Genomic DNA, 70,888 nt, shown 5'->3' with positions numbered 1-70,888 from the left:
TCTTTATACTGTAAAATGGCATCCATTATATGTTGCTTCTTCTTTGTTATTCGACTGGTGCTCTACAAACCCAATATTACCCTTGTAGAGTGGAAATATCAGGTGTCATCACAGATTGGCATTCTTGATGCTTTAGTTTTAATAGGATACTATCCATGGCAAATTCGACGCACAAAATAGAAATTATGGGACAAATTTCCCCGAGAATTGGTTGTTAGAAGCTGTATCAGTTGCATGCATGAATTTTTTTTTTCCTGATGATCGATGCCTCCTTAAGGAAAAGATTATCAAGTTTACAAGCAACATATATGCTTTGCAATTGAATTGTTGCAAAAACTATTGCCCTTGTAGAGTGGAAATATCAGGTGTCATCACAGATTGGCATTCTTGATGCTTTAGTTTTAATAGGATACTATCCATGGCAAATTCAACGCACAAAATAGAAATTATGGGACAAATTTCCCCGAGAATTGGTTGTTAGAAGCTGTATCAGTTGCATGCATGAATTTTTTTTTTCCTGATGATCGATGCCTCCTTAAGGAAAAGATTATCAAGTTTACAAGCAACATATATGCTTTGCAATTGAATTGTTGCAAAAACTTTAGCTACTAATTATTCAAATTTTTGTTGTTTTCTTGATATATTGAAAGTTTATTTAGCAAACACCTTTCACTTGTTCTCTTGAAGGAACAATCCAAATTAGCCATGCTGTTGGATATTGTCAAAGATAGGAAAGATAGATGTTCACAGAACCATGCGGACATACATAAATAGATGTGTCTTTCCATATATTCTGCATATGCTATGCTAAGACATGACAATTATCTTTTACTTGTGTTCTTAGTTCTATACTGAAGTAACTCAACTATGACATGTAGATGAACTTGGAACAAATGACCAAGGACTTCTGTTGCTTCAGGTCCAATTTCTCTGGTAAACTATTTTCAGAGACTGATATAGGACATGACGAGAAATCTTATACAGCTCTGCAAATAATATTAACGGCTGATGGATGATGTATATGATTAAAGTAAATAGTAAGAGTACAGGAATTTTAGTATTTGTTAGTTGTGATTGATTAAGAAAGTTGGAACTGAATGAGTAGGTTGCTTGACATAAAAGTAATTGAAGTGGTAAAGAGTAGAAAATTTATTAGTTTGATGGCATGGACAGCTGGATGTCTAGAGCTTGATGAAGCTCAGAGGCTGAAATGGTTGATTTCCTCTGTGGAGCGAACAGCACCTGAGATGCTTTAGTAGTACTTGAAGGACAGAGAGGAGAAGGAAATATGTGCAGAAGCCAAACAATTTTCTCAGAGAATGGGGACTGAACTTCTATGAGGTTGCGTGATATAAGTGGGAATAAAAAATTTTAAAAACAATGCTGACTTGATGTTTTTGCTAAATTGCTTATGAGGCTTAACTATGGGCTTCCTTTGATTGGTTAGATTCATATATGAAAACATGCATGTGGAATTATGGATGAAAAATTGTTTGAAGATGAAGTTGACATATCTACTGAAAAAGTGCAATTTCTCAACCTCATGCACTCTCTAGAATTGAATGAGAATCCTAAAATAAAATGGTTACAAGAAAAATTTAACAAACAATGACACTTTCCTTTAGACCAAAATATCCCAATTCTGAAATTCCTATTTTGTTTTTTTTCTTTTCCTTTACCTCTATCTATTTGGTGCATAGTAGTAGGTTCTTTTTGTCAGTTAAAAATATTTAAGTTTAGAACCTAAGAAGGGGAATCTTCTTTTTATTTCTTCTTTGAAATTATTGGGTGAATGTATAGCTGGTAGCTGTAAATGATTCATGGATTTCATGTGCACACGCTCTGTTGTTTGTTAAATACTTGAATGGTTGTTTGGAATAGATCATTTGGAAGACACAATTGCATTAAATTCTATTGTTTTAGAAGTGCCTTTTTTCTTGAAAGAGTTAAAATTATAATTATTATAAGCATTCCAAACATGAGAATTGATTAAATATAATTTGATTGAATTGTATCTTTACCTTTTTAGACTTTCTAAACTCAATTGAAAGGATTAGTCAAGGAATTAATTTGACCGTGGAAATTATCACATGTTTCTGTACTTCTCAGAAGCTTTTATGAGTGTGCCATTTTTTCCTTTTGTGGAAAAATTACCTTATTTCTCTCTATAGTCGAATGTTTATCTGTTTTTGTATTATGTATGTCAAGGGATGTGAGTTATATATGTTAACAGATATGATTTTCCTTGTTCTTTTGTTTGCTCAACCAATATGCATTGGCTTCTCATCAGTCTGGAGGTAGACCCTTTGCTTCATTATATGTTGTCTTAAATCTTTGTGGATTGTGCTTCCTCAGAATGAGAGCATGGGACCTAATGGAGGTTTCAGTTATTTTGTGTTTAAACAACTGTACCAAAAGAGGCAGTTTTCCAAGCTTCTAAGGGTTGGGGAGGAGTTCCCGGAAGAGTTATCTTTTTTCCTAAAGCATCACCATGAGCTTCTTTGGCTTCATGAGGTGTTTCTCCATCAATTTCCCTCAGCTTCTGAAACACTTCATGCTCTGGCTCTTTCTCAAGATGAGTACTCCATTTTAGAAACTGAAGAGGGTGCAGAACCGGAGTCTACCGGCATGATAAAATCATCAGCAGATAGAAAGCGTCTTTTGAATCTCTCAAAAATTTCTGTCATGGCAGGTATTATCTATTATTTTCAGTTGCTTCTTGCTTGTCCGTTGTCAATTTTCTCTAGATTTTTTGTTCCGAGTAACTGGGGTACTTTTGACAATTTTGAGAACTTGAGTTAGCATTATTCATAGAAACTACAAGGTTGGTTCAAACAGCTATCTTAATTCATTTCTGCAAACACTGAGTCATGATGTCTGATAAAATTATGACATCAAATACCTGATCATGGTTACAATTAACCTGCAGCTAATTTAAGGTTGATTAAGAAACAAAAAAGCTTGATTGGAAGACTTTAAATATTCAAATCTATTCTTAAGACTAAATTCCAAGCTATCTTAGGTCTACCCCTTGTTCTCTTCACACTTGTAATTTGGATATGATTGACCTTCTATACGAGCGCCAATCCAATGTTATATTTGTTTGGATCAACATCATATGTAACAATCTCCATGCTAATTGCTAGTTGCTGTAATGCTCCCTGGCCTGGGGATAATCTATCTATATTGGTACAGAACCAAGGTTAAAAATATTTACAGGCAGTATTTATTATAAACTAGACTATTTGAATTCTTTCTTTTGTTGGTAATCCTTGTTTTCATTTGATGTATTACCTTTGTAACTAAAAGCCTAGTTAGTTTGCTTTCTTTTTGCCCTATGTTTGATTTTCTTTCATTAGCAGGTAAAAATGCTGATTTTGAGACAAAGGTTAAGCGCATTGATGCAGATTTAAAGATTTTGAAATTGCAGGTGTGTGATATTTGAAGAATTTCCATAGTTTTCCTTTGGTTGGGGATCTTCCTTTTGTTGATTATACTCTATGAACTTGCTCATAAAGATTGAGGCTTATCATTTCTTGCTTTTGTTCATTCTTACCGGTTTATTACCTTACGAAGATATTACTATGGCAGCCATGTTTCTGCAGTTCCCCAGTGCTGCCATTACAACATTATATATTGGTTATGCTTATAAAGCATTTGAGCTCATTAGTAATGCTGTATACCTCAAGTGGTTGTGGTAATAGTATAATCAATCATACTAGACTTGCTTCGCAATATTTTAGCTCTTCCATTATCCACCTTCTCTCGCTTGCGTGGCTTCATAGAACATGGTTTATTTAATAGCAGGAGCCACATAATATTTTTTTTTTTGTTTATTATAATCAATTTTTGAGTTTACATCTTTCTGACGATGTAGCACAAAATCTTATGGACTGGAGAAAACTATCCATATAGATGACCCAGCTAGCCTGGGACTACGGCTTATTTTGAGTTGAAACCAATTTTAGTAAAAGGGGATGTGAGCCAAATGGGGTTAGCCTGGATGGCATAAAGGTCAAGGAAGCAAACAATTACATATTTAGGCTCTGTTATACAGAGTCATGGTGGAAATGAGGAGAATGTCGGCATTAGGCATAAAGTAGGATGAAGTGGAGAAGTGCAACAGGAGTTTTTTGTGGGCTGTGATCTAACTTGAACTGTGAGATCCCTTATTTTAGCTAGGCATGAAGCCCTTCTATGTGTTTTCAAATTGTAATTTTACTGAACTTTAACAGGTTGTCCTCTCTGCTTTGATGTTGCCTTGCACTAGAGAAAGGAAGATGTTATATATGAATTGTCTTGTTTTGCCTAGATCCATTTCTTAATTCTAAATCATGATCTTGCTGTAGTTGGGTGAAGTCAAAAATTTTATTATGGTCATCAACTTCTTGGTTTTATCTGTTGAATTGTAAATAGAAAACCCTTGTTACAGTATAGAGGAAGATCTAATGCATCTTCGATAAATAGTCACCAGATTTGCATGGAAAGCATTTCAAACACTTTCTTGTATGCTTTAGCTGAACTGAACACTTGACCTTGCAGGAAGAAATTTTGAAAGTCCTTCAGGCCAATGGAGTTGAAGTATCTGATGGACAGCAGCTTTTCCGTCCAGAGGAGCTCATAGAGCATTGCCTTAAAGTTGAGAGTCCAGAGCTAGCATTGCAGGCTTTTGATGTGTTTGCATGGACAAGCTCCTCATTCCGGCGAAGCCACAGAAGCCTTCTGGAGGAATGTTGGAAGAATGCTGCCGATCAGGATGACTGGGGGAAACTTCATCAAGCATCCATAGATGAAGGATGGAGTGACGAGGAAACTCTGCAGCAACTTAGAGACACAGTCCTTTTCCAGGTGTCAAGTAGGTGTTATGGACCTCGAGCAGAAACAATAGAAGAAGGGTTTGACAAAGTGTTGCCTTTGAGGAAAGAAAACTCGGAGGTTTCAGCATTGAAGGGTTTGGATTTTTCTGTAGAAGCAGTTTTGATGCAGCACAAGGATTTCCCAGATGCAGGGAAGCTAATGCTGACTGCTATCATGTTAGGTAGTGTACATGATGATACAAAAGTAGAAGAGGGTACTTCTCCAATGGAGTAAATACTGATCAGTTTTCTGGAATCATTTTTGAAATCTTATAAAATTTTCAGTGATATGTTGTATGTAGCAAAATGTTTCAATGCAATTCAGCTATGTAGGCAGCCCTCTGCTAAAAGAAAATTTCTGTGCGAAATGTCTGTAAGAGCAGGCTTAAAATAGGAAAGTGGTCCAGTGATATTTCATCATTTCTGAAGCTAGGTCAAGTGAGTGTTTATCAACTAACGGGATGATCATTTTGCGCTGGAGATGTAATATGTGATTATTGCTGTTGCTGGATAGGTTACGCAAAACAAGAACTGAAAATGCTTCTGAGCTTTATTCGCAGGTCGCATTTTCTTTTTCTTTTTCTTGTTTTAAGGATTAGCTGCCTTATAACTGTAAAAACGAGGAAACATCAAGTGGCAGCAGGAGTGTACTGTGCTTTAGAATTGGATCACATCATGCTGCAAGGTAAATGGTTTCTTTAACACTGCAGTCAAAGAAAAAGCTGGTAAATTCATGAAACTATATGCCAACTAGAGCTGAGCATGGATTTCGGTGATTTCCGTCCGAACCGAATAACCGTATCGTAAAATACTATAACCGAAATAATCAAAATTTTTTATAACCGAATTGAACTGATTTGAATTTTTTTCTATTATGGTATGATACTGGTTCTTTAGTAAAAACCGTACCATAACCGATCCGTCTTGTACTGATCCGGACCAAACCGTAGAACTAAACTTTTTACATATATTTATTAATAATTATTTATATTATATAAATAATATTTATTAAAAATAACTATAATATTATAAAATACTTTATACTCTATAAAAAATTATTTTATATTTATCATTTTGTCTAATTCAAGCAAATATTATCAAAAAAAAAAAAAAACTACATATTAAAAATAACTATAATATTATAGTGTAGTTTATACTTTATAAAAAAAATATAAGTTGTATATTAATATAACATATAGTATACTGATATTAATATGCATACTCTAACATTAAATTTATAATTTACTATCTACTAACTTAATCCTAATATCTTTTCTTACCACATACTACAAGCATACACCTAACAATTTGAACACATCGTCTTCCTCTTTAGAATACACCGTTGCACATTTCATTTTGTAATTTAGAAAGACAAAATCTCTAAGGTAAATTTCTGAATAGAAAATCAAAAAGAAGAAGGAAGAAATTCGCTCGCGTAAACGTCTTCCTCTTTAGAACACACCGCCGCACCTCTCAATTCTCAATTCAGAAAGACAAAAATTCTAAAGCAAATTTCTAGACAGAAAATCAAAAGGAAGAAGAAAAAAATTGGCTCGCCTAGACGTCTTCCTCTTTAACGCCACGCACAATTGGCTCATAAAAATGCAAAAGCAAGAATTAGCTCGTGTATATGTCTTCCTCTTTAGCGCTCTCTCTTTCCATAACTGTGCCGCCATTGTTTAGTCCCGAATATTTTTCTTTTCTTTTTTTCTTTTTTATTTTAATAATTATTATCCGTAAAATATTTTTATACTAGCAGAAATATATATTTTAATAGTTTATATCTGAACATTGAATGAATTATTATACTTGCAAGTGACTGAATTGCAAAACAGATTGTTAAGAATGTGATTGCAATTTTAATTCAGATTTTCTTGCTACTTTTTTTAGGTTGGTAATCATATTTTCTCTAAATATATTTGATTAAAGATGAGATTAAAGTTGTGTTCTTTTAAATTTTTTAGAACCGAAAATAGCATCGAACCGAATTGTAGCTAACCGTAAAAATTGGTATAATACGGTACGGATCCTTTTATGTTTGGTACGGTACTGGTACCTTTAATTTTAAAAGAATCGAGGTTTGGTATAGTACCGGTGATTTATAGATAACCAAACTGGACCGATCCGTGCTCAGCCCTAATATGAACCGAGTGTAGAAACAAATGTTGTATTTGGTAAGATGCAATGAAATTATCATTATATTATAAACTTTTTGATGTAATATAATGAGAATTATATAATTGAATTAATTATTTTTAATTTGACGTAATGTTTAATATATATAAAATTTATGTAATTATAATTATTTATAATATATTTATATTTATTTTAGTTTTTGTTAATATAATTTAAACACTTTCAATCATTATTATTCGACAATTGGTGATTTTCTTAAAAAAATAATTTTAACAATATTTTTAAAGAATTTATTCTAACAAATTAACTATTATAAATAAATCAAATATTAAAATAAAATTGTAATTATATAACATAATAAATATATTATATTTTATTATTCTTTTTATTTCATTAATTAATTACTTAATTGATATTGATAGAAGCCAAAAGTATTGAAGCATCGGTGAATTGCTGTTGGCTCGCAACTGTCGCTTGCTTTTTTAATCAGAGAGCACTCATAAGCAATTCCATCAGGGTAAACAAAAGAAAAAAGAAAAAGAAGAAAATCTCAGGGCATGGAAGACAAAATAACTGTATTCTTTCAAGTATTATGGTCATATTTATCTTTTGGGACGATATAAGACATAGAGTGTCAATTTGGGCGGAGAGTGCGGCAGCCAAGGAAAACTAATGCCCGTAGTATTCCACAAAATTTTAGAAAATGTTTGGTACGTGGGGCCATCTTTCCGCGTTCCTCCTGGCTATAAATAAGCTGCGATCCCCATCCTTTCCTTTATCCATTTCAACTATTGTTACTTCTTTCTTTTGTTCTTAAACTAATTTTGTTTTATGTTTTTCTTAGAATGAATTTAACAACTGCTTCTTCAGCCATTTTTTCACCTCTGAAAGCTTTATTTTTTCTTTCACTGGCTTAATTTAATTAATCATCTTTGTTTTGGACTTCTCCAGGGTTGTTTCTGTTTACTTCTTCCTGCACCAGCGGTCAGGCTGAAAGAAATTTGCTAAATCTCCATAAACGACACGACTTCTCCAGTACGGTTGCTGTTGGCTTCCAGTACTGTTGCTGTTGACTTCTTTCCTGCACCAACTGGCTAGTTACATCCAAGAACATGCCTCACACGCAATCTAATTACGTCGTCATCACAGCCACCACAACTACCATCTCCTCTTATGAAAAATATGGCCGGATTTGGCGTCGATATTCATCTGTTGGCATATTCATTCATCGCACTAAAGCCCCTCGTGATCATCAGGTCCCATTCTCATCGCCTTATGTCCCTTTACCTGTTTCCTCTGACCAACTTCCAAGAACTTGCTCTACTCGCTCTTGGTATAGCATTGAGATACATTCTGATCACGAGATAGAAGTGGATGAACAACTTCAAAAATCCGTCATTCAGATTATAAAGGAAAGAGACTTGGACTTGTTGAAAAGATTTGGTGGTGTTCAAAAGGTTGCTTCAGTTCTTGGTTCTGATTTGGAGACTGGGATTAATGAAGACCAAGGCTTACAATCACTGATCAGTAACCCGGTTTGTGCAAATGGATTTAACTCCAATGTCCTGCAAGTTTGCAACAGCTCCACCATTTTTCTGCTCTTGATCTCTGCTGGATTGTCGTTTGCCATTGAGATAATGGAACAAGGGGCCCAATATGGATGGCATGATGGGGTTGCTATACTCGTTGCTGTATTTGTGCTTGTTTCTTTCCGTTCAATTGCAAACTTTCACCATCAAAGGCAGCTGGAGAAGCAGCAATTGGAGAAGAAGAACAAATTGGAAGTTAAAGTTGTAAGAAATGGAAGAGACAAGCTCATAGCGGTAGCTAATCTTGTTGAGGGTGATTTAGTGCGTTTAGAGAAGGGTGATAGAGTTCCAGCTGATGGTTTATATGTGAATGGCGATACCTTGGTTCTGGATGAAGTATTGAATTCCAAAATTGACTATCACGAGAGCCCATTTCTCTCCTCTGGATCAAAGGTAGTTGAGGGGCATGGTCATATGCTAGTGATATTGGTGGATGCTAATAAAGCATCAGATGACCCTAATAAAAGAACCTTTTTAGAAACACAAATTGAGAAACCAAACTCTTATGCGGACAAGCTTGTTCTTTCAATATCCTTGCTAATTGCTTTTATTGTTTTAATGGGGTTGGTATTTAAGAGACAACGCCGGAATGATGACATTTTACCAGAACTGAAGGGGAATACCAAAATCGATGTGCTGATAGAGATATTTGAGAGTATGTTTTGGAGACCCAGAGGAAGAATTTGCGTTCTCACAGGCGTGCTTACAGCAATTGCAATAGGAATGCAACATGGAATGTCTTTTGCAATTACAGCTTCCCTCTCCTATTGGAATGGGAAGCTGGAGTTATCTGGGGTGAAGCCTCAAACTTTATCAGCTTGTGGTACCATGGGCCTTGTTACTGTCATCTGCATTGATGCATCTGGTGGACTAATCTGTAATCAGATGGAGGTTAACGAATTTTTTATTGGTGAAGAAAATATGAATGATGATGAAGTTTGCGAGACTAGCCCGGTTGTTCTTGAAGCTCTAGGCCAAGGTATTGGTGCTTCCACTCTTGTGACTGGGGGGTCAGTAAGACCAATAGATGATTTGCTTGCTGCTTGGGCAAAGTCCAGGTGGGGAGCAAATATGGAACTATCAGATCAATGCTTCTCTGTTCTTGATCATGGAATACTTGAATCTAACAAGAATTGCAGTCGAGTTGTAATTAAGAAAAATGGAGATGATGAGGGGATTCTGCATTTGCACTTGAAAGGAGATGCATCAACAATATTGAACTTTTGTTCACATTACTATAATACCAAGTGGGAAGTTCATGCCATAAAAGATCAGAGAAGAGATTTTGAGCAAGTGATTGAAAATATGGAGAGCAGAGGTCTCACAGCAATTGCTTATGCATGTAAGCAAATGGAGACTACAAAATCTAGAGCAGAGCATTTACACTTGCTGGCATTGGTGGGTTTGAAATGCTCGTTTCAGGAAATTGTGGAAGCTCTTACGAATGCTGGAGTAAGCATCAAATTAGTATCACAAGATGAACTTTCAGCAGTAAGAGATATAGCTCACCTACTTGGAATTAATCCTCCTCCTTCAGATGGTATTGAGCTTGAAGGTGCACAAATTCGAGACCTGGCGGACACTGGCAGGATAGGGAAAATAGAGGAGGCCAGTGTAATGGGAAGTTGCCTATCTGAGGACAAGCTTCTTATAGTCAACAGTCTGAAACAAAACGGTCATGTGGTTGCATTTGTTGGAGGGTTATCGACAAATGACGCTCCTGCTTTAAAAGAAGCCGATCTAGCGATAACAAAGGAAAACCAGAGCACAGAAATGGCCAGAAAATGCTCTGACATTGTTCTTTCAAATGAATGTTCATTAAGATCATTACCTGAAGTTCTGAAATATGGTAGATGTGCTTACAACAACATACAGAACTTCACTCAACTTCAGCTGACTGCTTGCATTTCCGGGCTACTGATAAATCTTGTTGCTGCAATATGTTTGTGGGACTCACCACTACCAGCAATTCAATTAATTTGGATGAATTTCATACTTTGTGTTCTTGGGTATCCAATGATGGTAATGGAGTTGAGAAGTCAGGAGCTCATAGCCAATCCACCGGCTAACCGGGCCGAGCCACTGCTAACGAAAGCCATATGGAAAACCATAGCTACTCAAGCTTTGTCCCAATTTGCTCTCTTAACAACCTTGCATTTAGTTGGCCAAGTTATACCAAGCATAAATGAACATACATGGAAGTCATTAGTCTTCAACAGCTTCATGCTATGTCAGGTATTCAATCAGTTCAAAGCCATGGGCATACGAAGCAAAGAAGTAGCAGAAGCTGTCCTTCACCACTACTGGTTTCTGCTGGCTTTAGGGACGGTGACGGTAATGCAGGTACTCATAACTGAGTTTGGGACAAGTCTAACTCGTTTTAAGAGGTTGAATTTGGTGCAGTGGGTTACAAGTTTCAGTATTGCTCTACTTTCATGGGGCTTGGGAAATGCTGTGGAATTGATTTCAGTCTTATTCTCAAAGTGGTTTTCAAGATCATGCGGTTCAAATCATGCTGGGTCATCAAGTAGGAGGAGGAGGAGGCCTTTGTCATTTGTTGTTTCATTGTTGGGCAGTCCATTTTCTATCTACTTTTTATTTTCTTTACCTTACTACTTCTACCCAGATAACTCCCAGGCCTTTCGACGCTAAATACGTCAGGTCGTCTTGTTTAGCTTGTCTATGTTAAATTGATAGCCATCATTTTTGTTTCTTGTAAATAATGCGTACCAATCTTGTAGATAAGGTCTTTGTTTAGCACAGTAAATCAATGGAAACACTTCTCCTTGGCTTCCTTTCAGTTTAAATTTTCCTTTGTTAATAGAATAGGAAACACTCCTGGGATTAATGTCATCTACAATTCCTGATTTTAGGTGATAAAATATTTACTCACAGAAAATATATATCCTTGAAAAATTAAAACTTTCAACCCCGTAAATTAAATTAACCGGAAGCAGCTTAAATAAAGCCATTTGGTTTTCTTACTTGTGACAAAGGATATTATTAGCCAGTCACTTTTATTTTTCTTATTTTTGTAAATACTTCTGGTTACCCAATAAGATGTGGCTTATAATCTCCTATGTAAAGACCCCACCAAGAAGATCTTTAAAAATCCACATGGCAACAGAGAAACCTCAATTATCCCTGAAAAAATCAACATGGAAATCCACATCCAATCCCATAGCCAATAGGGAACTGGTGATGTGTAGATTTCCTAATCCACAACATCTTCTCATTTTCAATATAACCCCTACACTACATCCCCTGCCTTTGACACATCCCTCAGGATAAACTTAAAGCAAAAGGAGTTGAAAAACTGAAAGGCATCATAAACATCACCAAGTGAAGCAGCCAGCAGCCATGGCAACCTCTGCAATCCAACAATCTGCATTTGCTGGGCAGACAGCTTTGAAGCCATCAAATGAGCTCGTTCGCAAGGTCGGATCAGTTGGTGGTGGCCGCATCACCATGCGCCGGACTGTCAAGAGTGCTCCCCAAAGTATTTGGTAATAAATCTTCTACCTAATCTTACTAGTTACTAATTTACCATAATCAACATCTTTTTCTGTTCTTCTTTTGCCTCAAGGAATGACATCAATGGACTAATTCTGTGGCTAATACTGTAAAGAAATTCAAAGTATATCTTCCTCTGTGCATACTACATAGCAGCATCAAGCATTAAGTGTATTCAATCATAAGCTTTTGTTATGACTACATTATGGACTAACCAAGATTGATTTTTTTATTAGCATTTATATGAAGTAATAAATTTATTAGCTTTTGAAAAAGAAACAATGAAGATACTAGGACTCCTAGCCTGCTGTTCTGAAGATTAAAGTTAACATTAGAGCAAGTCTTGATAATGTGAGAAATTAGGATAATTTGACAAGATAGCAGAACTATTCCTGTTTCAGAATGTGAAATCCATGAAATTTCCAGTTCTTGAATTCATGACAGTTCTGAAACAAAACAAAGTTTGTAAAACTCCCCCATTTTTTATTAAATTGAAGGATCTTATAAAATTTCAGACCACCTTAGCTGGGATTTTAAAGGCCCCGTGTGAGGCAAGAAAAAGAAAAGAAAAGGATTTTTCAAAATCTATGAGATCCCAATTAATTCAACTAAATATTAAATATCGCGCTCTGAAAAGCCATAAATCTTTTCCACTTATCCAAAATCTTTCAGATATTGCCTACCTCAGAATTGCCCCTAAAATAAACACACTTCATTGGAGCTTTTAACAACCTGTCATAAATCTGAAGTATATAGAATGTCTATGGAGCTTAATGAGGTGTTAACATTCGAATTATACATATCTGACCACGTAATTTTAACTGATAAAACAGGTATGGCCCAGACCGCCCAAAGTACTTGGGACCATTCTCTGAGCAAACTCCATCATACCTGACGGGTGAATTCCCTGGTGACTATGGTTGGGATACTGCTGGTCTATCAGCAGATCCTGAGACATTTGCCAAGAACCGTGAGCTTGAGGTGATCCACTGCAGATGGGCCATGCTTGGTGCACTTGGATGTGTCTTTCCCGAAATCCTTGCAAAGAATGGTGTCAAGTTTGGCGAAGCAGTTTGGTTTAAGGCTGGCGCCCAAATCTTCTCTGAGGGTGGCCTTGACTACCTTGGCAACCCCAACCTTATCCATGCTCAGAGCATTCTTGCAATCTGGGCTTGCCAGGTTGTGCTTATGGGATTTGTTGAAGGATACAGAGTTGGTGGAGGACCACTTGGTGAAGGACTTGACCCCATTTACCCTGGTGGTGCCTTTGACCCTCTAGGACTGGCTGATGATCCTGAAGCATTTGCTGAGTTGAAGGTGAAGGAGATCAAGAATGGACGCTTGGCGATGTTTTCCATGTTTGGATTCTTCGTTCAGGCTATTGTCACTGGAAAGGGACCTATTGAGAACCTCTTCGATCATGTTGCTGACCCAGTGGCCAACAATGCATGGGCTTACGCCACTAACTTCGTTCCCGGAAAGTGAAAAGGATCAGATATATGCCTTTGGTTGTAACATTACTCAGTCCTTGTCCTTTTATTGAAATAGTCATGTTCTGGAGTCCATCAATACTCATGTACTAGTAGCGGAAACTGATTATGTGGAAAGTATTGTATCACTAGAATATCCAACTCCTTTGTGCTTAACCATGTGTTTGGTTGGAATGTACCATAAATTTGATGATTTTAGCCAAAGCATGCTTGCTTACAACGGTAAAAGCAGTATTCTAGAGATATGCAACAGCAATTCCAATGCTGCCTGGGCAGGGGGAAAGAGAAAGACCTGGACTAAATATGATCAAGATCGTAATTTGGAGTTCCAAGGTATTCTTCTCTCTCCCTCTGCAAACAACACAACATAAGAAGGTAAACAATTGACATTAACTAAATCGTTGACAAGATAGGGAAGATTTTCTGAAGCTCTATCACATGCCAAATTGATTTAATTTTTATGTTCTCAACACTACCAAACTATATATACATGAATCTTACCTGTAAACTTTGCAGCTTACTAAAAGATAAAATCTGAGCAATTGACACAAGCAGTTGCTGATATTCTCCAGTGTATCAATGGCTATGAGGACATCCTGATTGCCTGATATTTCCAATCTCAGAAGCAGAAACCAATTCTCCAATTCCATTAAGCCGCAGCAGTCACCAGAAATCCTTGCAGGAACATATTCCATTTTTGAAATGATGGAAACGGCTATTATCTCTCACAATAATTTCATGGTTATAGATTTTAGATAGAAGTTTAGTCACAGCATGGCAATCACTACAAACCCGAAGGTTCTTCATGATGCGGATAGGACTCCCAGCATCTACATTAATGAGACCAAAAGCAATAGCCAACCTCTCACTGTGGTCTTGCAATTCTGCTTCCTTGGCTTCCTCTTCTTCAATGCATAGCAAAACTTGGCTTGTGTCAGGGACATGTCCCTCGAGTTCCAGTTTCTTTCCCATCTCTGTCAACTTAAAACATAACTCTTCTGTTTGGGGATGTGATTTATCACCCACCACAAACTCATGAAGCTTGCCTCTATGCTCTATAGAACTACATCCCGGGTCCTTTCTAATCCCTCTCTTCTTCATAATTTCTCTAACCTGTGAAACCCTGTCCCAAAGACCACTGGCAGCATAAATATTTGAGAGAACAACATAACATCCAATAGTCTCCGGAGCCACCTTAATCAAATGACTAGCTGCATACTCACCAATATCTGTGTTTCCATATATCCTAGAACCACTAAGTAAACTCATCCAAATAAACTTGTTTGGTGTCATGGGCATATTCTCAATGATGTTCTTTGCCTCTTCAAGACACCCAGCTCGACATAAAATATCCACAAAACAACCATAGTGTTCAATTGAGGGTTCAATTCCATAATCATATACCATCATGTCAAAATACTTCCGGCCATCTTCAACCAATCCTGCATGGCTACAAGCATTCAATACACCTATAAAAGTTATAGCATGAGGCCTCATTCCAGTCCTGCACATTTCATGAAAAAATTCCAGAGCATTGTCAGCCATGCCATGCATTCCTAAGCCTACAATTATAGCAGTCCAATGTCCCAATTTCTTCTTGGTTATCAACTGAAAAACAGATAAGGCGCTCTCAATGTTCCCACACTTGGAATACATATTTATCAATGATGTAGCAAGCACACCATCTAATTGAAAACCATTTTTAACCATATACGAATGCATCCATTTTCCCGTGCTAAGACTAGCTAACCCTGAAACCGCAGAAAAAGTACTGACTAATGTAGCATGATTAGGTGTAAAATCTCTTTCCAACATAGTCAGGAACAAATCTAAAGCTTCCTTAAACCTTTCATTCAAATCATAACCAGCTACCATCGAATTCCAGGAAATCAAATTCTTCTCAGGCATCTTATCAAACAATTCAGACGCCAACACGAAATCCCCAGCTTTCATGTAACCATTAATCATAGCATTCCAGGATACCAAATTCCTACTAGGCATCTTATCAAATAACTCTCTAGCAACATCTACTTTCCCACATTTAGAGAACCCATCAATCAAAACAGTCCAAGAAAATAAGTCTCTCTCAGGCATTTCCTCAAACAATTTCATTCCCAACTCAACCTGCCCACATTTAACATACCCATCAATTAAAGAATTCCAAGAAACTAAATCTTTATCATCCATTGACAAAAACACTTTCTTTGCACTGTCAATATCTTTACACTTTGAATACATATTAACCAAACTACTCGATACAAACTTATTTAAACCAAACCCAAGTTTTAAGACCAACCCATGAATCTGTTTCCCTTCTTTAGTGGCATGTAACCTTGCACAGCCCTTAATTACACAGGGCAGGGTAAAACCATCAGGGTTAAATTCATGAAGCAATTGAGAAAAGAGGGTAATAGCATCGTGTGATAATTGGTTTTGAATGTAGCATTTGATAAGAATATTGTAGAGAACCAAAGCGGGTTCTTGGATTTTATTGAAGATAGATAAAACATATTCGAGATTGTTGATTTTGGGTTCAGCATAAAGAGATAAGAGGCAAGAAGAGATAGATGGGTGAGAGAAAGTATTGGTCTTGACGGAAAGTGCATGGAGTTGCTTGGTTTCTTTATCGGTTTTTGAGGTTTTAAGAAGTGAGAAATGGAGGGATGGATTTGGTATCACTTTCAGCATTTGGATAGTGGCAAGAGAACGCAGCAAAATGGATGGTGGCAAATATATATATACAGAAGCCGAATGTATATTTAACTCTTTAACTTTAGTCATTTTAACAGTCAACTTTCAATATAAATACCTTAACTCTATTTTTTATAACTTCTTAAAACACTTTTAATTTTTTATTTAACCTAATAAATAGTTAAATTTTATTTTTTTAATAATATTTAAATATTTATTAATAGTATATGTAAGCATATTGTATAAAACTATATATATCAAAAAATGTTGATTTAATATTTTACAATATTACAAAAAAACAAGTTGAAGTATAATTGAATATCAAAGTGCTAGAATGACTAAATAAATAAATTTTAGATGCGTAAATATAATAAATTATTAAAATCTATACAATATAAAATTTGAAATGAATACTTAAACTATTAAAAACCAAATAATATGCAGATGGGGTTTGGCAGGAGAGTGAGGAAGGCATCATCTGAACAATTAAGCATCATTTCAAAAAAATTTATACGAGAGAAAGAATTTTGAGGATAAATAGAATATTGGATTGCTTCTCCTCAGTGGTTACTCATGACATAAACTATGAATTGGCAAGACAGGTTACTGTGAATGAAGTGAAGATGCCCACCTTATCATGGGGGCCTTAAAAGCCCCTAGATCCTATGAATTGCCAAGACATATTTTTCCAATCTTTTTGGGATACTATTGGATTGACATTATGAAAATGGTGCAGGATTTTTTTGGTTACAGATGCCCTCCTTAACCAAATCAATAATACATTCATCGCTTTAGTTCCAAACACATCAAATCCAGAGGCTATAGGGAAATTCAGACCTATAGGCTATGTAACTATGTGTACAAGATTATTTTTAAAATACTGGCCAATCTTTTGAAGCCCTTATCTTAACAGCCTAATTTCCCCCTCCCAAGCGACATTTATCCCCAACAGACTCATACAGGAGAATATCCTAGTGGTGCATGAAGCATTTCACTCACTATGTACATCGACAAGAAAGAAAGAGGGATAAATAGCGATAAAGTTGGATATGGAAAAGGCATATGATAGGGTGAGTTGGAAGTTTCTTGGGAGAATTATGAGCAAAATGGGCTTCTACAGTTGGTGCGTTGACCGAATCTTAACACATGTTTCATCGATGAAGTTTTCTGTTCTAATTAACAGGATGTTTACTGGGTAGTTTAGACCGAAGCGAGGGCTTAGGCAGGGCGACCTACCGTCCCCTACCTCTATCTGATGGTGGCATATGTAATTCCTTAAGTGTTCGATAGAGGGTTGATGAGAGGCAATATAGGGGGTTTGAAGATGACTAGAAGATGCCCAACACTTACAAAAATTTGATGTTTGCCGATGATACTCTGATTTTTAGCAAAGCATCAACTAAAGAAGCCGCCATTATCAAACAAGCACTTCTTAGAGCTAATAGAGCTACAAGGAAAAATATTAATTCTCACAAATTAAGTATATATTTTAGCAGCTCTACTTCTACTGAGATGAGAAACCGAATTCAGAACATTCTTTAGATGGACCTAATGAGCGAAGGAGAGAGATACCTAGGGTTGTCGTCGTAGTGGGGGAGATCAAAATCGGAGGCCTTGAACTTTATCACGTAAAGAATAGTAAGAAAAACTCAATCTTGGAAAGGTAAAATTTTAACGTAGGTAGGTCGAAAAGTCCTAATCAAGTCTGTTTTAACAACTATTCTTTTCTTCTCGATGGCTTGCTTTAAAATCGTGAAGAAGATTTGCAAGGACATCAATAGAGTTATATAAAAGTTCTGGTGGGAATTGAGTGTTGACAGAGAAGGTATTGCTTGAGAAAGCTGGAAAGTAGTCTCTAAATCTAAGTTTTTGGTGGTTGTGGCTTCAAAGAGTTTGGGGCATTTAACAAAGCCATGTTAGCTAAGTAATTCTAGAGAGCTATTAAATCTCCCCAGTCTTTATGGGTTAAGATATTGAGAGGGAAGTATTTTCCCCATGAGGACTTATGGATGGCTACGGTTAAAGGAAATGCTTATTGGGCATGGCGTGGTTTCTTAGTAGGAAGAGAGTTGATTGCAAAAGAAGCCTGTTGGAATATAAATAGTGGGGACAGAACCAGAATATGGCAGGACAAATGGGGACCTTCCTAAACAATTTTAGTATATACACTTCTGAGCCTCCATATAGTGGAGCGTACTTGGTGAAGTAACTGATTTGGGAAAATTCCAAAACTTGGAATGTGGGACTGGTGAGGAGGCTTTCTCCCAAAAGGAAGGTGATGAATTACTGAAACTTCCCATAGGTCCTAAGGATATACTTGACAGGCAAGTATGACATTATGAGAAATCGCAATAGTTCTCAGTTAAGAGTGGGTACTAGTTATTGGTAAGGGAAGAAAGAGATGGGGTCTACTGAGGAACATGGATATGAAATTGAAATAGGACAAGTTAAAATTAGTGTGACGGATTCAAAAAACTTCGTTGGGCGGGCTCTGATTTCTAGTCCTGTCAGGCCCAATGGTTGCTTTTATCATGAAACTGTAGTGGGCTGGGCTACTCGCAGACAGTTCAGGAATTAATGGACTTAGTGTCCAAAAGTAAGCTCGAAGTTATCTTTTTAATGGAAGTCAACGTAAGTAAGAGTATAGAAGATTGGGTCCGAAATAAATTGGGCTTTAAAAGCCTATTTTTTTATTCTAGGGGTAAATAATGAAGGAGGACTTGCCATGTTCTGGAAAGATAGAGCGGTTGCACACCTCGTTAATTTCTCTAAAAACTTCATCGATATTGAATTATCTTTCAAGGATAGTCCATCCTGGCACTTCACAAGCTTTTATGGATGTCTCGAGAGAAGTAGGAGCTTATTCTTATGGAATCTCCCAAAAAATCTTCAAAATTATTCGTCCCTCCCATGGTTTTGTATAAGCGATTTCAATGACCTTGGCCAGTATGAGAAATATGATCAGTGGTAACACCCTCACACTCTTATTCAAGGTTTCCGATAAGCTCTTTCTGATTGTGGTCTCTGAGATTTAGGGATGGAGGGATATGAATTCACTTAGGAGCGAGGTCGGGGAATGGCAAATTGGGTGGAGGAGCGGCTATATCAAGCTCTTGGATCTAATAGTTGTGTATTTTTATTTCCTAATGTAATTGTTCATAATGAAAACACTGTAAACTCTTATCATTCAACTTTTATTCTTGATGTTAAAAGGGGCACTAAACAAATTGTGCGTTGGCTTCAGTTTAAGAATTCTTGGATAAGGGAGGCAGGTTGTAGAGATTTGATTAAAAGATGTTGGTCTCAATCTGCAAGAGTGGATATTCAAAAGAGAATTAGAATGTGTGGCATTAGCCTGGCCAAATGGGGCATGGGATTAAAAGCCCAATTTAGACCTCAAGTTACAGTTTGTAAGAGACACATAAATGAGCTGAAAGCTAGAAGTGACAATAGCTCAGTTAGGGAATTAGAAGAAGCTTGTCATGAGCTTAATGAGATTCTTGCTCAACAGGAAAAAATTTGGCAGCAACGTGCAAAAAGGTTCAGGCTAAATGAGGGTGATTCAAACACTCATTATTTTCATAAGGCTGTTATTGCCTGAAAGAAGAAAAACACTTTTACCAGACTTAGAAATGCTTAAGGGAATTGGTGCGAGGAAGGTTCTAGCTTACAAGACTTGCTTGTTTATTATTTTAAGGATATTTTCTCTTTTAAAGGATGTGATGATGATGCCATTCTTTAGTGTGTCTTAGAAAAGATTAGTCAAGTCCACAAAGATGAAATGGGTCATCCTTTTGATGCAGAAGAAATTATAGCTGCTCTATTTTTATATACACCCATAAAAATCTCTGGGCATATATGGTATGAGTCTAGCGTTTTACCAACAATTCTGGGACATTGTTTCTCCTTCGATAACAGAGGCCTGCCTTGATTTCCTAAATAACCAAAATATGCCCAAAGAGATTAATGCAACCTCAATAGTTTTTATTCCCAAAAAATCATTTATTGAGTGGATTGAAGACTTAAGACCCATTGCATTATACCATGTCATGTGTAAGGTGATTGTTGAATATGTAGCAAATCGACTAAAGAATGTATTATCAAATGTTATATCGGAATCCCAGAGTGCATTTCTACCTAGAAGAGCCATCTCAAATAATATCATGTTGGCTTATGAGGCTAATCATTTTCTTAAAAGGAAGAGGTAAGGCAAAGCAAGGATAGCGACTCTCGCGGTCGATATGTCCAAAGCATACGACCTTATTGAATGGAAATTCTTACAGAACATGCTTATAAAATCAGGTTTTGATATGTAGTTTGTCCAATTAATCATGATGTGTATGAATTATGTATCCTACTCTATCTTGCGTACGGAGTTGGGTCCAATTGTACTATCCCATGGATTGAGGCAGGAAGACCCATTCTCTCCTTACCTTTTTATCATTTGTGTCGAAGTATTATCCGCCATTCTCAAATCCAAAGAAGTGTAAGGGAGTCTTAATGGTTGCAAAGTCGTTAGAGCTACCTTAGCTATCTCACACCTATTTTTTGCAGACGAAATCTATTTCTTTTCCAGAGCAAGCTTGGAGGAAAGTAGGTGTACCAATGATTGCCTTCACCAATATGAAATTGCATCAGGCCCAGTTATTAATTATGATAAATCCTCTCTTGCCTTCAGTCATAAAATCTCTAGCACTGCTCGATCTGACATCTATAATTGTCTTGATGTGCAATAATCGAGTCATGATTGATATCTAGGCTTGCCGTTAGTGGTGGGTATAAACAAGAAGGAAATATTTGAAAAATACATTCATGAAAGGGTACATCGCAGATTGCAGGAATGGAATAAGAAATTTCTTTCAAGGGCTGGCAATGAGCTTCTCATAAAAAACAGTTGCTCAATTAGTTCCATCTTATGTAATGTCAGTATTTGCTATACTATTAGCCTTATATAATGATTTTGAGAAAATGATATATGCTTTTTGGTGGGGGTGTGATAGAAACAAAGGCAAGGGGATAAATTGGATGAATTGGAACAAACTTTGTGCTTATAAAGGGTGTGGTGGTTTGGGTTTTTGCAAGCTCCATGAGTTTTACGTATCGCTTTTAGTAAAACAATGATTGCATTTCCTTTCTTACCCGGATTCTTTGGGGGCTCAGGTGTATAAAGCTCAGTATTTTTCATGTAGTTGTTTCCTAAATGCCAAATTGGGAGCTAACCCCAGTTTCATATGGCATAGCATTCTTAGTGCAAAATCCCTTCTCAAGGCAGGTGCTACATGGCGAATTGATGTAGGGACAAATGTCTCGATGTGGAAAGACTCGTGGTTGCCTGATATGTAGACTCCTATGGTAACATCTGATCCCCCTCAAGGCTTGGGAGAAATGTCAGTTTCATCTTTAATGCTCCCTGATGGATCTGCTTGGAATATTCTTAATGAGATGTTTTCTGCTCAAGATATTACGAAGATCGTGTATATTCTCCAAGCAAACGATGCCTTGAAGGCAAATGGTTATGGGCTCGAGATAGATCAGGTGCATATTCATTTAAAAGTGGATACATGAATCTCACTACTTCTCTTGCTAATGCTAATAAAATCTCAATTTATCTTAATAGGTATTGAATATGGGATTATTTGTGCCGCCAAAAGTGATAAATTTAATTTGGCGGGTATGTATGGGATGTCTATCGATATCATTAGCTCTTTGGAGAAAAGGTGTTTAGGTAGTTAATTCTTGTATCTTATATAATACTGCGAAAGAGGATACTTTGCATAGCATGGTACATAGTCCAATTGCTAGATAGGTTTGGATGGCATCTCCAGTTAGTATGCTTTTAAGTACATTCTCTTTTTGTTAAATTGGTAGGCGACTATTCTTTCAAAAGCTGATAGATTGATTAGCTCCATGGCTACTATGTTGTGTTGGAGATTGTGGTTCAATAAAAATAATGTGCTTTAAAATAATAAGAAAATGCTAGCCCCTATTATTGTTAACTCAGCTTTATCTTTGCTCTCCTAATGGCAAAATGTTCAAGTTAATATTGTACACCAAGTATCTAATCCAAAAGATAAATCTATGTATAAGTGGAAGAAACCAATTGTTAACCATGTGAAATGTAATGTTAATGCAGCCTGTTCCAAAACCTGAATTATATGGGATTATGGAGTATTGTCCGTACTCATGATGGGTCTTTTGTTGCTGCTAGAAGATTCCAAGTTCTTGGTTTAATGGCTCTAGATATTGCAGAAGCTATAAGCTGCCAGGAAGGATTGAGCTGGCTAAAGAAGTTGGGCCTAAAATATGTAGAGTTGGAATCTAATTCTCAATTGTTAGTTCGGGTCCTTACTAGCCCTTCTAAGGATTCCTCCTACTTTGGTCTCATTATTTCTGATTGTTAATCCTAACAAAGGATTTTGAGTTCTATTCTTTTTGTTTTGTTCGTAGAACATCGAATCAGGTTGTCCATTTGATTGCTTACGGGGCTGATTCTTTATTTTTTCAGGAAGTTTTGGAGCATGTTCCCCCCTCCTTCTTACATGATGTATTGCTTGTTGATGCTAGTTAAAGATATTTTAGTTTTCCCTTTAAAAAAACATAGGAAAAATATTAGGAAGAAAGCCGTGAGAAGGAAATGGGAAGTGGTGTGAGAAGCCAAGAATCTTTTAGAATAACAACATAAAGTAAAATCTTTCTATGGTAATATATTTGTGACTAAATAAAATTTATGACTATTAGGAGGTTATAACTTAATGGATGTTTAAGTATTAAGATTTTTTTTTTGATTTAATACTTGATCTTGTTGGTGAAATAATATAAACGAGAGATTAAATGCATAAATATCTTGTCATATTATACAAATAAGATTGATCAGATAAAAAAATACTACATTAAAACAAAATACCACATACTATATAATTTTTAAAATTATACATATAAATATGACTATATAGAAAAATATTTTTTTAATGCGAAATTTAAAAACTTATAACTTATTATAATAGAAATTTTATTCCTATTTATGAATAGCCCAAATTGATCATATAATCTTTTTAACATTGGATAGAGGTTTACTGTATTAAGAAGTGAAGAATAAACTGTAGAGGTAAAATAATGAGACCAGAGTGACACATCTACAAGCACATTTAATATGTACAAACACATTTATAAGGTGATGGAATTAGTGGAGGAGTAAGCCAAGATATAGAGATAATGCAAGCATGATCACCTAGCCATAAAAAAGCTTTATAAGTAAAGAAAGACTCTTGGAGAGCAAACAACCAATCAATACAATTCCATATATCGACATATCAAATCAACAAGCCCAAATCAAATCTTAGTTATTAGTTTTGTATGATTTATTTTTACATTGCTTGCAAACTCTCATTTTTAATTAGCAAGTGATTATTTATATTATTGTAATAATTTACTTTTATACAATTAAATTCTCAGTTCCATAATTTATTACTTTCAAATCTTTTAGTTTTCAAAATATTTAGCTTTATAATTTTCAGCTTTCTATTTACTGGAATATGTTTTGCAGCTTTCTATTTATCGCTCAGTATAATTTATTAGTTTATTTTTAATTACTTTTAACTCAATCAATAAATTTTTTCAATTTTTATTAATTAATATTTTAAGTTTAACATTCTTCGCCGGATCTAAAATTAGTATATTAGCTCAATCAATAAAAAAAAATTCAATCACAATATATTTTATTTTTGGTTAATTAATATTTTGTGTTTAATATCCCTAGCACATTTTTAGCCAAGGTTAAGATTATAGTACATTAGCTCAGTTTTTATAAGCTCTTTAATTTTATTTTTATTAAGTAAGATTTTTTTTTTTGTTATAGTATCTTTAGTTGTTGTCCCTTGGAACCAAGAAGAGGGTTGAATTAATGACCTCAAATTACAGAACTGAATAATTTTAGGTCACACACAAGAATTTAAGAAAGAGTAAAGAAAGTTAGGTTTAGAAAGATTGACGCAAAGATTTATAGTGGTTCGCGAACAATCCTTCCTACATCCACTCTTTAACATCAGACTTGAGTATTCCATTATAATTTTTAAGATTACAACCTTTGAGTTTTATAAATTTATCCAATAACTTGGTGGTTTCCAAGGCTAACACTAAACCTCTTCCCTTAGTGAACCAATCTCTTATTAAGTCCCTTAACCCTTGAGTATTAATGGTTACTCAACAACCAATTCCTTGTGTTTTTAATATCCAAGCTCACACAACAACCCTATAGAGTTTTTGTTGACAATAGGACTCAACTTAATACATTTTACAGACACAAAAATTGAGTTTAGAAAGTTGAGACATAAATTTATAAAAGTTTGGACAAGACACAATCACTCACTTACTTCTTAAGTCTTTATGAGGGAAATTTATACTCATACCTACCTCTTAGAGATGTTACAAGAGGCCCAAAACTCATTTAATGCAAATTAGGTGACTTGGCAAAAAGTTGTCTGAAGTCATGAAAAGCGCCCCTGTGCTTCTGAAGCGCCCTCGCGCTTTCTAAAAAGAGAGTTGGAGCTCCAACAGCTCTAGGCACGTGGTTCTGACTTGGTGGTTGATATCTCAACAATTACTGACTTTGCATTAATTGTGAAAACCGCCCTTGCGCTTGTGTAGCGCCCTCACACCTGTCTTGTTTGCACTTAAAAGCACCCTCGCACTTCTCATCGTGATATTAACTACCATTTTGAGTCTTAAGCTTTGACTTAGAGCACCCTTGCGCTTTTTAATGATTTGACTCTTTGATTGACAGGTATCACTTTGTCATTGACAAGACATCAGATGGAATTTTCAATTACTTGAATGAATTTGACCATGTGAAAACCGAATCCACACTTTCAGAGTGCCCTCATGCTTTTTGGCTCTTTTTACAAGACTTTCTTGAAACTTCAAGAAAACTTTGGCCAATCTGAAATCTTTTAAGGTACTGCCATATACACACTTAGACATGATGTTAGTAATATTTAATTTGGTTGTTAAGATCAAAATAGAGATCCATTTTCTTTTAGGTCAACAATCTCCCTTTTTTGATTTGGACAACCAAATTAATTAAAATACAAAATTGGTCATGTATAAGTGCAATTGGTTATATGAAGAATAAGTTGAGTTTTGTGCATGTAGTTTTTCCTTGTTTGCTCCCCTTAATATAGGCAATCTTTCTCCCCCTTAATTTTTTTACACTTTTTAATCAATTATACCTCTCGCCCTTTGGAAAAATTAAAAAGAGTAACTAAAAGAAGAGAAAAAAGCATAAAGAGATAATTGATAAGAAAAGAAATTAAAGCAACAATAATTATATTACTTTTAAAGATGTAAGATCAACAATAATAGATTAATGCATGAGATAACAAAATATTGAAAAATGAAATGGAAGGAGTAGAAAAGAAAAAGGAAAGAAAAAAAATGAAAAACGAGGTCAATCTTCTTCTTCTTCCATAACTATAAGCTCATTTCCTTTGCTTCCTCCACTTGTAATAGCTTGAGAAGGAGGAATTTGAACCTCTTCTTCTTTTTCTTCTTAATCTTCAATATGACAATGAGGAATTTTGTGGACTTTTTGAATTTCCACTAGATTCACATGTAAGTGATGAAGATAGTTCTAAATTCTCTCCATTTTCTTGAGAACTTTTTCTTTAAAAGAGAGAAAGGGTTAGCCATGAAAGGTAGAGGGAGTGGGTTCACTTGGCACTCTATGATCCTTTTCTCTTTTCTTCCTATCACCAACATATTCCCTAATGAAAAGAAAGAATTCACCATCAAATTTCCATTTACGCCCAAGTCTTATGACTTTTGCATACTCAAAGAAGACTAGACCTAAAGAGATAGGTGAAATAGGAGGAGTAAGGAAGGTTTTGTTGAGAGGTGAAAGGAATTGAAAGTGCTTAGAAATTCTTGTCATGTGAGAAGAAACAAGAATTGCACCTTTTTAAGTGTTACCATGATCAAGAAAAAATTTAAAAGTGAGAATTCGCTTACCATTAATCATTGCATAGAGGAAGAGAAGATATTTTTTAGGCATGTTTTCCACCACGTTGTCTCTTGCATAGATGTTGGTAGCTATCATCCTATGTGCAACCCAATAAACTAAGGATTTAAGGTCTTTTGATAGGGAGGCTTTGGAGTGAAAGTCTTTTATAGATATTTTCCTCCAAAATTGTGAAGGAGAGAGATGCATCTCAACAAAGTTTTCAATAATAGATATATGGCCTCTCTCTTGGAATCCAAAGATAAGATGAGAATTAAGGTCTAGAAACTATCTTTTTCCCCTAAAATAACCTAAATTCTATTATTCCATAATACTCATCCCCATCCCCCTTTTGTTGATCAGTAGGGTAGAGAGAAATTCCTTAGTAAGATTCTCATATCCTAAATCTGAGGATTGGGTAGGAAGAATTCTTCTAAGCCTACATTTTCTAGAAGGGAACGTACCTCTTCCGACATGCCAAGCTTGATAAGTACTTCCTCATCAAAGAATCGGTTTGCTTGAATCTTCTTCCTTTCTATTGTCATGAATTTGATCTTAGCTCTTCATCAACACCTTTCATTTTTTCTATAATAGACTTAGAGAAAGAAGAACATCTCCTAATAGCTTTTCTTGACCTCATGAGTGATATTAAGATTTACGAAGAAGGTTTTTGAAAGATTGAAGAAGAGAAAGAAAGGATTTTGAAGATTTGAAAATCAATGTGTGCAAAAGTAATGAAACCCTAAAGATTATGTCTTATATAGCCTTAAAGGGGATAAAAAGCGGCTAGAAATGGCTAGATTTAAATTTAAAGTCAATATGAAAATTTCTCTAGTGGCTAATTTTTTACAAAAAAAAAAGGAGAAGCACGGGCGTGCTTGAGAGGCGCGATCGCACTATTGAAAAATCAGTCACAACGGCTATATTTTTTAGGAACTGCGGTCGTGCTTTAGAAATGTGAGTGCGCTTTAGAAGACAGTTTTTCAGTTTCATAAAAACCTATAAAGCACGAGCGCCCTTCTGAATCGCGAAACCACTTTTCAAAATCAACAGCAAATTTTAAAAATTTCATGCAAGACTAGAGTTGATCATACTTTTTCTTTGAGAGTATTAAAATGCATAGGGAGTAAGAGAGCACCTCATATACAAAGTGAAATTTTAATACTTAAAATTAAATTAAAGATGCAAATGAGATAGCTTCATATAATAGTTTGCTAAAACACATTACAAATAGAAAAATATTATACAAAAAGACTAACCTAGAGTGCTTCCATCAATCATCCGTAATTCTCTTTTGATATAGCTCAATCTCTTCTTATTTAGGGTTTTGTAAAGATATCGGCCAATTGGTTAGTTGTATTAACCAATTTTAAAACAACATTAATATTTTGCACATGATCTTTCAAAAAATGATGCCTAATGTCTATATGTTTACTCTTACAGTGTTGAATGAGATTCTTAGAGAGGTTTATGGTACTACTGTTGTCACACCTTTAGGAATTTGACCAATCTCTCTCCCATAATCTCTTAATAGTTGCTTCATCCTAAGGATTTGTATTCAACAACAACCCACTGCCACATATTCGGCTTCCGTGGTGGAGAGCGCAACCAAAAGTTGTTTCTTGCTAAACTAAGATACTAAACATTCGCCTAACAATTGACAAGTTCCTATCTAAAAGACTTCTTGCATAATCGGTATCCAAGTAGCCTATAATATCAAAAGATGTTTCTCTAGGATATCAAAGACCTAGATATAAAGTACCATGCAAATATTTTATAATTATTTTGACGATATTCAAGTGAGACTTGTTAGGACAAGATTGAAATCTAGCACATAAACAAACGCTATACATAATATATGGTCTAGAGGCGGCTAAGTGTTAAAGAGATTCGATTATACCTCTACAGAACTTTTCATTAACGCTCTTACCTTTCTCATTTTTGTCTAATTTAGTTGTGACCCTCATGGAATTCTTTCCTACCTTACAACCATCCATCTCAAACTTCTTTAAAAGTTCTTTTGTATATTTGGATTGGTTGATAAAGATTCCATCATTGTTTTGCTTGATTTGAAGATCGAGGAAGAATTTAAATTCTCCCATCATGCTCATTTCAAATTCTTTAGTCATACATTTAGCAAAATCCTCATAAAGCAACTCATTAGTAGCACCAAACACAATGACATCAACATAAATTTAAATAATTAGAGTATCATACTTGTGTCTCTTTACAAATAGTGTAGTATCAACCTTTCCTTTTAAGAATCTATTTTCAATTAAAAAGGAACTAAGCTTTTTATACCAAGCTCTAGGGGCTTCTTCATCATACAAGGCTTTGGATAATTTAAAACATGATTAGGAAATTTATGACTTTGAAAATCGAGAGGTTGCTCAACATAGACTTCCTCCTCAATAAATCCATTTAAGAATGTACTTTTCACATTCATTTGAAATAATTTAAAATTCATATGACATGTATAATCTAAGAGTATCCTAATAGCTTCTAATCTAGCTGCTGGAGCAAAGGTCCCATCATAAGCAATGCCTTCCTCTTAGTTGTATCCTTTTGCAATCAATCTAGCTTTATTTCTTATGATAGAGCCTTGCTCATCCAACTTATTTCTAAACACCCATTTACACCCTATAATTTGATGATCCTTAGGTCTAGGAACAAGTTCTCATATTTTATTTTTTTCAAATTAGCTGAGTTCATCTTGCATAGTTATCACTCAAATTTCATCATTTAGAGCCTCATATTGTTTTTGGCTCAGATTGAGAAACAAAGGCTAGGTTATTTAAAGTAACTAGTTTGGAACAAGTATTGGCACCCTTTGATAAGTCTCTAATAACTTGAGTGGGAGGGTGATCCTTCTTGAAGCTCCACTCATTGGGAAGACTTTGTGAATTTTTCAATGCTTGAGGATCTTGAGTTGCATCATGATTTTTTTTATCTTCTTGATTACCTTTTATGGCTTTGTCAACTTCTTTTGATGGATCATCAAGATTTATATTTAGCTCCTTAAATTCACATAGAAGATCATTCACACAAGTACCTTTCCCAAAATCAAGCTTGCTAGATTCATAAAAAATAATATTCATAGACTTTTCAACTACTAAAGTACGTTTATTAAAAACTATAAGCTTTGCTTGAGGTGGAGTAGCCTAGGAAGAATCCAATATTGGTTTTAGAGTCAAATTTTCTAAGATTATCCTGGGTATTCAAAATGTAGCATTTACAATCAAATATTCTAAAATATGAGACCTTAGGCTTTCTTCCATTCCAAAGCTCATAAGAAGTTTTACTTAACAAAGGTCTTTTAAGAACTCTATTTGCAACATACTAACTAGTGTTAACGGCTTCCGTTTAAAAATAGGAAGAGAGTTTATACTCATTGAGTATAGTTCTAGCTATTTTCACTAGTGTTCTACTTTTCCTTTTCACAACTCTATTTTATTATGGTTCTAGGCGATAAAAAATTGTGTGAAATACTAAATTCTTTACAAAGGCTTTCAAAACAATCATTTTCAAATTTTTTTCCATGATCACTTCTTATAGAAATATCCTTTTTCATTTTGAACACATTTTACAAATGCTTTGAAAATGTCAAAAGCTTCATTCTTATGAGCAAGAAAATTAACCCAAGTAAATCTAGAATAATCATCTACTATCATAAATGTATATGACTTTCCACTCAAACTAGCTACTTTTGTAAGTCTATACAAATCCATATGTAGTAATTTAAGTGGTTTAGAAGTACTTACAATGGTTTTGGACTTAAAAGATGATAAATGTTGCTTTCCCATTTGACATTTATAAAGAGGCTTTTGTCACCTGACATGTGCCTTGAACATCCATTATCAACAATGCCAAAGATTTATGCTTGTGGATCTAAGATACACCTACAAAAAAGAATTAAATCACTTGATTTAGGTACCCAAACAAGACTGGATCCTTTGGAGTTAGCTTTGAAAGATCCATCTATGAAGAGATGCATTTTCCTTATTTGAAATTTAATATAGATATGTTCAACTCTCATGCAATAGTGGCAAGTGACCTTGGAATTAAATTTGGTCTTCTTTGCCAATTTTGCTTGAGGTTTGGACCTCACATGATTCACATTATCATACATGCATAAGCAGGATTTATTAACTTTCGATGTCCTATACATAAATGCATGTTTTACTCCTTTTGACTTAGTTTTTGGAGCATGTGCACTTTTTTTTTGTTTTGAATGGGAAGTCTAGTGTGTGTTTTGTCCTTTGAGACTTTATTTGATCTTCTCTCAATGATTGGTGGATGAGTAGCTTTAATAAAAATTATGGTGTTGGATGTTTGAGGTATGAAAGTTGAATCCGTTGAACCTAATTCCATGTCTCACAAGGGGAGGTCTTTGAGATACAACTAGTGTATCAAGAGACTCTTTCCTTTTGTGAATTTAAGATTGAGTACCTAAGCTCCTCAACTTCATTTTTCAAAGAATTATTTTCTTTAAAGAGTTTTTCATTTGAAATTTCATCCAATGATTTCTTTAGGTTGTCATTGGAGGTTTTTAAAGAAATAATTTCTTTCTTTGACCTCTCAAGGTCTTCTCTTAAGCTTGAGCACTTATTTTTATAAAAACTTTATTTGGAAAGTATATTTTGTAAAAGTTCATCCTCATCATCTAACACATCATCACTAAAAGAATGAGAAAATAAACAACAATAAGAAGAATTTCATGAATGAGAAGTAGAGCATACCTCATGAGAATCCTCTATGTTAGCCGTGAAGCAAAGATTGACTCTTCTTCTCTTTCATTTTTTTTATTGGAGGATGAGGAAGCATCACCCCAAATAGCTTTCAAGCCTTTTTCTTTTCTTTGTCTACCTTCTTCCTTTTCAAATATTTAGGACAATCCGGCTTGATATGTCCGTACTTCCTACACACATAGTAAGTGACTTCATCCTTCTTGTCCTTGCTTGATCTCGATTTAAAGAAGGGTTTGTAGCTTGTGAACTGCTTATTGCTTCTTCTCCTTTTGGCCTCAAGAATCCTTTTTACATGTTTGGTGATGAGGGTCACATCATCACTCTCACTTTGTGCTTCTCTTTGATCTTCATCATCGCTTGGAACACTATTTGCTTCTTGAGCTTTTATGCTAGTCTTGAGTGCTAGTGCCTTCTTATTCTCACTATCTCTATCGATCTCATCCTTGACAAGAGATATCTCATAGGTTAGAAGTTTACCCATGAGAACATTCATAGGTATCTTCCCAAGATCCTCATTTGCTTCTTCAATACTAGCCATTCTAGCACCATATTTATCCAAAGGAAGACTCATAAGGATCTTATTATTGATATCCACTAGCTCATAATGCTTCTCAAGTTTTCTCATGTTATTGATGATAGTGAGAAGCCTATTTGTCATGTCGATGATGGATTCATTTGGCTTTGTCTTGAATATCTCATATTTTATGACGTACATTTGGATCTTCCTTGAGTTAACTTGTTTGGTGCCTTCGTGATAGTTCTCCAAAGTAGTCTAAATTTAATAAGCCATAGTGCAATATTGCACTCTTCCATACTCTTCTCTAGAGAGGTAACTCATAAGAATGATCATTGTTTGCTTATTCTTGTGATTATGCTTCTTGTGAGCATCCACCCATTCTTCTTTAGGGAGAATCCTATCTTCACAATTTTTGACTTCTATGGGAGCCTTCCATTCATTCACCACATAATCCCACACTTCAATGCCATATGAATCCAAATAGATTTTCATATGAATTTCTAAAAGGCATAGTTGGGTCCATCAAAAAATGGCTTGAGGTGTTGACCTCCTTCATTGGTTGCTATAGTTTTTACACTCGTAATGAAGCTTGATAAGAGTGTTCAGGCTTTGATACCACTTGTTGTCCCTTGGAACCAAGAAGGAAGGTTGAATTGGTGACCTTAAATTGTGGAATTGAAATAATTTTAGGTCACACACAAGGATTTAAGAAAGGGTAAAGAGAATTGGAAGAGAGATGGGGTTAGAAAGATTGACACAAAGATTTATAGTGGTTCAGGAACAATCCTCCCAACATCCACTGCTCAAGATTACACTTGAGTATTCCACTATAATCTTTAAGATTACAACCTTTGGATTTTACAAGTTCACCCAACAACTTGGTATTTTCCAAGGTTAACACTAAACATCTTTTCTTAGTGAACCAATCTCTCACTAAGTCCCTTAACCCTTGAGTATTATTGGTTAATCAATAACCAACTTGTGTTTTTAATGTCACGACCCCATCTGTGGGCCCGTGACTGGCACTAGGGAATGGGTAGGTGTAAGGCCATCAAATCCCGTAGTAAGCCTGACACTCACTAACTTAAATAAATCTCATCTAATATTATTAATGCCGCAATTTATCTTAACCGTTAAATTTTTCGATCTGCTAGAAGAATTAGGCGAGACCTCAAACTACAGAAAATTACAACTGATATATATCTACTATTTCTACTGCGAAGAATCTAAGATTTTACAAATTAACATACCAAATCAATTACATCACCCGATAATGAAGAAGTCGGGTTACTAGATAAGAGTCGTGGAAAGACTAACAGTCACGGATATGAAAAACAGTAAAAAATTGAGACTGTCAATCTCGAGAGTGAGTTAAAATCATATATCCAAAAATAATTACCAACACTTCAATAACACATTTATTTAATTTGAAATAAACATTGGGTCATATGCTTAAATAAAATAGCTTTTACACACTACGGGACGGAGTACTTCAGTAGAACCCTAATCCCAACACTAACATCTCGATCAATCTCAACACTGACATCTCGACTAATCTCAACTCTAACATCTCGACTAATCTTATTCCAACAAAACTGGCGCCCAGAGAGCGAAGCTCGACCAGGGTCCTTAACTCTAGTCCGGTCACTTAATGTTCACTATCAGCCTTAGACTTTCGGCTCTCTTATTCCAATAATACTGGCGCCCAGAGAGCGAAGCTCGACCAAGGACCTTACCTCAAGTCTGGTTACTTAGGTTTCAAATAAGCTGGCGCCCAGAGAGCAATGCTTGACCATGGACCTTTACTCCGGCAAACACACTCTACTAAGCCCAGAGAGCGATGCTCGACCAGGGCAAGTCTAAAATTTCCTTTTTAAATTTACCCATTTACCCTTGTTCCATCACTCTCGGATCTATACTGGTACACTCATCAACTAATATGTTCTACTGCCGTCTCATCCCGTGTCATCATGCAATAATAAAATCAATGATAAAGGGAAGGATATATGTGAATAGTAATAAAAAAATGATACATATGAATAATAATTAAATGAATAATTTAAACTTGCAATCAAATAATCACAATAGCTATTCAAAAATTTATGCATGACACATGCATAACCGATATATGACTTTACTCACAGCTTTGACGACCCTTAACTCTGCTCCGATGCCTCGAGTGGAGCGAGCCGAACTGACGGATTTATCTAATCACAAAAAATAATTTATCAATAACACTGAAACAGTTGACAATTAACCCTAGGTCTAGATCCCTAGGACTGACTGCCTAAAAAAATCTCGACTTGGAAGAATTCTACCGAAAATCCAACAGAACCTCCCCTAAAATACAGACATTTATCCCCCGTAAAACAGGTCCAGGACCTGCCAGAGAAAACACTTCAAATATTCGATAATTTATTTTAACGGGAGTCAGGTTCCCAAGACTTCACTATTTTTCCGACTCCGCCACACATCACAAAACACAACCTAAGGCAGGCAGTCCAACAAATAATTATTTTAACACACAAATATTATCTAATACTCAACACAAATCAATAAACATATAATATACCAAAGAATTCAAAAAATCAACAGGTCAGAGAATTACCGAGAGGCTTGATCGCTCGGTCGACTCGCCTCCAGCCGCTGGAGTCCGATCGACGATCCGAACACACCAACGGACTCGAAACGACACACTAGTGACGATTCCCGCTTTCGATTTTTCAATCCGATCCTTGATCGTCCGGAGAGATTTACGGACGATCTCAGCCGTCGATTATTAAACGGAGGCCGATCGCTACAAAATTAATGTCATTGGAAAGCTTGTGACGAAGGAGTCCGTTGATGAGATCTGATCAGCCTAGCCTCTTTGGAGATGGCCAGAAAAGCTTAAAAATCGAGCTGCCGGCGAAAACTTTCCTTCGCTAGAACTTTCTTTTCTAGCAATCCCACAATGCGATTAAGGGCGGAAAAGAAGGCTTGCACCTTACTGGTCATTTTAAGATCGGAATCACTCGAAATGGTCGTCGGAAACTCCTTCTACAACGGTGAGAAGCTGCGGTCGTCCTCCGCTTGATTAGCCGTCTGCCATGCTACCAGCTGTTGCCATCGCCACCATTGTGCCACGGCCAAATTGCCACTCACCGAACCTCCGGCCTGAGCCCTGAGGCGCCTCCCCATCTGCCATGGAAGCCGACGTTCCCAACCTTTCTCCCTCTTCTTCTCCTCCTTCCTTCTTTCTTTTCTTTCTTTTCTTCTCTACATCGACAAAGCGTCCCTAAACTTTTCTTTCTTACATTTTGGTCCCTCAACTTTTTTTATTACAACAATTTCGTCCTGCAAAATCTCCAATTAACCTCTAAACTTTTCTTTATCCTTTCAATTAAGCCCCTAACTAATTAATTTGGACCAAATTAGAATTATTGAAAATATATAATTACATATACACCCTTGCCGACGTATTTAATTATAAAAAAGCCAAACATACAAATTTTCATTAAAACCCCATATTAATAAAATTATACTTTTTATCCTTATTCCAAAATAAATTTTCAATTTAATCCTAACACAAAATTAATTTAATTAATCAATTTGCTAAATATTTTTCAATTAAAATTTCATACCATTAGCTAATTAAAAAACTATTTTTTCCAATAATTCTTTTATAAAATATCCTTTATAATTTCTTTCATAACTCTCAAATATAGAATTTAACTAAATATATTCATTTGGGGGAAAATTTTGAATAACCAAAAATATAATTTATTTTTCAAATAATTTACTTAATTAATTTCTTAAAAATTCAAACTAATAGGATATAGAAAATAGCACATTTGTTTGTCTAGCATTAAAAATTTAAAATTACAATTAAATCATTCCAATTAAACTAAATAAAAATAAAGTTAAAATTAATTTAAATAAAAAACTCATTTATTATTTATTATTGTCACGACCCCACCTGGGCCGTGGACCAAGACTAGGAATGGGTAGGCTTAAGGCCACCGAAACCCGTAGTAAGCCCCGACACTCACTGATTTAAACAAATCTCATCTCAAATTAATATTATTAAAACCACAAATTATCTTAATAGCTACATTCTACATAAATACTTGATGCGGAAAAACTAGGGCGAGACCAAGCTCGGAAAATTTACAACTGATACATTTACTATTACTACTGCCGGAGAATCTAAGATTTACCAATTTAATACCAAATCAAATACATCACCCGATGATGAAGGAGTCAGTTCTTGAATAAGAGTCGGCGGGAGAACTAACACGAATCCGAAAAAACATAAATGGAGACTCGGTCTAGAGTGAGTTAAAATCAAATAATCTAGGGACTATTGCTTCTTCTCGGAAAACATAGATTATTCAAATCGATATCAAACCATACTATAATCATACCCTACTATTTCCTTCACATAAAATATTAATCATTCGAATCAAAATATCAACCATGCATGTAAATACAATCCATATTATAATCATACCATAATAAATAAATAAATGAATAAATAAAAATATATTTTTACTTTTCACGGGACGAGTGGCTCGGTAGAACCCTAAACCCCAAAATCTAGTAGCCATTCGGCTCTCTTAATCCAATAAGATCAAGCCCCGGAGAGCAAGCTCGATCAGGGTCCTTATCTCCGACTGAACACTTGAATTCCAAATAAGCCGGCCAGAGCATCGCTCGATCGGGGACCTTAACTCCGGCAATCAACTGAACTCAGCCCAGAGAGCAATGCTCGATTAGGGCAGACAAATCCATAATAATCTTATATCCATGATCATTACCGGTGCGCACGCGGTCCTGATGTAACCCATCAGGCGGCATGTTCTACAAGCCACATTTCCCAAATCGCAATCACCACATTTAATAAATATCATTGTCTAATGAAATCATTCAACACTTATCGAAATAAAGATTAAAAATTTAGGATAAGGCAACGTCGTGTCGACAGAATAATAATATCTGTATTATTATAACGTTACTAATAATAATATTTATTTTATTTTCAATAATTAATAGTCCAAATTGAAATCATTTACGCTATGATACTAATAACCATATTATGCATAAACTTTCAAAATAGCATATTAAATCGGACTTAGCAATAGTGCAATGATTAAATGACTTTAACTCACAGGGATTGGGCGACCTCCTAGCTCGCTCCGGTGCCTCGGTTGGAGCGAGCCAATGCATGATCATCTAATCACGGAAAACAATTTATCAATACGCTGAGACAATTGATCATTAATCCTAGGTCTAGACTCCTAGGACTGACTGTCTAAGAATCTCGACTCGGGAGAATTCTACCGAAAACCCGGCAGAACCTCCCCTACAACAAGAACATTACCCCCCGTAAAAACGGGTCCAGGACCTGCCAGAAAAACACTCCAAATATCCAACAATATAAACAACGGGAGTCGGGTCCCCAAACTTCACTATTTCCCGACTCCGCCACACAGCACAAAATACGAGGCAGGCAAATTGACAGACAATTATTTATGACTCACAAATATCATCAAATACTCAATATAATCCAATAGACACAATTAAACCAAGAATTTCTAAAATTAACGGGCCAAAGATAATTACCGAGACGCTCGATCGCTCGGTCGACTCTCTCGAGTCCGATCGACGATGCGAACACACCATCGGACTCACAATGACGGCCGAAGACGATCCCTCGCCCGATTTTCCTGATCCGACACCCGACCATCCGGGAGAGATTTGCGAACGATCACGTAGCCGATTTGCAAACGAAGCCCGATCGCCACGAAACCAGTGCCATCGCGAAGCTTGGTGAGGAGAGTCGGGATACATCCTCCGATCGTCCATCCTCCGCCGGAGCTCGCCGGAAAAGTCAAAACGCCGGCTGCCACCATTTTCTCTCTCCACCGGATCTTCCGTCTCCGGCCAAAGGCTTGCCGAAAGAAAGTACGAGCCGATCACACCCGACTCGGCCACCAAGAACAATGGAACAGCCTGGAAGGCTTCTTCCCCGCCGCTGGGCCGAGCCACGTCGGCCCGCCCACGCCCGACGCCGCCACCGACGACGACGCCTTCCTCCCTTCTTTTCTGACCATCGCCTCTCTCTCTCTCTCCGATCTACTTTCTCTCTCCCCGATTTCTTTCCCTTCAATATCGACATTTGACCCCTGAACTTTTCCTTATTACAATTTGGTCCCTCAACTTTCTTAATTACTTATAATTTCATCCTGCATAATTCCAATTTAACCCCCAAACTTCTTTTTAGCCTTTCAATTAAGCCCCCTAACTATTTAATTTGGGCCAAAACCGAATTATTGAAAATACACAATTACAAAAATACCCCCGTAGAGCATATTTATTTACAAAAATACCAAACTCACAAATTTCCGTTAAAACCCCATAAAAATAAAATTATACTTTTAATCCTTATTCCAAAATAATCCTCCAATTAAATCTTACACACAATTAAATTAAATAATCAATTTCCAACTTAAAATTTAATACTACTAATCAATTATAATACCAATTTTCCCAAAATTCTTTTATAAACATCCTTTACAATTCTACCATAATTTTCCAATATATAATTTTACTTATATAAATATGCATTTGGAAAAAAATTTGAATAACCAAAATATAATCATTTCTCAAATAATTTACTTGAATAATTTCTTAAAATTTCAAACTAATTGGGTATAGAAAATAACTCATTTATTTGATTAATATTAATTTTTTTTTATTAAATCATTTCAAATTAAACCCAATAATAATGAAGCTAAAATTAACTTAAATAAAAACTCATTATTAAATATATAAAAAAATTCCGGGTGTTACAATTATTAATATTACCATTATTAAAGAAAAATTCAGGATATTATATTTAACATCCAGGCTTACACAACAACCATTTAGAGTTTTAGTTGAACAATAGGATTCAACTTAATACACTTTATAGAGAAAAAAATTGAGTGTAGAAAGTTGAGAAATAAGTTTACAAGAATTTGGACAAGACACAATCACTTACTTACTTCTTAAGTCTTTATGAGGGGTATTTATATTAATATCTACCTCTTAGAGACGTTACAAGGGGTCCAAAACTCATTCAATGTAAATTAAGTGACTTGGCAAAAAGTTTCCCGAAGTCATGAAAAGTGCCCCTACGCTTCTCAAGTGCCCTTGCGCTTTCTAAATAGAGACGTTGGGGCTATAAAGGCTCCAGACACGTGGCTCTGACTTAGTGGTTGATATATCAACGGTTACTGACTTCGCATTAATTATGAAAACCATCCTCATGCCTATGTAGTGCCCTCGCACCTTTCTTGTTTGCGCTCACCCTCCCTCTTTTTATCGCAATATCAATTGCCATTTTGAGTCTTAAGCTTTAAGTTAGAGCAGACTCACGCTTATTGAGCCTCTTGCACTTTTTGAGGATTTGACTCCTTGACTGCCAGGTGTTGCTTTGTCATTGGTAAGACGTCAGATGGAATTTTCAATGGCTTGAATGGTTTTGACCATGTGACAAGCGTCCCTGAGCTTTTTGAGTCTTGTTACAAAACTTTCATGAAACTTCAAGAAAACTTTGACCAATCTGAAATCTTTTAACATACTGACACTTAGACACTCAAACATAATGTTAGTAATATTTAATTTGGTTGTTAAAATTAAAATAGAGATCAATTGACTCTTAGGTCAACATTAATATTCAAATTAATCATTAATCAACGTCTTTTAGTTTACAAGTTTGATGTATTTTTAGAATTTATTAAAACAATATTAGCAAATTCTAAAATTATATCAGTTTAATTAAGATCACATGATAATTTAGGTTTTTTTTTTTGTATTTCTTGGTTCTCTAATTTTAGAAGCTAAAGATTTTTACTTTTAATTTTTATTATTATTCTAATACATATTTATTAAGGTATTTCATCTTTAATCATGTTTGTCGGTCGTTATCACACGTGAAAGAGTTAAATTTCTTTTTTTCAGTAATCATTATAATATTTTTTAAAAATAAAATAAGAAAGAATATATACTTTTATTTCTATGTTTATAATAGAAAATTATTTAGTTAGATAGAGTAAGTAGAGTTGAGGTAAAACAATCTTAAAATTCGGATAAAATTAATTATTTTTATATACTAATTATTGAATAGAGTTGTGATGAGTATAAAATATTTGTATATTATTTATGAACTTAAATTGGATATAATTTCTAAAATATTTAAATAGATTTTTATTACTTTATTAGAAAATTGTAATATACTTGATAAATCTATTTTTTATGCAACTCTACTTCTAAACTTAAACAGGTGGTTATTTCTATATATTTTATAAAGAAAATCACATAAATTTCAGAATAGAAGTAGATTTATTTACAGAGCGAACATGAATATTTCAAAATAAAAAAGTTACAGTTGAGTTGGCGCAAGCAGCATCAAGGCTGGAAGCGTAAGTAGCGAATAGAACCCTAACAATTTTGGAGGCCAAAGTTTTAGGCCGAACCTCTTCCTTTCTAGTTTCTACAGCATACAACGCAAGCAATCTAGCAATGGTCCTCCAATGACCACGTTCACCGCTTCTCCGAATTCCTCAACTCCCCAATCCATTCTCAACATCTCGATAATAATATCGCCCATCATTTATTCCCTCCTTCATGAACCCAATTCATCACCACCATAACCAAAATCGCCATGTTAAAACCCCTTCTCAAATCTCCATTATTCCTCTTGAAGAAAAAGAACCCACTTCATTTCCTCGTCTTCTCTTCAGTACCCACCAGCTACCCTTTTCCTAAAACAACTCCTTTCCCCAATTTGGTCTTTAAAGTCCTTGACTTGATCTCCACTGATCCTCACTGGCCCAAAAACCCAGAACTCAATCGTTTAGCTTCTACTCTTAGACCTCACCATGTGTCTAAAATCATCAATACCCATATCAATACTGACACCGCCCTTCAGTTTTTTTATTGGATTTCTAAGAGACATTTTTACAAACATGATATGGGTTGTTTTGTTTCTATGCTTAATAGGCTTGTCAAAGATAAAATCTTGGCTCCTGCTGATCATGTTAGGATTTTGATGATTAAAGCTTGTAGAAATGAGGATGAGCTCAAACGGGTAACTGATTTTTTGCATGGAATTAGTAGTAGTGATAGTGGTCTTTTTGGGTTTACTTTGTACAGTTTTAATACTCTTTTGCTTCAGTTGGGAAAGTTTGATATGGTTACTTCAGCTCAAAATGTTTACGCTCAAATTTTTAGTAGTGGTGTTAAGCCTAGTTTATTGACATTTAATACCATGATTAATATTTTGTGTAAGAAGGGAAAGGTTCAAGAGGCTGTTCTGGTTTTTAATAAGATTTTTCAGTTTGATTTGTGCCCTGATGCTTTCACATATACTTCATTGATTCTTGGGCATTGTAGGAACCGTAAATTGGATAAGGCTTTTGAGGTTTTTGATAGAATGGTTAAGGATGGTTGTAATCCTAATTCAGTCACATATTCAACTTTGATCAATGGATTATGCAATGAAGGAAGGATTGGTGAAGCAATGGACATGCTTGAAGAAATGACTGAAAAAGGGATTGAACCAACTGTATACACATATACAGTGCCAATTAGTTCTTTGTGTGATATTGGGCGTGTAGATGATGCCATTAATCTTGTGAGAAGTATGGGGAAGAAAGGTTGTAGCCCTAGTGTGCAAACATATACAGCAATTATTAGTGGGTTGTTTCGTGCAGGGAAAATGGAATTGGCAATAGGGATGTATCACAAAATGCTGAAGGAAGGTTTGGTTCCAAACACGGTTACATATAATGCATTGATAAATGAATTGTGTACTGAAGGCAGATTTGGCATAGCGTTGAAGATCTTTGATTGGATGGAGGGACATGGTACCTTGGCAAATGCACAAACATACAATCAGATTATAAAGGGGTTGTTTGGAATGGATGATATTGAGAAGGCTATGGTTGTTTTCAATAAAATGCTCAAGGATGGCCCATCTCCAACTGTGGTAACATATAATACACTCATTGTCGAAAACCTCAAAAGAGGATATCTAAACAATGCTACGAGATTTTTGTATATGATGAAGGAAAGTAATTGTGAACCTGATGAGAGGACTTACTGTGAACTCATTTCAGGCTTTTGCAAGGGAGGTAAGTTGGATTCAGCAACTAGTTTTTTTTATGAGATGCTTAAGTGTGGCATAAGCCCAAACCAGTGGACTTATACAGCCATGATAGATGGTTACTGTAAGGAGGGGAAGATAGATGTTGCATTGTCATTATTTGAGAGGATGGAAGAAAATGGCTGCTCTGCCAGTATTGAAACTTATAATGCCATTATAAGTGGTTTATCCAAAGGTAATAGATTTTCTGAGGCTGAGAAATTTTGTGCTAAGATGACAGAGCAAGGATTGCAACCAAATACCATCACTTATACATCTTTGATCAACGGGCTTTGTAAGAACACTGCAACCAACCTGGCGTTCAAGATTTTTCATGAAATGGAAAAGAAAAATTGTCTGCCAAATGCACACACATATACTTCGCTCATTTATGGCTTATGCCAAGAAGGAAAGGTTGATGCGGCTGAGAGGTTACTGCAGGAAATGGAGAGAAGACATTTGGTTCCTGACGAAGTTACATTTACTTCACTTATTGATGGTTTTGTTATGCTTGGTGGGATAGATCATGCATTCATACTTCTTCGGCGGATGGTTGATATGGGCTGCAGACCAAACTACCGGACATACAATGTATTGTTGAAAGGACTGCAGAAAGAATGCCAATTTCTCACAGAAAGGGTCGTGGTCCAAAATGAAGTGTACGGTTGCAGCTCAGATGAGAGAATTACTATGTTTGAAATGATTCATAATCTCTTATCCAGGTTGACAGAGAATGGATGTGAACCTACAATAGATACATACAGCACCCTAGTCAGTGGCTTGTGTAGAGAAGGAAGGTCTAATGAGGCAAGTCAGTTGGTAGAGAATATGAAAGAGAAAGGCTTGTCTCCTAGTATGGAAATCTACTGCTCACTTTTAGTCGCTCACTGTAAGAGTTTAAAAGTGGACTGTGCTTTGGAAATATTCAATTTGATGGCAGTTAAAGGTTTTCAGCCTCATCTGTTTATCTATAAAGTACTCATTTGTGCACTTTGCGGAGTAAGTCGGGCAGAAGAAGCTCTGAATATATTTCAGAGCTTACTCAAGAAACAGTGGAATAGTGATCTAATTGTTTGGACTGTCTTGGTTGATGGGTTATTGCAGGAAGGGGATTCAGATCTATGCATGAAGTTTCTCTATCTTATGGAATCCAGAAACTGTACTCCCAGTTTGCATACTTATATAATCTTGGCTAGAGAACTATCTAAAGTCGGCAAATCAATAGGAACTGATCAAATCGGTAACAGGTTGAGGGAAGTGAGCCTCCCTTCATAATTGTCAAGGGAATACAATAGGAAAGTGAAAAATTATCCCAATAAGGATGTGGCTGCATTTTTTAAATGTACATTAGTATCATCCTGACTAGATGACAAATTCTTTTAGCTCCTGTAAATAATTTTTGAGCCCTCACTAACTTGAAGCTCCATTTTTCAATTAAGGTAAGTATTTGCCAGCATTCCTACTTTTAACATCTTCTGCTGACAGCATAATGCTTTAGTTCTACAATGTCATAAATTATTTTAGAGAAGCACGAATTTTGATAAATTTTTTTGTGTATACATGTCAGGCCAGAAACTATACACCATCTTGTGATGAACTGGAATTACAAAGAATGACAAGATGAATAAGTGTATGCTGTGTCATTAGAAGATGCTGATCATATCCAGGTAAAAGAAAGAGCCTTTTCTTTTCCTTTCTTTCTTTTGGTGTTAGGAAAAAAAAATGTAGACAATGCTAATATTGTGATAAGAGTGGACATATGCTTCTGTATAACCTCTTTTGACAGCATATTTGCCACTCTGTTAATTCTCTTGTTAGTTGATGATCCTTCAGTTAAAATCATTTTCTTATCCTATTTGTTTTAGAAGTTTGTTTTTGGAGTTACTCAGAAGCTGATAAAGATTCACCCTAGACTATACAAAAGCTGAAGAGCGTTTTGTATCTTTAGTTCAGTTCTGAATTCTCGTTTGATATTCAATAGTTGTTTACATCATAAGCTAGCACAAACTGGATTTTTCATTTAGTCAGTTATTCAGTGGTTTGACCCTAGGGGCCTCCAAGGCGATATAAGTATAATATACTTATGCAATCACAAGCTTAAGCATCACAAATGATTTAGTTTTTTGATCTATAGGTGACCGAAGAGCATATCTTATTTTTTATGCTATAGCCTATATGGAGAAGTTATATGATATCACAAGATAAACCACCTGTGGGAGCAGTTGTCACATTCATAGACAATTTGGTGCAGGTTTTTTTTTTTTTTTTTACCTTATGAGCAAAGGAAATAGAGTGAAGATTTTCTTCTTGATAAAAGAAGAATTTTTGGAAGAGATAAAATGAGAGAATAATTATAATAAGGAGGAGATGACATCCTTTCTTTGAGCAGAACAAATTTATATATAAATATATATATATATATATACCCAAGCCCTCCAACCACCCTGGATGTTGAAACTCGGGGAATAAATACAATGAAGAGATTTCTCCAGAAAAAGAGACATCCATAAAAATTAATTCACAAGTTCTTCTTTTAAACATTCTCCAGTATGTCCCAAAACTAAAAACATTAACAAGAATGGAGGTAAAACTGTACAGAATCATTTTCTACTGTTTTCTACTTGATTTGAAAGTTAGGAAATCATTTACACTGCTTCTACAACCATCACCAACTGTATCACTTTTATGACCACTACTGCATTATGCAACCACTAGTACTAGTAGCATCTCCATGTTGTTACCAGCGCTATCTCTCCTATAATGCTACTGCCTTGCAGCACTACCGCCTTGCCATTACTACCACCACTATCGGCACCTCAATTCTCTCACTGGTTGTCTTGATAGCTTCCAGCATAATATATTTATGCTTTGCAACATTAATGCTGCTATTCTGTAAAACTCTGATGCTTCTAATTTAATAAAGCACTATACAACTATTCTAATCAAAACCACCACCAAATTGCTACCACACCAATAAATTTGATGTATCAGTGGGGTTGAGACTGACCTAACATGGAATCATTATGCCATCTAGGGTTTATACTGATGTGTCAGGCTCTTGATAGCTTCTGTTAGATGGTCAGTGGACACAGTATAGACTTATTTCTCCAGAAGAGCTGGATGTACTAGTACTGTATAGAAGTTTCAAAGTGGGACTTATGGTATGTCACTTTTAGCTAGCATGGAGGCACGCATTATTGGCTGTGTAACGACTCCGTGCATGATGCTATTGATAACTTCTGACATGTAATAGGTGGACCTTGCCTATTTGTATAAGCCTCGGTTGTTTTGAATTAGTGGAGATGAATTTATACTGTCTTCTACTTGGCATAGCTGTCAAAAAAACACAGGTACATAAGAAAAAAGAATAAACCACAAAGAAATTATGAAAAAGCATATTGAATATCGTGTAATATTTACTGACCAATGTTCTTCTGAGTGTTCTCTCATCCATGGGTCCTTAGAATCTTAGATTCTTCAATAATAGGCTGCTGATTCAATCGACACATAGGTAGCTTGAAGTCATAGATAGATCAAAAACTTTAATGATTGTCCAATGGGGAGGGGAAGAGAACATATAGTTACTGCCTATCTGTCCTGTTCTTATTGGTCCTTGTTTCACATACTAGATCATATATTTTTTTAGTAGCTGTACATCAATTTTGAATGAGCTTATAGTCAAATAAAAAGGAGAAAGAAAAAGGAGAATACCTGACTTTTGTTGTCTTCAGCAGGATATGCTGCATGTGGATGTAGCTATGGCATGGATCTTCAACTTCTAAGTGTCAATATGATCGAGATACTAAGGTGCATAATAAGAGGAAAACTCAATTCACTCCCATATACTGCAATTTTGAGCGCAAAACCACAAATGTAATTACTACTAAATCAATTGGCAGAAAAGCATGGTCGACTGTAAATTTATTACTGATGAACTGATTGGAAATGCAGCATCTGCCTCATAGAAGCCTGTGGTAGATACAACAAGAAGAGATTTCTAAGAATTGATTGATTAAATGCAATAATGCAATTGTAGAGAACTTGTACATTACGGGAATTTCTTTTTGGTGTTTTCTTTTCCTGATCTGTTCATTACTGGATTTTATATAGAATTTGTGTAGTTTATTACTTCTGCTATTACTTATCTGATAGAGGTACTGTTTGCTTGAAGATATAATGAAAAGAGTTCATCCGATATTCGATTCCTTGAACAAAGTGAACCCCAGAAGACCAAAAGCTTAAACTCTTAACAGCAAGAAGCAGCTGAATTCGTTAAGTTGTATGAGTGGCTGTGGGAGTGAATCGAGATGTTTTACAGCGAAAGTTAGCATACATTTTAGCAACAAGAGAGAAAATTCTATGTTTGATGACCATATGATGATATGGTTGCTTATTATAGCATAAAGGGCCCCCAGGCGCATGTGCAACAACACATATGGACGAATTGCAGGTAGAATTTCTGAGACTGCTTATAGAGGACCACCACTGTGGCAGCAGTGATTCACAGTACCAACTGTAAGAAAAGAAAAAAATGACACTTGTTTCATGAAATTCAGAAGAAGAGAATCACTTATCAGGAACCCAATTGAATGATGATGCAGTAATAATCATACCCCCAACCCAAAGCGTCTGAAAATGCGGGAGTACTTCAATGATTTTGTGTCAAACATAACAATCCAAACTTGTTTTGTCTTGTAATGGACTTGTCTGTATGCACATATCAAATCGCTAATATCCCTTTCCTTTTTCCCATATGATTAAACTTAAAATACTGCAAGGACTTAACGATAAGAACAGGTGAAGAAAAGTAAGATGTTGAATAAGATCTTCTCCCAAAGGGTGGAGTTGATGGGTCATACTGGCTGGACTCATTTGGAACGTGGGCAGTAAGTAGGCTTCAAAATACCACACAAAATGGGAAAAGGGTCCAAATATTTGTAGGTTTCCATTTCTCTTTATTCCATAACAAAGAAGGGTCTAATCCAAAAACGTCACTCTCCCAATAAAAATTCTCTTCTGATTGGTTGTCGTTTTGCACTCACCCCCGTTGCTAGACTCCATTCAAAGGCAAAAGGAATAGAGGTGAGAGAGTTGAAAACCAGAAAAAAGTAATAATGTAACTCCAAAATGCCACAACCATCTTCTCCCCAAGTTTTTAAAGACAACCCGACACCGCATTACCTAACCTTTTTATTCCCTTCCAAACATCCCTCCAAATGCTATTCTCCAACCTCTTTTGGCTTCACTTTCTTACACTCTTCCTCTCTTTAAAAAGTCCCTTTGCCTTCACATCCACCAACCCAACCCTCTATAGACTAGCCTTGGCACTTTTCGTCTTGGATTTTGCTACTCATTACCCGATTCTTGTTGATATTACATCACATATATTATATCAACTAAATAGAAAGTTTTTATATATGTAGTTTTTAACATTAAAAATTGCTAGCACACACTTTTCTCCTATATATATGTATATATATAGATACCCAACACAAAGCCTCAATAAAACCAACTATAGCCAAACAATATTCCCAAATTAAAAAGAAACGGAAAATAAGGGTCCATTCCCTCTCCAAATGGGTAGGCAAAATGGTGATGCCACTGTGGCTAGTTCCTCTATAGCACTTCTTCAAGAAAGGTTTAGGGAATTGCAGAGGATAAGGGAGAAGAGACGAGAGAAAGAACTTCTCAAGCTGTTCTCCTCAGAATCTGAAAAAAGGAAAAGTAACAGCAGCAGCTGTAGTAGCAGTAGCAGTAGTAGCGGTGCTTCTGCAGGCATGCATTTTGAGCCCAACAAGTTGACCTTCCAGCCTGAAATGATCCTTCCAAATAGGGCACCTGCTCTTCAGGATTCTTTTCTCTCCCTCAGGCTTAACTCCCAAAGCAACAATCATGCAGATATCAGAGCCCTGGACACCCCCACAAGCTTATGGCCCAACACTTCTACTGGAAGTTCATCACCAAGGACTAATTTTGAACATTCTGATGTTGATACCTCTCTTCATCTCTAGAGGCCAATATATATAACTATATATATATATATATATATATTTGTTTTCTCTGTAATTTTGGTTATATATATATTATATATATCCTCTTATGTATGTACGTTATTACTTATTACTTAATTTGTCACCTCCTTTTTTTGGCTGTATAAAATTTGGAAGAGTAATGTTACTATATATATTTATATATTTATATTTGTTCTTCTACTCCTGAACAATTTCTTATGGTCCTTTTTTATAAATTGACCTATATCAGTCATCAATTTAACTCAAGTTCTTTGAATCACTTCACAAGAATAATTTAGAATGCGTCAAGCAATGATTCTTTTGCAGATATGGTAAAAAGAACTAGTTCAAAAATTGTATTGCAGCTAGATATTTAAGATTCGAAGTCAATATCTTACATAAACTAGAAAAGACCCTAATATTCTCATTTCTACTTTCTTGGATAGTATCCGTTCCTTATATATGAATATAAGTATTCTCATTGTTTATATTTGACTGTGTGTCCAGAGACTTATTCAGAAATACTGTAACAAAAAAGAAAAAGAAGGGTCTGCTGTTCTACATTTGACCAAATAGGATGGTCCAGTTTTAAGAAACTCGTGGCTCAGAGAAGTCATTTCTTGATATGGGGAAAAAGGGGAAGTGAAGGAAATTTGGTAATCAGGAAGCACAAAGATTGATATGATATGTTGCGTAGTTTTTGTAGCTATTAAGAATTTGAATGACAGGTTTGGTTTTGCAATTGGAAGGTAGCTTGGTGTTGTTGCATGTATAGTGCGGTGGGTGCTGCTGATGGTTTCTGCCTTGTTGTCTCTTGCTTGCTTTCCTCTTCTCTTGGGTTGCTTTGCTTGTTTGGGCTTCATCTTTTTATTTTCTTTTTTTGGGTTAAGATATTTAAGTTTCTTGTACTTAAGCACAGAGTTCCCTTTCGAAAGAAATTTTAGCGGAAATTTAGATTTTTATTGTTCTTATCTCAACAACTTAATGTGTATTTTGTTGCATGCTGATATACACATCTTTTCATTGAATAATTATATATTTTGGGGCCAAGTGATGTGAAGTATTAAATGCAGAATTGAAGGGCTTTTTCTTTAGCACAAGATAAAGGAATATTATGAAGGTCTACAAGTGTCAAAAGCTGATCTAGCAGCCTTAGGAGCTTCAACATTCCTTAATCTAGAAACAAACTGAAAATCACATTTAAAAGAGGAGGCAGTAAATCTGGAAGCATCTTCAAAGATAAAAGCTGCTTCGGCTGGGGAGGGCAGGCGCCTTTAGCCACTTGGATACCTTCAAAAACTACCTTGATGCATCCTTGAATAGAAGCCCATCTAACAGCCTCCCTCAAAGCAAGACTTTCAAGAATAAAAGGAGAACTGAGAGGGCCAGATCGAGCACTCCATGAATGAATGATCACAGAGCTTTTACACAATAACTATCTACCACTGTTACTACGCGCATCAGAAGAAGCATCAAAATTTACCTTGATGTCATAATTCAGAGCATTGACCTCTTCAACGGCAGGAGGAGCAACTCTATTCTAAGAAGAGGACTGGCACAAGCAGTGATAACCTCATTTTGATCCTCAATGGCTTTCCTGACAGATTGAGACTCGCTCCAGACCTTGTCAAAAATAAGGTCATTCTTAGATTTCTAGATTCTCCAAAAAAGGAAAACTGCTAGCTGTAGACTAGAGCCAGATGGGTCCAAAGAATTCAGATCCTGAACCATCTTGGAGCAGATGGATAGGAAGTCCAAACCTGAAAGATGAGAGTTCTTGAGACCAAGGGGAGAAATCCTCCATACTGCTTGAGAGAGACAACAACCGAAGAAGAGATGCTTAAGTGTTTCAGGAGTATCGCATCTCAAACAAGCATCATTTTTACGAAGTCTAGACTTCATAATGGAGCCCACAGGAAGGATGCTGGTGGAAATCCTCATAGAAAAATTTTGAGCTTATTTGGGATCTTTAGTTTCCAAAGAAAGTTCCATCAATGGTTCTGGACAGGAACCATCAAATTATTAGCACTTTGCTTCAGTTGTTGCCAGATTACATAACTTGTTAAAACAGTGTAAGAATCTGAATTATAATGAGTCCAGATCCTTTTATCAGCAGAATTAGTTTGTGAAAGAGGGATTTTCAAAAAGGGTAATTACTATTTACCTTCTGTATTTATGAATATTATATTAGTTATCTTTTTATTTTATAATTTTATACTAAAAACTCTTTATATCAAAATTTTCGCTTAAACATGATGGATTTGGGTCTTCTATTTGAAGGAATCCAAACATGTCTTAAGTGGTCTATTATTAGGCCACTTGGCCCTAATATATAAACAAACACTAACTGACTTTAGGCATGAGATTGTATTGAGAAATACAAGAGAGAAAGAAGAGAGAGTTGTCTAAATATCATATTTCTTTCAAGCTCGAGCTGCTGCCCTCCATTGGAATTTCTCACTATTCAACCGTTGGATCGTCCTCAAATTTGGATATGTTGTTCATGAGTTCAAGTTAAATATTCTGAACGGTGGATCTTGCATTTAGATCTTTCTAGAAAGGTATTTCGTGTTAAAACCGAAACTGATGCAGTGTGTATTTTACTTGAGTTTATGTGTTGATATTTCCTCTCTTATGCTTGTATTTGTGCCAAGATTAGTGTTGATATCTTGATGGATAATCTTGTATGCCTCTAAGCTTTGTTAGAGAGAACATTTGTACCCATTTGATAATAGTGGATGTGATTTAAGCGGCTTACAAGTCCCGTGGCTTTTACTCCTTGGTTTGAGGATGTTTTTCATGCTAAAATTGCTTGTGTTGATTTGGTTTCACTTAGTTATTGCTTGCTGTTTTTACATATATTATTTAGGAGAAGTTTGATCGTCTTTTAAAATTTCTGCTGCGACGTATTTCCTTCCATCAAAACAACGGTTAATTAGGTTTGATTTTATACTATTTATCTCTTGATCTTCAGTGTAATATAAAAATTTTCCTTTAAAGTTTATTTATTATATTAAAACCCCTTTGTCTAACTTTTATACAAAAATCAATTTCAGTGTTTGTACAAAAATAATTAATTAGTATTTTTTAATTACTATAATCTTTAGCATAATCAAATTCTAGTAAAATTTAAATATCTTAAAAGTACTTATATTAATCAAAATATTAAAAATTCATATAATTTAATTTTATATTTTTAAAATAAAATAGATAATATTGTTATTATTAATTTTATTACATTAGAATTGTAACTTTGATAAGAAGTTTGAAGATCAAATTATATTTTTTCTTTATCATTTTAGATCTGTATTTACATTGACATTCAAAACACAATGAGATTTTAGTGTAATAAATAAAATATAAGGAGCAATTTGTATATTATAAAAAAAGATCATGAAGCAAATAATATAAAACCAAATCTAATTAATGATTTAGTTTTAACGGACGGAATTTTTAGTATGAAATTGTAAAATAAAAAAAATTAAATATCAAAAAGTAACTTGTATAATATAAAAAAATACATAAGATAAATAATAATTACCCCTTTTCAAAATACTATCAGCCTGCAATTTATCAAAAGCTCTCAAGATCTTGGACGCAATTTAGGAGGAAGAAGATGGATTAATAATTTCAGCAACAATTAGCTCTTCATTTCCCCACTTAGGCTTCAAGCGGTATGAAGTTTTAATAAAAAATTTATCTTTCTTTTAAATGTCATACATTTATATTCAATCTAGGCAACTGTTAAGTGCCTTTTCTTTATTACCTTTTCTTTACATTCTCTAATATATCATATTTAAAACTAATATAACTATATTAAATAAGATAAATAACAATGATAATTTTATAATACTCTTAAAATATTAAACATTTCTTATTTTATTCTACTATAATAGCTAACTATAGGTGTTATTACTCTCCAATTCAATAAATGTATGTCAATATGAATGTCCAATTCTATGAGCATTAAATGTATTTTTCTACTAAACCCACTACAAGCCAGGGGGAGAACAACATTGACTTGCAGCCCTACCTTCAAACATAACTTGACCTTAAACATATATCTAATCTCGATCTTCCACAAACACAACCCGACCTTCCAACTAAAAACCCCAACCTAGACCTCCTTCCAACAGATCTTCCAACTAAAACTCCCAATCTAGACCTTCCAACAAAGACTCCGGCAGAAACTCACGACCTATACCTTTCAACAGAAACTCCCGACCTATTTGAACAACTTGAACAAGAACAAGCTAAGCATTATTCTCCTGATTTTAGATCAACCGAGCATTTTCGAGCTTGATATTCGGGGCTCAAAGTAATAGAATTGAGTTTGAAGTTCCAAAATTTAGTGTCGCTTTTACTTGATGACACATCCTGAGCTGAATCTTAGGTAACTCATGAACCCTTTGTTAGAATACTCCTTAACTAAACTACCCGAGAAAAACCTAAATCAAGTTATGAACCCATGATGACCTCTAAACCTAAATATTCAATAAATAATTTCGTATCTTATCATAGATTGTCAAAGATATATGAATCATTTGCAAATCAATTATCTTGTATATATGTACTTAACAATGTGCAAAAAGCCATAAAAGACCTGAGTGGAAAGAAGTAATTAACGAAGAAATAAATTCTCTTCGAAAGAAAGAAACTTGGGAGGTTGTAGATTTACCAAATGGAAAAAAAACATGTTGGATGTAGGTAGATCTATACCATTAAATATAAGGCAGATGAAAATATGAAGAGATACAAAGCTCGACTGGTTGCAAAAGGATACATTCAAATGTATGGGATAGATTATGTACAGACTTTTGCTCCTGTGGCCAAGATAAACACGATTAGACTTATTGTATTTTTAACTGTAAATTTGAATTGGTCTCTACATCAATTTGATATAAATAATGCTTTTCTTTACGTCAATCTTCAAGAGGAAGTGTACATGGAGTTACCTCAAAGATATAGACTTCAGGATGAAGAAAATAAGCAAGTTTATAAGCTAAAAAATATTTGTATGGATTGAAACAATCTTTGAGAGCTTAGTTTGGAAGGTTTACAAGTTCAACGAAGGCCTTTAGCTATAAACAGAGTAGTTCTGATCATACTCTCTTTGTAAAACATAAGGAGGGGAAAATAATTATTCTTATTATATATGTCAACGTTATGATTGTAATAAGAGATGATGTTGATGAAAAGATAGCCTTACAAAACTATATTTCTAAAGAGTTTGAAATGAAAGATCTTGGTGATCTCAATTATTTTTTAAGGATTGAGGTACCATGATCTAAGCAAGGTATTTTCTTATCTCAACTAAAGTACACTTTAGACTGACTTAAGGAAGTCGGTATGCTAGCATGCAAACTAGTTGATACTCTTGCTGGTGAACATATTAAACTCGTCATATTTTTCAATCAAGTCCCTACGAATAAAGAAATATATCAGAAGCTTGTAGGCCAGTTGATGTATCTTGCACATAGTAGACCAGATTTAGCAATATTCTCTAAGTATATTGAGTCAATACATGCACTCTCCACGTGAAGATCATATGAAAGCTATTCTTCGTATCTTACAGTACTTGAAATCTTCTCCAGAGAAAGACATAATATTCACCAAATGGACAATTTTGTCTATTGAGGATATACTGATGCATATTGAGCTGGTTCTATTGATAATAGCCGATCAACAGCAGGTTATTTAACATTTGTTAAAGGAAATCTTATTACATGGAGAAGTATAAAATAAAGTGTTGTAGCTCGATCAAGTGCAAAAGCCGAGTATGGAGAGATGGCTAAAGGTGTTTGTGAGTTACTTTGAATTAAAAATTTACTACATAAACTCTGAGTTCCACATATTAGTCCTATGAAACTATATTGTGATAACAAAGCTGCTTGTGATTTAGCTCATAATCCAGTTTAACATGATCGGACAAAACATGTGGAGATAGACAGGCACTTTATTAAGGAATAATTAGAAGCTAAGATAATTGAAGTCCCTCATGTTTGATATAAAGATAAGCTCGTCGATATCCTTATCAAAGCAGCATCAAGTAAAATCTTTTACCGAGCATTAGACAAGTTGGCCATGCAGATCCCTATGCACCAACTTGAGGGGGAGTGTAGAAGATTTGATTTATTTGATTTGTTAGTTATCTCCTAAACAATATATATCTCTTACCATATATGTTCCTATCTTTTAGGAATATTTATTTTTCTTTCTAGTTTGTATTGTAATAAGAGTCTTGTAAAGAATAGTCTATATAAGTCTTTGTACTTGAGTAATTCAATAAGAGAGAATATTGAATAAAGTTTCTGCAATATATATAAATATTTCGAGTATAGTTCGGGCCGGGGACAGGATAGAGTAGCTTAAATCCATTCTCGCTCAGTCACTAGTAACGGGTCATGTATTCTCCGCCATGTTTAGATTGGGTTAGGAGTTTAACCACATGTACTGAGTAAACTGCTATCTCAACGAAAATTGATATATCCAATTAATAATGACAAAATCCTTTATTTTTTATAACTCATTCCAATCTCAAATTCTTTTTGCTCCAATACTATTTTTCTATGCAATTTTAGATCTTTTTATTTAAACATATTACAATTTGTGTCGATACAATGCTACTCCTTTTTTAAAAAAAGGAAAAGAAATTATAGTCCTTAGTTTTATTGAGGGTGATTAGTCTAAGGCACAATAATAAATCCTTCAAAAATAATAATATATTGCACAAGCATAAAAGGAACTGGAGGGATTTAATTTTTTTATCAATAATATTATATATAAATTTATACTAAAAAATAGAATATTGAGATCATATTAATTGCTATAACTCCTTAAACTCTAACCAATGGGTCATATTTAGTGTACTTTGTGTTAATTAAATGGGTAATACAACATAGCTTACTTTTTTTTTATCTCACCTTTTATCTATCTGATGTAGCATTTAATGCTTTTATAAAATTATTTTTTAATATTTTAAAATAAAAAAATAGTTTATAAAAGTATTAGATGACACATCAGATGGGTATAAAACAGAATAAAAAAATGTGAAATTTTTAAGATTATCAAAAAATAGTTTATAAAAGTATTAGATGACACATTAGATGGGTATAAAATAGAATAAAAAAAATGTGAAATTTTTAAGATTTTTCTAATTAAACATGTCATAGATTTTATTACCAAAGAAAAAGTAATAATTAACTAAAAAAAAAATGATTATTAATGAAAATATAATTTATGTCTAAATTATTATAACTGTCTCTCCAGAATGGACAAATAATCGATTAGTTTATTTGTGTATAAGCTTTATTTTTAGGTTTTTTTAGAATATGTTTACTTGTAGAAAAAAAAATCTTTGCTTTCATTTTTTTAATATCAAAATTGTTTATTTTTATAAAAAATTTATAAAACTTCTGAAGTATTTTCATTTACTACTGTATAGAAATTTTTTTATTTTGTATTTGAATAACAATTTAAATTTAAAAGGTAAACTTGGAAAAAAGGAAATGAACACTCCTTATTTTTATTTGAAAACAAGCATGTTTTATATAAAGAAAAATATAAAAAAAATACATGTTAATGCTTGTTTTTTAAAGTTTAGTTATAATTTTGAAAATATAAAAAATTATTTTCTATTTTTATTTAAAAAATAATTCAAATAAATATAAATATTATTTTCATTTTCATTTGAATCTTTTAAAAAAAAATCACTTACATTGTATTTGGTTGAAATTCATAAAATCTATGAGATTTATTTACAAATTCAAATTTTAGATGCTTTGAATAAAATAAAAATTAATTTAGAATTCTATATAATTAAATTTGTATGAAATTGGTTATAGCTAAATTAAATTCTAACAAAATAAGTAAAATTTTTAAATGAATTCTGCATTAGTTGTGAATATATTTTATAATACTAAAATATTTCTTTCAATTTTACTAATTTTATTTATTTTTTAAATATTAAATTTTAACTACACATAATATAATATTGTTATATCATAAATAAACCGGCCCTTAAATTCTCTCGAAGTATCTCCCGGCTTGATGTAATTAGAGAGTCCTCGAGTGAAAATGACAGAAACTGCTTACTCCTTTTCCAAATAACATTATTATAAATTATTATTATTCTAAACTGATTACTGATTTCCTATTTAAAATTCTGATCGGAGCTTTTGAGCAACCTACTTGCAGCAAACTAAAGTATCTCACTCTGAATAAAACTCCTCAAACTCTTATTTTTATCACTTGAGTCCCCACATTTTCTAAAGCTTCCTACACTAGTCCTTGTACCGATGCATTTTTACTTTTTAGTTAACAATCACAATTGCCCAAATGTTATTTGGAAGAAAAAAAAAAATTTACAACGCACAATTTATAACAAAAATTTCAAGATCAAAAGTGTTAAATTTTCAAAAAAAGAAAAAAAAGTGAAATGTTAACTTATTGGTAAAAAAATTAACGCCCATATGAAATTAATACGATAGTCAAAAATTCATTAGTCTAATTAAGGCACATCCTCTCTAACATAGTGGAACTAGAATCTCCATAATAACTTTTTTTTTTCTTCCTTAATATTAATACTAATACCTAAAAGAGTTGACTTTTATGAAAGCAGCCTATTTCTTTCTTGATTTCAACTTTTGTTTATTTTGATTTAAAAAAAGAAAAAGAAAGCATATGTAAAAAGTTGGTTTAAGGCTGCAAGATTCATGAGTATATAGGGTGTGTTAATAGATTTAATGTTGTTCTCTTCTTTTCTTTTTAAAATTTCTTTTTTTTTTTTTTTATAGAAAGAGATGGAGGGAAAAAAAAGAGAAGAAAAAAGAGATAAAAGAGAGTAATTAAAATAATTATGAGGCTTTCATTTTCTTATTAATTAATAAAGCAATTGTAAGTCAAGCACTGCATTTATTAAAATATAGGATCTAAATGAATAAAAAATTATAAGTTATATACTAAATTACCCAAAAGGATTAAAAGAGTTTATTTGCTCTTGCTCGAAAAAGTAGCCAAATTGAACCTTATTTCAAATAAATAACAGATAAAGGATCACTTTCATCAATGAACTTGTGTCTAAGGTTAAGTACATCCAATTTAAACATTTTCAGTAAATAACCTCTTGAATTTATATATAAGGATCAAATATATCAAATTTAAATATTTTCAGCTCAATTTAAACTTTTTTAAAAGCGAAATAACATTAGACTTTTAGATTTTAATTGAATTATAAAAATTAATAATAACTTTTATTTTATTAATTTAATTAAAACCTAAAAATTTAATATATCAATAAGTTAATAAAATAAATATTATTTTTAATTTTTATGTTTCAATTAAAGTCTAAAAATTTAATATTATTTCACTTTTTGAAAAAATTTACATTAGATGTATTTAACTTTTAGACACAAATTTAGAGGTTATTTGCTGAAAAAAAGTTTAAATTGAATTTATTTAAGTATGAATATAAATTTAGAGGGCAAATTAACCATTTGTCCAATAAATAATCATTTGCAAATGACTCTATCGGGGGAGTTAATTTTATATCGGGCCGGGCCAATACTAAGGAAGTATATTATCTAACCCATAAAACGAATAGACGGAAATAACCCTGCAATGCAAATTCAGTTGAGGAATAAACTCCAGAAGCTTCCCAAAACCCCTTTAATATGAAAAACCCTACTAAAAGAAAAAACCCCATTTCCAAGAGAAGTCTCACAGTTGGAGCTGTTAGCTTTCTTTGAAATTCCTTGGCTTCTTGAATCATGCACAGGCTATCTAGGCGTTCCGTTTCTGCTATCCTGCGCACTGGTGGCTCACGTTACCGGACCTTAGCTTCTTCCCCTCTCTCCTTTTCTTCTCACTTTCCTGATACGGTACTGTTCTCAAATTCACTAATAGAATTGCTTTCCACTTTTGGCCTCTCAATGTGCTTAATGATGATTGTTGTATGATTTTTGTTAATTTGGGATGTAATTCTTTGGTAGTAATTATGAGTCATGTGTTGAACTATTTCATGTTCTTTTCGGTAATCTTACCCTGAAAAGCTTAACTTCTGTTTTGAAGCCTTGTTTAGGAAAAATCATTCTCAAGTATGTAATTTAACTTTTGAAAATTATAGCACTTATGATAACATTTCATTTCCTTTACAATCTCCTCCTTTTCTTTTTTAAATTGAAAGAAATGAATGGAGAATTGACTAAATATAATTTAGTTAAATTATTTTCTAATCGTTAAAGCGTATTAGATTGTACTAAATAACAGTTAGACAGCTAGTTATGGGTTATGTGCAGTGTACTTTTCTTGATGTACTTGATACAGAGTTGAATCAGTTTCTTAGATATTGTGCATTGACTTAAAATCGACATTAAACTCTGATCAGGCTGTAGACAGTGATTACAAAGTCAGATGGTACTCGGTGTTAACTAATGGGAAAACAATACCAAATAAAGCTGGACCTTCGGCTCATCTAAGTGGTTTTTATTTGGGTAGCCGATATGAATCCACTGCGGCAGAATCTGATGCTTCATCTCCTCCACCACCAGTGGGTGAAAAATATGAATATCAAGCTGAGGTACATTTAGGGCCAAGTATTCATTTTAGAAATAGGTAATCTTAGAATGGTTTTAATTTTTGCTTCTTTTCTGGTGTTGTCATTGACAGGTTAGTCGCCTCATGGACCTCATTGTTAATAGTTTATATAGCAACAAGGAGGTATTTCTTCGTGAGCTTATTAGGTATGTTATGATCTTTTACCTCTTCTTTTCATTCATAAAATATTGGTAGAGGCTGATCGTGCTTTGTGTATTGATCATGTAATGTTGATGGAACTAGTGATGTTTGATTAGCAAAGCAAGATTTGGATATGACCACTGAAGAGCTTTAACAGTTGAATAAAATAAAATTGCAACTTCTCTGTTATTCATTGTTGAATTAGATAACAGCAATGTCTCTAGCATCTAACTTTTCGAGTTTATATATTTACGTCCGCAGCAATGCAAGCGATGCCCTAGACAAGCTGCGATTTCTTGGTGTCACTGAGCCTGAGCTTTTAAAGGATGCTGCTGATCTTGACATCCGTATTCAAACTGATAAGGATAATGGAATTGTAACAATCATGTAAGCTTTGTGGACATTGCAAATTTTTGGTTATTTTTCTTTCTTCCTGTTCAATTATTTCAATTTACTGTCCTTCTTTGCAGTGATTCCGGCATTGGTATGACTCGGCAGGAACTAATTGACTGTCTTGGAACTATTGCTCAGAGTGGAACTGCAAAATTCTTAAAGGCATTGAAGGTCAAAAAGTCAAATATCATGCAACTGCTATCTTGTATATTCAAATATTTGTTTTTTTTTTAAAATTTATTTTGGGCTTTTTTATGGACTTGAAGGATTTTTATTCTTTAACAGGAAAGCAAGGATGCTGGTGCTGATAACAATTTAATTGGTCAATTTGGTGTGGGCTTCTATTCAGCTTTCCTGGTTTCAGAACGGGTGTGATATTAACCAAAAATAATGAAACTTTTATATGATTACTATCCCAATGCTGATTTAGCTGTTTCCTTCTGATTTGTTGATTCATCTTATTATTTGAAGGTGGTTGTCTCAACAAAAAGCCCAAAATCTGATAAACAATATGTTTGGGAAGGTGAGGCCAATGCCAGCTCCTATGTCATTAGAGAGGAGACAGATCCAGAGAAGCTTATTCCTAGAGGAACTCGCCTTACATTGTATCTTAAGGTCTAGCTTCCTTATTCAAAGTGGCTCATTTCTATCTTACTCAAATTTTAAAGCTTACTTTATCTGGTTCATTCTTTTGTCTACTTTCAGCGTGATGACAAGGGCTTTGCAGATCCAGAGAGGATTCAAAAGCTTGTGAAAAACTACTCACAGTTTGTGTCATTTCCAATATACACCTGGCAGGAAAAAGGATTAACTAAAGAGGTATCTTTCCTTTTAGGAAAAAGACTTGCTAAAGAAGCATCCAGTCCTAATCTTATCCTTTTTTGAATTGCATATGCAACATCTGGATGTCATATGTGGTTGAGATTTATTAAGTTACACAATAATGATTACTTATTCTTTAATGAATGAGCTTGGGTAGATCTCATTTCCAAAAGCTAGCTCAAAGGAATAGGATGTCCAATTTACATATATACACCATAGCATTCCAGCAACTTAACAATGTGGGACAAATGCAATTTCTAACATTCTTAATGCATGCATTCAAAGTTTGGGATTGTCAATATCTTAAATGTACTAAATAATAGTAATAGTAATAATAATATATAACAAAATACACTTATTTCAGGCATTGATCTATTATTTTCTGCTCTCTTGCAGGTTGAAATTGATGAGGAGCCAACTGAAGCCAATAAAGGTGAACAAGATGAGAAAGCTGAGGTATGATGCATACCCTGCTTAACCACTTTGAACGATCCTCCAATCTTTTAAGATCTTGTTTGTAATCATTTCATTTTGCCTTGGTTGAAGCAGAAAAAGAAGAAAACAAAAACTGTTGTTGAGAGATACTGGGATTGGGAACTCACTAATGAGACTCAGCCATTATGGGTGAGTTAAAAGATTGATATAGTAGGATGTTAATGGTGCCTGCGTAAGTCCCATTCTTGTAACAAAGGCATCGTGACAAGTCTTATGGTATGTGCAGCTTCGCAGCCCTAAGGAAGTATCTACAGAAGAATACAACGAGTTTTACAAGAAAACCTTTAATGAATACTTGGAGCCATTAGCATCCTCACATTTCACAACAGAGGTAATAACAATTCCATTTTAATGGTGATCCTTTCTTTAGCTAATATATAAAAGTGATGTATACAATATATGGGATATCAAGTTATATTTGCTTCTACAAAAGGGTGATAATTATTACCCTATACCAAGGGATATTGGGTGATCTAAACTTTATGGCCAAAGATAAATACATCTGTACTGTCCTTTGACATTTTTGCTAGTGTGACTTTATGTGTGGTTGTAATTTCCTATTTGCCTGTCCTCAGATTGTGCCTGTTATATATTGCTTACTAATCTAATGATGGTTGGCTCCCCAGGGTGAGGTGGAATTCAGGTCTGTACTCTTTGTGCCAGCTGCTGCTCCAACAGGAAAGGATGACATAGTTAATCCCAAGACAAAAAATATCAGACTCTATGTGAAAAGAGTATTCATTTCAGATGATTTTGATGGAGAGCTGGTAAGGAAATGAGATGCTCCATCACTCTCCTACCTGAGAGAGAGAGAGAGAGAGAAAGAAAGAGAGACATCATATGTGACCTTGCAGATACTAATCCTTTTTTGTTATTGTTAGTTCCCTCGATATCTAAGCTTTGTGAAAGGTGTTGTGGACTCAAATGACCTACCTCTCAATGTTTCACGGGAGATCCTTCAAGAAAGTCGCATTGTACGCACATGTTAATTGTTCATTTATTACCTCAATGCTTATGTGACATTATATGACATATCAGTATCTAAATACTTTCTGATGGTTATTTGTTTTGCTTTCAATGAAGGTACGGATCATGAGAAAACGCTTGGTTCGAAAGGCCTTCGACATGATTTTGGGAATATCCATGAGTGAGGACAGAGAAGTATGTTCTATTCTTTAAATCAAGTCTACTGGTCTTTTTTATCTAATTAGAAACTTTGATTCTCCAATCTTTCAGACATCCCAGTGGAAGATTTTGTTTTTTTTTTCCTTCTCCTTACTATTATGTTCTTTTAACCTAAGAATGCAATGTTCTTTTGTTGTAGGATTATGAGAAATTCTGGGACAACTATGGCAAGTACATGAAATTGGGTTGCATTGAGGATCGTGAAAACCATAAGCGTATTGCACCACTGCTTCGATTCTTCTCATCCCAGAGTGATGAGGAGATGATAAGCTTGGATGAGTATGTAGAGAACATGAAACCCGATCAGAAGGATATTTATTACATTGCTTCAGATAGTGTGACCAGTGCCAAGAATACACCTTTCTTGGAGAGGCTGGTTGAGAAGGATCTTGAAGTATGTAAAAGTCTTAAGACTTTTATAACTCGCTGTTTATATTATTTCCTCATGCATCATTGATGCTCTTTTCCTATTTCTTCTGTAGGTGCTTTTCTTAGTTGATCCCATTGATGAGGTTGCCGTCCAGAATCTGAAATCATACAAGGAGAAGAACTTTGTTGATATCAGCAAGGAAGACTTGGATTTAGGTTATTTTTCTGAAACCTTGTAAATTATTTGGAATTTTAATTTGATTATTGGATTTAGTAACTGTTCCTCCCATGATCATTTATTGTGGACGCTTCCGACGTATTGGATCGGCTGTTCTTGAGAACACTAATTTGAGTCTTGAGATTGATCTTTCTTAGCCTACCCGACTATTAAATTGGGTACAACAGTTTTTGATTGTAAGTTTTAGTTCGCCAGTTTTTAGTTGAGTCATGAGACTTTTGTAGAACATCAAAAGAGACCTTTTTTTGTTCAATCAATTTATGCTAGATTATTTACCTCTGTTCAGGACAATATAATTGGAATGTTTTGATTTTCAGGTGATAAGAACGAGGAAAAAGAGAAGGTGATGAAGCAGGAGTTTGGCCAGACTTGTGATTGGATTAAGAAACGTTTGGGTGACAAAGTTGCTAGTGTGCAAATTTCAAACCGCCTGAGCTCCTCACCCTGTGTGCTTGTATCTGGAAAATTTGGTTGGTCTGCCAACATGGAACGGTAAACTTACCCTTTGTTGCTTGTGTGAGTGACATAATATAAATATCTTTTTAACATGCATATATGATTCATAAGTAAGTTTCTTATAGGCTCATGAAGTCGCAAACCATTGGTGACACGTCTAGCCTGGAATTCATGAGGGGCAGAAGGGTGTTTGAGATCAATCCTGAGCATGCAATAATTAAGAGCTTAAATGTATGGAGGACATTTTCTCTTTCTCTCTCTCACGCGCACACATGCAGAGACGTGCATATGCGATAGCACTTTCATTGGACCTACCTAGTAACTAGTGAGAATGCCATTTTCTGAACCTTTTAATTGATTGCAGGAGGCATGCAGGGCTAGTCCAGATGATGAAGATGCCCTAAAAGCTATAGATCTTCTTTATGATGCAGCTTTGGTCTCCAGTGGCTTTACTGTAAGTATCGAAGTTACAACCCATAATAAGGAATCTTGTAATTTGCTTGGTAATGCAGTTTATGAAAGTATATTGGTAATTATAAAGTTGGCAATACTAAAAGTGACCTGGAATTTACACTAGATTGTTCATGAGCCCTGCCTTAAAACCTCCAGTTTTGTTATTGTTTTAACTTGTTCTCCCATTTTGTGTAGCCTGATAACCCAGCACAGCTTGGCGGGAAGATATACGAGATGATGGGCATGGCAATTTCAGGGAAATGGGCAAATACTGCTGAGTTCCATTATCCAGCATCTTCTCAACCTCAGAATCACAGCGCAGAGACATTAGAAGCTGAGGTGGTTGAGCCAGTGGAATATGGTAGTAAAAAATGAAGATGAATGAGCAGAGACATAATTTTCGATTCTCCATTTCCGTGTTTCCATATGAGCACAATGTTTGAAGGAAAAGTTTTAGGCCTTATCATAAGTGCCACTGGAAGTTGGATGTAATGTGATTGGACTTGCATTTCTGCAGTCTTTCGTAATTTACATAGTATTTAGATAACTCACTGGACATATACGAAAGTCCTTTTTTATGGAAAAAGAAAAGAGAAAAAAGGAAAAATTTATTTGAGAGATCTTTATTTGAATTGCTTCACTGATTTGTTGTAAGCTTCCTCTTAGTTTTATTTCTGCATTTATGAAAATTCTATTTAGCCTTTAGCTTGGCGGAAGAGTTTTATGGAATTGGGATAGTTTTGAGCTACAGATTTTTTCCTATGATGAAAATAATAATTGAATTAATTCTGTTAATTCGTAACAATGAGAATGAAATTAATTTTATTTTTAATTGTATTTGGGATAAGTATATAAACATATTATAGAAATTTATTGATGTTAAAAAGTGTTCGTGTTTGGTAATATAAATTTAAAATAAATTTACTGATTTATAATTTTATTATTTGATCATTAAAATTTATTGATTCAATAAACGTTTTGAGTTGTTGAGTTTTAAAATTACATTATCAAATATAAAAAATATAATAATAGTAATTGATCAGAATAAAAATGACTATATTTTTATTAATTCATACTTTTTATCAGTAAAATATTTTTTTATCATAATTTTAAATCTGATTTCTTTTTATACAGAACAAATAATATAATTAAAAATTATCAAATAATAAAATTAATTTTTTTTATATTTATTTTTAAATATTTTTTTTAACTGATCACTATGTTTGTATTATAAATATGCAGTCATGAATAATTCGGCTAAACTAAACAGGAAAAGAAAGGTAATATCTTATATTCGGTTTTAGTTTAGTATTTTTATTCGAAATAGTAATTGAGTTGGTGTTCATGAAAAGGAAAATCACGGATAATTATTGTTGTTATCATCATCATATTACTACAGTTTGCATATAAGCATTTTATATTTGGGAAGTGATTTAAAAAAAAAAAAAAATCTGTGGTAGTGGGAAAATCTAACAATTATCATTGGTGTATTAATTAAATTATAATAATATTATCCCGCTTAATACGTTTTGATTATTGATTAGCTCCATCAGATATAAAACCAAAGTCAAAAAAACATCAAGCAAAGGGACGACAGAACAACCGGTTATTGACTCCCCAACACACCCAGTCCCTTTGACAGGTCAGCCAATTTTAACGCGCTAGAGCCCGTCAAACCCCTCGGGAAACGACCGGCTCACCCGGTCATTCCAACGTTGAAAAGAATAATATTCAATTTGAAAGAAAAAGAAACTCTTTCTTTCTTGCAACATCTCCTTTTGCCCCTGGGTAGCTGTTTCTGGGTTTCTGCTCTTCTCCTCTCTTATCAATACTCTTTAAGGATAAAATGGTCATTTCATCCCCTCTTTGATTTTTCCTCATCTTCTTCCTCACTTTGTCCATTTCTCAGCTCGCCTCATCGATCGATCTGCTCAGCTCGGTTGCCGCAGGTCACTTCTCTTTCTTTTTTCTTTGTTATTTATTTTTCTTCCTGTTTGGTTGCTGAGAAAACAGAAGAAGAAAATTAGAGGAAATGTGGAATTTCCTTTTTTTTTTTTCTTTTGTTGTTTTTGTTGTCGCTGTTCTTTTAGGTTTGGAGTAATTATATTTAGCTAAAATTAATAGTTAATATCCCAGGTTACTTAGTTTTGGGTACCGTAGTGGATAATTTAAACAAGATTTCTAAGTCTCAGTAAGCAAACAGATCTTCTATGTAATTTTTTCTGCTTGTTTTAGTGTCTCTCTGATCTACTCCTTTTCATCCTAACTTTGGTTTTTTCTTGCTTTAACTTAACTGTTTTCTCTTCTCTTTTTATTTTTAATTTTAATTTTTTGATTCGCAGTTGCTGTTTTTATAGACTAAGATTATTTTACTGAGGCTTTTGAGAAAAAAGAATTATACTTATAAACTGATTTATTTTTCGTGATAGTTATTAATTATAGCTTTTTTGTTTCATTTATTTCATTGGAATCTTTTGCTTTTTCTCTTTTATTTCTTTTGGCTAGCAATGTTATATGCTTTGTTGGGAATGAATTATGTGCAAGAATTCAATTTCTTGCAGAATCACCTCATTTATTGCATGATTTCATTTCATTAAAATTGCCTTCTAACGTGCTTTTTCTTGAAAAAACAAAACAAAGTATAATGATTAAATTCTAGCAACGATGACCTTTCCAAATATGAGAAGTAACTAAATGGAACTCAATTGAGTTGAATTATTGCATTTTTAACTTTATAGTGATGATGATTGAAGTTGATTATGTGGCAATGACAGGTCAAGAAATAACATTGATTGATTGATGGGTACATCATCTGGTTCTAATATCCAACAGCCATCATCAAAAATGTTGCCTCCACGTCAGCAGCCTCGACTGGGAGGACTACAAACTTCTCTTTCCCTAGTATCCTCAGATCATCCTCGCTCGTCTCCCGATACCCAAGAACCCAGATCGAACTCTGATAATATTCGTGAGTCCCCCACTGAGAGTGCCAGTTCTAGAGAAACTTGGCCTGCTGCTGATGCTGTTGCCATGGCAAAGAAAATGGAGAATGGAAAAGCTGAAAATGATTGCCCTGAACAGTCTGTCATTCGCCGTGTTTCCAGTGCTGATAAAATATCTCTTCGTGATATAGCAAGAGAACGAGTTGATATTATTTCTGAAAAGATGCATCGCTTGCCTGATGAGTTTCTTGAAGAGCTAAAGAATGAACTTCGTGCAATACTTGAAGGAAATGGCGGTTCACAGCAAAGAGAGGAATTTTCGATTTTGCAGAAGTTTGTTCAGACTAGATCTGACTTGACAGCTAAGACATTGATTAGAGCACACCGAGTCCAGGTTGAAATTCTTGTTGCAATAAATACTGGAATTCAAGCATTTTTGCATCCAAGTATTAGCCTTTCTCAGACATCCCTCATTGAGGTATTTGTTTTCAAGAGATGCAGAAATATTGCATGCCAAAATCAACTTCCAGCTGATGATTGTCCTTGCGGCATTTGCACCAATAGAAATGGTTTTTGCAATCTGTGCATGTGTGTGATCTGTAACAAGTTTGATTTTGAAGTCAATACTTGTCGTTGGATTGGTTGCGATCTGTGTTCTCATTGGACTCACACTGATTGTGCTATTCGTGATGGACAAATTTGTATGGGCCCATCAGTTAAGAATGGAGCTGGCCCAACTGAAATGCTTTTCCGATGCCGTGCATGCAATAGAACATCTGAGCTTCTAGGGTGGGTGAAAGATGTTTTCCAACATTGTGCACCAGCATGGGACCGAGAGGCTCTAATGAGAGAACTAGATTTTGTCAGTAGAATCTTCAGGGGAAGTGAAGACCCTAGAGGCAGGAAGCTTTTTTGGAAATGTGAGGAACTTATTGATAAAATGAAGGGTGGACTTGCAGAGTCAACAGCCTGCAGAGTAATTCTGATGTTTTTCCAAGGTATATTCTTTTTGTTAAGCACCAAGTATTAAAGGTTATTGGCCTTTGCAAAATTTATTGACCAGCACATAGGTGCAAGAATGTTGGTTTGGGCAATCTGCATTGGCTGCTGTTTGTTTCCAATTACTGCTACCAATTTTTTCACATGCTATCTTGTTTACAGTGTTGGCTTCATTGTTGTGATGTGGTTAGAATATAATCTTTATACTCTTATGCTCCACTACAGATATTCTTATTTGGTCTCCCTTTGCACCCATACTGTACATTGTAAATCATGTTTTACAAGTTCTTATAGTATATATAGAAATAAAGTTTCACTAGTGGACTTGCTGCATTTTTCAAAATGTAGAGGGAGCTTTACTGATAAGTAAGAACATAATTACTAGATTTGGATGAATCTTGGTATGTTCATTTTATGGTTCACTTGTTATGTAAGTGATTATCTCATTTCAGTGAGAACCTCATTAGGCTCAACTTACTCTTGGGAGTCGGATCATTGCAGATCAATATGTAGTCTTTATATTCTGGTTTTTATTGCTTGATATTCATCATATATGTTGTTGATCTATTATCTATTACTTAGAGAAGCTTCAATTGTTGCTGCAATGTCTGAGGTTAGTTTGGCCCTACAAGAACTCGTAAACATTGGTCCATATAAGGTTATTCTGTGCTCAGGCAGTAGCAAAATCAATAGCTGCTTACTTCAATTATGTACTCATTATTTAATTCAGAAGAAATCAAATGAACTGAAATTAAATTAATTAATTATGTTCTGTTTTTCAATTACTTGTTTTATTAGAACTCGAGGTAGACTCTCCAAAAAGTTTGGAAAATGGGGAGGGTGGAAGGCTAATAGCCCCACAGGAGGCATGCAACCGAATTGCTGAAGTGGTGCAAGAGGCCATAAGGAAGATGGAAATGGTGGCTGATGAGAAGATGAGAATGTTTAAGAAAGCCCGCATTGCTCTTGATGCTTGTGATCGGGAACTGGAGGAGAAGGCCAAGGAAGTGACAGAACTAAAACTAGACAGGCAAAAGAAAAAGCTACAAGTAGAAGAGCTGGAGAGAATTGTGAGGCTTAAGCAGGCAGAGGCTGATATGTTCCAGCTCAAGGCCAATGAAGCAAAACGAGAGGCTGAGCGGCTGCAGAGGATTGCTCTTGCTAAAACTGACAAATCAGAGGAAGAATATGCCAGCAGTTACCTCAAACTTCGATTAAGTGAAGCTGAAGCAGAGAAGCAGTATCTGTTTGAGAAGATTAAGCTGCAGGAGAGTTCGCGGGCATCACAAAGCAGTGGTGGGGGTGACCCTTCACAGGTGTTGACATATTCCAAAATTCACGACTTGCTCAATGGATACAATGGCCCCCCCAAGTCAGAATTGCGGTCAAATGAACGCCATCATTTTAGGACAAATCCCTGAGAAAATGCTTTCTCGATTGTTATATATTAAATTAACTATGTGATTTAGGAGTGTCACTTTGTTTCTGAACAAGTGTGAATGAAATGCTACTTGGTTTCATTTCATTGTGGAACTTCTTAACCAGCAGCTTCACTATTGCTAGGAATATAGCAAAAGCTGCAGTGAATTTTTTTTTTTTTTTTCCATACTGCAGTTTCTCTGCATGAAAATGTATTATACATTTGTAGCTGTTGCTAGTTTACAGTTGAATTGTCCTCGTGATGTGCAGTTGCACCTCTTATACATGCGTTAGTTAGGATCATGTCTAAACATAAAAGTCGGATCATTTCTATAAAATGTGTGAATTCTTTCTACTTAGTCTCTTCCTCTTCCTAATTTTGTGAAGGAGAAATAACTTGTAATGACAACAAATGCCACCAATGTGCTGTAAGTGTTATTATTGTTCTCGGTATTTTAAGCTTATTATACGTTTGATAATTTTTCTGTTGAACTAGCTGAAAAGGAGAGCTTTGTGCAAGCGCATTGAACTGCTAAACTAGTGTGTTTAAACCTGATAAGGTGCACAAATGCAAAGTTTTCTTGGCATTTATTTTTTCGGAGCATGAGCATGATAAGCACGCTATGGGTATTTAATGCAGTGCAGGGCTCCTTTTCCATTGACGAGACGGAGATTTTGCCTTCCTGACCTTTGCAGAGTCCATGAAGTCTCTATCGGGGTGGTTCTGTTGTTGCCTTGTAGGATTATCACCATTGCGGAATATCATGGCAGCACTGATTCCATGGCACCTTATCAAAGAGTTGAGACATACATTTGGGGAGACAACTCTAGCATTGTTCACAAACAGACCGGTTCTTCCACCGTTAGTAACCCTAAGCATCCTGTTCGGAACACCAGTGGGAACTAGAGTTCCATTGGGAAAATGTAATAGGTGGCTGATGAGCAGTGCAGTCGGGATTGAATGACCGAGTATGAAATCCTGGAGACTTTCCAGCCTCAGAGCAACTTTTGATAGTTCCTCATCACTCGGCATCAAGAAAGTTATTTCTCCGTCGCGCAGAGAGTTGGGGGAGCCATTTAGGATCTTAAGGAGGATTACGAACCCGTGGTAAGCCGATGTTCTCATGTCATCCATGGCTACCTGCAGATCAGTTTGGTTGATTGGAGTTGGGGTAGGATTTGTGGTTGTGGGTTGAGAGTTTACGACTGTAAATATGGGAAGAAGGACGAGAAACCAGAGAGCCATTGTGGAATTATTCGGCGGTACGTTTCTTGTTGAAGCTCAAATATATATAGGAATTTTCTTTTTGTTTTGCTTTCTAGTTCTTGTGCAAAATGTGTTCATGAAACGCAATATATATTTCTATAACGTTAGTTGGTTGGTAGTTTGTGCATGATAAAATAGTAGGGACCGCCTCTTTTTCTTTATTCTTTTTTCTATTTTTCTTTCTATTATTTCAATTATTCTTATACAAAAGGCAGAACTGAGTGTCATAGATAGGGATGTCCATGGAAAGTTTATGAGGAAATCTGCCCAAATAGGGTGGAAATTTTCTGCTTTCTCCCCCTGCCGAGTGGGAATGGGAGTAAATTCTTCTGCCCTTTGTCTTAAAATCCATTCCCTTGGGATATATAATAAAAAGTATTGTTTATATACTAATATATAAATAATTTTTAATTTGTTTCATTTTAAGTGCGATCACGATCATTAGAATAAATATATATTAAATATCAAATTAATATGAAAAGATATAATTTTTTAATTTTTATAATAAAAATTACGTAAATAGTAAAGAGATCCAGACTATTAATTTCACTAAACCTAAATTAAAAGAAATTATTCGATGATTAATTAAATTGTACTAAATAAGGCAAAGAGTGTATTTGATGAAAAATTGAGATAACATGCTAGATTTAATTTTGGCTAAGGATATATTAAATTTAAAATATTTAATTAATAAAAAATAAAATAATCGCAATTGAAAACTAAAATAAAAAATTTGAATATACTATTAGAAATAAATGCTAAGAAATGATTATGCGAAAAATTGATAAAAGGACTTTGTGGTGGTCTATTTTGTTTGATTGATTGATCGGCAAGAGGGTATTCCATAGGTATGTCCACCCCTGAGCTTGTTTCTCAATAAATTCTACTGTCTCAAAACATTTGTACTGCCTTCTAACTTCCACATTTTGAACATATTCTAACTCCCACATTCCACTCATATACTTCTTTAATTTCCCTTCGTTGCTATTCGATTCTCAATGACGTGATGATATTTTAGGAGATTCTTCAATTATTTCACACTTTCTCTTTCTTTAATTTATGATTGAAATAATAATAATAATAATAATAATAATAATGGCAGTGTAACGCACGAATAAACGATTAGTATTATATTAATTTTTAAAATTTACAATTTTTTTATCATATATGTTTAAATTTTGATACATAAGATTTTTATTTTAATACATATACTTACTTTTAACACATAATATTTAAGTTCACGTGTAATTTTGTAATTTTTTTATCAATTTATTAATTAATAAATTACATTCTTAAATAAAAATTCATTCTAATCTTAAGAAATAATATATTACTAAAAAATCAGTTTTTTAATTAAATGATGATTAATTTTTTAATTAGATAATGATTCTAATTATAGAATA

At 34.6% G+C, this 70,888-nt stretch overlaps 8 protein-coding genes across 15 annotated transcripts in view; 6 read left to right on the top strand and 2 right to left on the bottom strand.

Annotated features, from left to right (window-relative positions):
* The window catches only part of LOC8273560 (nuclear pore complex protein NUP133), a 9,755-nt gene extending 4,324 nt beyond the window's left edge, over positions 1–5,431 (top strand). For 2 of the 3 annotated variants that reach the window (XM_048376491.1, XM_048376490.1), the window contains exons 6-8: positions 2,356–2,692; positions 3,360–3,430; positions 4,543–5,431. In XM_048376491.1, coding sequence (XP_048232448.1) covers positions 2,356–2,692; positions 3,360–3,430; positions 4,543–5,091 — 957 coding nt within the window. In that variant the 3' untranslated portion in view covers positions 5,092–5,431. The remainder of the gene's footprint in view (positions 1–2,355; positions 2,693–3,359; positions 3,431–4,542) is intronic. The other variant, XM_025159548.2, reaches the window with a different exon arrangement.
* Positions 5,432–7,522: 2,091 nt separating this feature from the next.
* On the top strand, positions 7,523–11,388 carry LOC8273544 (calcium-transporting ATPase 12, plasma membrane-type). The gene is made up of 2 exons (XM_048377448.1): positions 7,523–7,702; positions 7,944–11,388. The coding sequence occupies exon 2, from the start codon at positions 8,105–8,107 to the stop codon at positions 11,231–11,233; it is 3,129 nt and encodes a 1,042-aa protein (XP_048233405.1). The 5' UTR covers positions 7,523–7,702; positions 7,944–8,104; the 3' UTR covers positions 11,234–11,388.
* Positions 11,389–11,828: 440 nt separating this feature from the next.
* On the top strand, positions 11,829–13,740 carry LOC8273545 (chlorophyll a-b binding protein 151, chloroplastic). The gene is made up of 2 exons (XM_002531644.4): positions 11,829–12,087; positions 12,928–13,740. The coding sequence occupies exons 1-2, from the start codon at positions 11,942–11,944 to the stop codon at positions 13,577–13,579; spliced, it is 798 nt and encodes a 265-aa protein (XP_002531690.1). The 5' UTR covers positions 11,829–11,941; the 3' UTR covers positions 13,580–13,740.
* Positions 13,629–16,418, bottom strand: LOC8273546 (pentatricopeptide repeat-containing protein At2g29760, chloroplastic). Its single transcript, XM_015726918.3, has 2 exons — positions 14,086–16,418; positions 13,629–13,935 (listed from the first exon to the last, which is right to left on the bottom strand). Exon 1 carries the CDS (start codon positions 16,363–16,365, stop codon positions 14,248–14,250), a length of 2,118 nt encoding a protein of 705 aa, XP_015582404.1. The 5' UTR covers positions 16,366–16,418; the 3' UTR covers positions 13,629–13,935; positions 14,086–14,247.
* A 23,529-nt stretch (positions 16,419–39,947) lies between these two features.
* Positions 39,948–50,488, top strand: LOC8273549 (pentatricopeptide repeat-containing protein At5g65560). 6 transcript variants are annotated; one of them, XM_048376680.1, is made up of 4 exons: positions 39,948–43,141; positions 43,270–43,369; positions 45,437–45,509; positions 45,874–50,488. In XM_048376680.1, the coding sequence occupies exon 1, from the start codon at positions 40,221–40,223 to the stop codon at positions 42,975–42,977; it is 2,757 nt and encodes a 918-aa protein (XP_048232637.1). In that variant the 5' UTR covers positions 39,948–40,220; the 3' UTR covers positions 42,978–43,141; positions 43,270–43,369; positions 45,437–45,509; positions 45,874–50,488. The 6 variants fall into 6 exon arrangements, with proteins under 6 accessions (XP_048232637.1, XP_048232639.1, XP_048232638.1 ...); XM_048376682.1 differs by having other exon boundaries at positions 45,434–45,509; XM_048376681.1 differs by lacking the exon at positions 45,874–50,488 and adding an exon at positions 45,654–45,830.
* Positions 50,489–57,365: 6,877 nt separating this feature from the next.
* Positions 57,366–63,563, top strand: LOC8273552 (heat shock protein 90-6, mitochondrial). Its single transcript, XM_002531651.4, has 20 exons — positions 57,366–57,591; positions 58,098–58,289; positions 58,379–58,452; positions 58,709–58,834; positions 58,918–59,011; positions 59,126–59,209; positions 59,312–59,455; positions 59,546–59,659; positions 60,059–60,118; positions 60,212–60,286; positions 60,384–60,488; positions 60,784–60,924; positions 61,039–61,131; positions 61,241–61,318; positions 61,482–61,736; positions 61,825–61,927; positions 62,267–62,441; positions 62,531–62,636; positions 62,770–62,859; positions 63,054–63,563. Exons 1-20 carry the CDS (start codon positions 57,481–57,483, stop codon positions 63,231–63,233), a joined length of 2,400 nt encoding a protein of 799 aa, XP_002531697.1. The 5' UTR covers positions 57,366–57,480; the 3' UTR covers positions 63,234–63,563.
* A 1,046-nt stretch (positions 63,564–64,609) lies between these two features.
* LOC8273553 (OBERON-like protein) lies at positions 64,610–68,573 on the top strand. Its single transcript, XM_002531652.4, has 3 exons — positions 64,610–64,807; positions 65,633–66,798; positions 67,598–68,573. The coding sequence occupies exons 2-3, from the start codon at positions 65,658–65,660 to the stop codon at positions 68,218–68,220; spliced, it is 1,764 nt and encodes a 587-aa protein (XP_002531698.1). The 5' UTR covers positions 64,610–64,807; positions 65,633–65,657; the 3' UTR covers positions 68,221–68,573.
* Positions 68,574–68,779: 206 nt separating this feature from the next.
* Positions 68,780–69,789, bottom strand: LOC8273554. Its single transcript, XM_002531653.4, has one exon. It carries the CDS (start codon positions 69,462–69,464, stop codon positions 68,850–68,852), a length of 615 nt encoding a protein of 204 aa, XP_002531699.1. The 5' UTR covers positions 69,465–69,789; the 3' UTR covers positions 68,780–68,849.
* Positions 69,790–70,888: the final 1,099 nt, after the last annotated feature.

This window comes from Ricinus communis, chromosome 7 (genome assembly GCF_019578655.1).
Source record: "Ricinus communis isolate WT05 ecotype wild-type chromosome 7, ASM1957865v1, whole genome shotgun sequence".
NCBI classification, from domain to species: Eukaryota; Viridiplantae; Streptophyta; class Magnoliopsida; order Malpighiales; family Euphorbiaceae; genus Ricinus; species Ricinus communis.
Note: the sequence above shows the minus strand (reverse complement) of the source record. Positions and strands in the feature narration are given on the sequence as shown.

What these genes read in the sequence shown, in the direction of transcription:
- LOC8273549 (XM_048376680.1), top strand. Translation starts at nt 40,221, where the DNA reads ATGTTAAAACCCCTTCTCAAATCTCCATTATTCCTCTTGAAGAAAAAG.
- LOC8273544 (XM_048377448.1), top strand. Translation starts at nt 8,105, where the DNA reads ATGCCTCACACGCAATCTAATTACGTCGTCATCACAGCCACCACAACT.
- LOC8273552 (XM_002531651.4), top strand. Translation starts at nt 57,481, where the DNA reads ATGCACAGGCTATCTAGGCGTTCCGTTTCTGCTATCCTGCGCACTGGT. An exon ending in AATGGAATTGTAACAATCAT is followed by an intron (nt 58,835 to 58,917) that starts GTAAGCTTTGTG and finishes CCTTCTTTGCAG; the next exon opens with TGATTCCGGCATTGGTATGA. An exon ending in CCTCACATTTCACAACAGAG is followed by an intron (nt 60,489 to 60,783) that starts GTAATAACAATT and finishes TTGGCTCCCCAG; the next exon opens with GGTGAGGTGGAATTCAGGTC.
- LOC8273554 (XM_002531653.4), bottom strand. Translation starts at nt 69,464, where the DNA reads ATGGCTCTCTGGTTTCTCGTCCTTCTTCCCATATTTACAGTCGTAAAC.
- LOC8273546 (XM_015726918.3), bottom strand. Translation starts at nt 16,365, where the DNA reads ATGACTAAAGTTAAAGAGTTAAATATACATTCGGCTTCTGTATATATA.
- LOC8273553 (XM_002531652.4), top strand. Translation starts at nt 65,658, where the DNA reads ATGGGTACATCATCTGGTTCTAATATCCAACAGCCATCATCAAAAATG. An exon ending in AATTCTGATGTTTTTCCAAG is followed by an intron (nt 66,799 to 67,597) that starts GTATATTCTTTT and finishes TTGTTTTATTAG; the next exon opens with AACTCGAGGTAGACTCTCCA.
- LOC8273545 (XM_002531644.4), top strand. Translation starts at nt 11,942, where the DNA reads ATGGCAACCTCTGCAATCCAACAATCTGCATTTGCTGGGCAGACAGCT. An exon ending in AGTGCTCCCCAAAGTATTTG is followed by an intron (nt 12,088 to 12,927) that starts GTAATAAATCTT and finishes CTGATAAAACAG; the next exon opens with GTATGGCCCAGACCGCCCAA.